Source organism: Nelumbo nucifera, chromosome 8, assembly GCF_055504915.1.
Source record: "Nelumbo nucifera cultivar China Antique chromosome 8, China Antique-T2T, whole genome shotgun sequence".
NCBI classification, from domain to species: domain Eukaryota; kingdom Viridiplantae; phylum Streptophyta; class Magnoliopsida; order Proteales; family Nelumbonaceae; genus Nelumbo; species Nelumbo nucifera.
The window spans coordinates 1,331,361-1,392,308 of record NC_142656.1 but is presented as its reverse complement, the minus strand read 5'-3'; the positions used below and the strand labels follow the sequence as shown (position 1 = coordinate 1,392,308).

Here is a 60,948-nt window from a genome sequence, read left to right as displayed (position 1 = left end):
ACCCACTCTGCCCTTGTGTAAATTATTTTACATACAATTTTACTGTGACATCAATCTCCCATCCCTAAACCCCATCGACTCAGCTTAAACGTTATGCTCTGGTTGTTTCAGCTTGCCAAGAGAATATCCAGGGTTGGAGAAGGAAAAAGCAATGGCTGATCCCGAATTGTAAGTTAACAGACGAAGAAGAATGTAGTAGTTAATGGCACAACATGGCATTGAAAATTAGCAGAACTCGAAGCAATAGAGAACAAGCCAAAAGAGAAGCAGATGAAAGGAGACCAAAGGTTGCATAATCCTGCATCTGATTGTCTATACAAGAAATAAATCTCATCGAATATCAAAAAAAAAAAAGAAATCTCACTCATCTGATTGTCTGTTTCTGTTCCCCACCTTTTTCTTTGTTCGATAGATGCATTCCAAACCCTAATAAAGGTTGCATAATCCTGCATAGAATATTAGAATCTACTCGCTCTATCAACTGCTTTGGGACGTCGCTGCAGCTGGAAGACGGCACTCTCAGTTCTCTCTCACTTTGGTCTTCTTTCTCTATTATCGTCGTCACTTTAATTTCAGTCATTGAAATCAATCGTTTTTTCTCCACAACACTCCATGGTATACTGAGTAAAGAAAATTTCAGTCACTTTGGGACGTCGTTGCAGCTGGAAGACGGCACTCCAGCGGACTACCCTCACTACAGCTACAGTGCTGACTTGTAGCTCCCCAAATATGTTAGAAACACTCCTTTAGTAGTCTCTGTGCCTGTTACGCCGGCCACCTGAAAATAGGCTTCAACCGCCGAAACCCAATGCCCTCCGGGATCCTCTTATTTACTGCCAAGCTGCTCAGTTCCTTTTTGACTTCTTTGCATTTCCCCAATCACAGCCATACATTATTTTCTTTTGATTTGAAAAAGAATGTAAAGTATGGTGAATGTGTTGTTGCTCGAATGAGGATAATTTTGATTTTTAAAAATATTTTAAATGACAATTGTCAGGGATAATTTCGTAACTTTGTATATTTTCTATCTGGATTAATGACGGAAGGGAAGATCTTATTGAATTTTTTAAAAGTTTAGAGGAAATATTTATTAAAATAAAACTAAAGGGGAGATTTTTCTTATTGTCAGAAACCTTAGGGAGGTTTTTGTATTTTACCCAATGAACAATTTATAAAGGAAAACAAAAAAAATCGGCTTTCGACTTTCGAGTTTCGGCTGTTGGCTTGCAAGAGAAATAAAAGTATAAAACCCTTCAAACGAAACAACAATTTGGTCCAAAAAAGAGTCTGTTGGTCAGGGATCTGTATTAGTGGCTCTCTCCCTCTCTGAACTCGAACTGATCGCAGCTCAAACCAGCTCTTATTTTGCTATGGCGAATTTTTAGGGTTCGTAACTACTTTTTAGGGCTTCGAGCATATCTACGACTAAATTGGCGTCATTTGGAGTACCTGCTGGATCCCATATGAGATGGGGATATCTTTCAAAGTGGCTAAAAATGGTACTAGGTTTCGCCTCAAACCCCCTCAAGCAGAGAGTGTTCCTGACGATGGGATAGATACTTCCAAGGACAATTCTCGTATTCTAGCTGGAAACGAACCGACTCCAAGCACCGGCCGGAAGCCAGAGGTACTTATTCATTTTCGGTTTCTCAAATTTGTAGCTACTTCATTTATAGGCGGGGTTGGTGTGTTGCTGAGTTTTGCCTTTCGGTCGTTATATCACGAACTAGAACTGAAAATTCATAATATATGATTTTGTTCTCTGTTATTTAACACGGGGATTATAACTTTGAGATCATTCAGTTCATTTGAGTCAATTGAGACACCTTTATTGCGGTGATAGATTTCTATTACTGCGAAATAGTTCAGGAATTTCCATGAAGCAAGGAGCAGTAAAAGTATGTCTGAGTTACACTTGCTGAAGTTTTTTCTTATGTTAATGTAATTAATACGCTAGTTGGCAGGGTTATGTCATCAATACTTAATAGTTTAGGAATGTCAGATCTTTCATCAACATGTTCGCCTCTTATTAATTAAATATAATTGTTGTTTAGATGGGAGAGACAGCTCTTAGTTGGCTATATTCCATTTTTCAAAACAAGAAGATCATATCTGTTACAATTCTGCTGCAAGGAAAACCAGAAATTTTGGAGAATTGATCGCTAAAGTTGATTGCTTTTCTTGAGTGGATTGGGAGGGTCCTTTAGTCAAAATTATGTCAACTTCGAATTTTTAACTAGTTGGCTGGTGTTATCTTTGTATGAGTTGTCTTTGAAATATAGTCAGGCATTAGACATGTATGAAGTTCACAATTCCAAGCGTCACATTTATACTCGCTGTCTTTTCACTTGTTCTTGCTCTAGAAGTTGAAGGTTTTTGTTCCTGTCTCCTCCAGATTTCAGAAAGTGTCAAGATTCAGAGCATTTTTGTAGGATATATTAGCACCAGGTCATTTTAGAGTGTGGTACTTTAGATTATCCACTGATTTCCTTCTTATACCTTTCTTTTCTAGATGCCTTTGGAGTGTATGTGTCGTATGCGTGCTATTCTTTGTGTTTGGCTTTCTAGCCTTGCTCAATCCATTGGGCACACATGCAAAGTCTGGAATGACCATTTAGCTAGGGGAATCTGTGTATCAAAATTGCACTAATTAGATGAATGTATCATTTTCTTATCATCCAAAGGAATGGTTATTGCCATCAGGTAGGGTTTTTTTTTATGGTGGCCCAGGAGATCTGCTTGGGCTGTTATATGGTAACCAGAAAGAAATTGTTGATCTGTGACTGATTTAAAATATATTTTTTTTCCAGTCCACCCAAGAAACTTCTAGTTTTGCCTTGTAGTTACAAGCTTCTCCTGATTAATAAGTAGACTGGTCCTCCAAGTTGTAAATGGATGTTATCTGTCATTTCCTTATTTTTACTGAAAAGTTAAATTTCTGCAATTCTAGGCTTATATCAGTGGAACGGACGAGTCTGTTGCTGATATCTCTGGTTCTTGTTTACCCTCTGGAGCAGATACTATTTCAGCAGGTTAGAGTAAACAATTTATTTAAATTTCTCCCCAAAAGCCTATACATTCTAGTTATTTGATATTTTTATTTTGGCAGAGCAAGAAGTCTCCTTCACATTGAACCTCTATCTGGATGGATATTCAATACGGAAACCATCAGAGGTTTGTTGACAATCCTTTAATTGCAGATTATTTTTAATAAAAGAAAGATGAAAACAAACAGTGAACCCTATTTTTATATCTTATAGAAGTTAAAGAGATTTTGTTGAAATTTCAGAAGGGCACAACACTTCAGGCTTCACTTCAAGATGTTCCAAAGTTGCATCCATATGATAGGACATCTGAGACCCTTTTCTCTGTAAGTGCCAAGTATCTCTTACATCTTTACGCTTGATGAAAACCTGGGATTTTCTTGAAACGATGTAGGTTTATGTATGAAGAAAGAAATTTGAGAGTATAAAAATATAAGTCTCCCATATTTTTTTCACCTTGACTTGATTTAAATAAGAGTAGGTGAAAAAATTGGTTAGAGATAGCTAATTCTGCCCAGGTAAATAAGGTTTCTAATCCCTTTTGGACCTATCCCCTCTCTGGGTTCATAAAGCTGAATATTGATGGCAGTAGCTTAAGGAACCCAGGGCTCTGTGGTATAGGGGGAGTGTTCAGGAATGAGGAAGGGTTTATTATAGCCATGTTCTCAGGCCCTATTGGAGAAGGAGACTCTCTTAGGGCTAAGATCCTTGCAGCTCTGGAAGGTGCCCAAAGAGCAAGGGAGTTGAACCTAAGAAAATTGGTTATTGAAGGTGACTCGGAGGTGGTGGTGAGATGGCTAAAGGAAGACGACTCTGGTATATGGAATTATGGCAATGAAAGGAAAAGGTTTAAGTGGCTGACTAGGGACATTGAGGTGAAATACAGCTGGGTAAAGAGAACTGCTAACTCACTCGCTGATGGGTTAGCAAGCAAGGGGTGAATAGGGATTCCTTTTTGGGGCTCGTTTCTAATTCTGTATCCTTTGTTTTGTGCTAGTGGGGGAGTTAAGAAAGTTTACCTCCCCCCTCTCTTGTAATTAAAGTTTCATAATCTTAATAAAATTTGCCGTTACTGATAAAAAAAATAAGAATTGGCATGCTGGGTTTCCATAATTTATCTATTCATGGAACAGTGCATTGACTCCATAGTAAGAGATTATCTTCAAGTGATAAACCCTTGCCTATTCAGTTAGAGATGGTGAGTAAACAGAGGATGTCTATTGCCTAAATGAAAATGATAAAGCTAAAATTAATGCATGTTTGATTAGAAACTTGGGTCCTTCAATATGGGGCTGTAGGGTATAAACTAGTCATATCTGTGTCATTTGTGGTTTTATTTGAATTCAATCTTGTCTTGGTGCATATTTTCTAGATCTGGATACAACTAGTCACCCATAGGATCAGAAGATCTTGAGTAGAATCTGAATCCATTTGAACTTTCTGATTGGCACATTTGGGAAATGCTTTAAACTAGTGAATAATTGTTTATGCCATATATTAGCAAATTGCATGCATTTATATGAGATCCATATCCGATTTGGTACATCTATTATAATAATTAGATATGCCATAATTGTTTCAGATCTGGATCATGCTCTCATTCATTATTGGCCCTTTTTAATCAGCTTCATTGTAGGCCTTATTGGTGTGAGGTGATGGTTTAGTGGATAATCACAACAGAATAGTTTCATAATTTATATATTTTACTGTTAGTTTGACAGTATGATCTTAACAGGCCAAAGGTCTTTTTTTTTCCACAAGGCCTTAGCCTCTGTTATGAACTTAAGTTAGCAACTATGGAATTGAGGGGAATTAGGATGGCAGTACTGATGGTTGCACAACCTGCTCTCCTCAAAGGACAGGATGGAGACTAGCAATAAGCATTAGAGGCAGACATTATGTGCATAGGCCAAGTTTATGACAAAGTAGTGAAGAAGGGAAAGTTCTTTGGTTTTTCAAAAGCTCCCATGTGTTATTCCTAGATAACTGCCATGCTGACTATACTAGAATGCTAGGCATAACATGCATTTGATGTGACACTGGATGCTTAATGGACAGTTCTAGGGTATGCTTTATGGCATGCACCTTTCTAAAATTAGATGGTATGTAGTACTAATAAAAAAAATATTAATGCTATAAATCATACCATGAAAAAATTGTTGATGTTAGGGGATTATGAAAATTGAAAAATGATACTTAGCTTAAAAGTTATATATAAAAACCTGTGTCAGGCTGTCAGCATATTAATGTTTCTAGTGTACTCATAACTTTTTGTTGTTCATATGTACTTGTAGGTTGTATTTGATTTTGGTAGTTGGTACCATTGTCTCCATATTAACTGTTTTCTTTTAGTATATTTATTATTTATTTTGATTTATCCTTGGTTGGAGGCAATTGAGTCTGGAAGATTACCTGGAGATATTCTGGATGACATACCCAGCAAGTATTTTGATGGGACAATTCTGTGTGAGGTGAGTTTTCTGCATTCAATTGTGTATTCTGCTCTTAGATTTTGTTATCCATTGTGCTAATATTATGTCCCATAGGCCATGGCTTAACACTACTTGTATGAAGTGTCAGGGAATGTAGTACAAAGAAGCTGGTTGGAACCATCAGTTTGCTGGGTCTCACCTAGGAGACTTTCCAGCCAAATTATAATATGGCTAAACGTTTGCAATCATATTTACTTATTTGTGGACAAATGACATCTTATTTACTGTTGACTAGATGATTATGAATACCTAGTCAAATCCTTTTCTCTGATATATTATTCTAATCAATTTAGTGTTGTTGAAGGTGTGGGACTATAGGAAGTGTGCATCTGAACCAGGAGATAATCTCTCCTTTGAAGGATCCCCCATTATTAGTAAAGTGCGCCTTAGGATGTCCTTGGAGAATGTTGTGAAGGACATTCCTTTGATCTCAGATGATTCTTGGACTTACAGTGATCTAATGGTCAGTATACCCTACATCTTCATCATGAACATCAAGATTTACACATTTATCCATGGAAAAAATTAAGAAATTTATGATTCTTTATCTTTTCTGTAGGAGGTAGAATCCCGGATATTGAAAGCTCTGCAACCAGAACTTTGCCTAGATCCTACCCCAATGTTAGACAGACTTTGTGGTGACCCAATTCCAACCAAGGTATGTATTAATTTGTTTATCAACTTAGGTAAATGGAACTGATAAGGCCTGTCTGAACTCTAATTAACCTTATTTGCAGCTCAATCTTGGTCTGGGCAGTGCTCGCAAGCGGAGATTGGGGCAGATGCCACAAGTGACTGTGGCATCTAATAATCAAACCCATGGGAAAAAAATATGCATTGACAGGGTGCCAGAAAGTTCAAACTGCAGGTCAGGGGACCCTGGATCCATGATGAGTGATGCAACCCTACAACATGCTAATGAGAGTATAACTGCACAAGGTATTTTACCAAGCAATACACAAACCTTCAGACTTAAGGGCACTGAACCAGAGGCTGCTGGACAAGCATCACCTTCACTTTCCCACCAGTCAAAATATCAATTGGGAGTTGGTCATCAATTGGGACCAGGGTCTGTTGTAAGCTCACCAGGAACTTCCTCTACTGGCCAGGACATGATCTCATACACTGAAACTATGAATGCTAATATCTCTTCAATTCATGGAAAGAGAGAGCACCAAGATACCCAACTGACAACCAATAGTCATAAGCGAATTAGGCAAGCACCAGCTGCTGCTGATGGTTTTCAACCACAGCCAGTGGGACAACATATGGACTGGAGAAGCACACTTCTACAACAACAGCCAGAATCCAAAGGTATTCAGTATACCAGTACTGGTAGTCAGAAGTATCCACAGCAGATGCTTGAAGGGTTTCGAAATCAGGAGGCAGGAGTGTCATCATTCTATTTGGGGCAACAAGGGATGAGATATGGTGTCAAGCAAGAGAGGCCCGAAATGGAGAAATTGGAGAAGCTGGAGTTTGATAGGAGCAAAATTGATCCACACATGCTGGAAGAGAGCAACCAAATGGACCTACAGCAGTCACGGTTGCAACAGAGAGTACCACAACCTCCGTTTATGAGGTCCCATTTGTCTCCTCAGACTCAGTGGAATAACCTTGGACAAGTAGTTGACAGAGATATGAGGAAGGAGGACCAGCTTCAGAAAAGAAAAGTACAGAGTCCCCGAGTGTCTGCCACTGCTATGGTTCAATCTCCAGTATCATCAAAATCTGGGGAATTTTCCAGTGGTTCCTTGGGAGCCCAATTTGGTCCAGTTACAACAACAGCAGCACTTGGATCATCAATGAAGGAGAAAACAACTGCCATTTCTGGTGTGACAGTTGCTGGAACCCCATCAGTGGCATCCAGTCCCAATGATTCCATGCAGCGGCAACATCAAGCAGCAGTGGCTGTTAAACGAAGATCCAATTCTCTCCCCAAAACCCCAGCCATGAGTGGAGTTGGATCCCCTGCTAGTGTCAACAACATTAGTGTTCCCTTGAATGAAAAAAGCCCTTCAGTTGGCACTCCACCGTTGGCTGATCAAGTTATTCTAGAGAGGTTCTCAAAGATTGAAATGGTGACCCTGAGGTATCATGCTAATCATATTACTAATGCACTGGAATTCAATGTTGCATATTATAACATGATTAACCTTGAAATAAATCTAATCCTCTTTTATCTCTGTTTACACATTGGTATGGTGGTTTATACCAAGTATTTATTTGTCACACCAAGGAGATCTTCTTGGTGAAATCTACCTGATTAGTTGATTACAGCAGTCCACTTAACCGATCCCTTGACTCCCCACCCCAAATAAAAATTAAAAAAAAAAGGAACAAATTGTTCTACCTGATCAGTTGTTTTACCCTACTAGGTAATGCCAGGGTCAGGTTTTGGACCATTTCTTGCCCAACCAACCTTTTGATCAACCCTGAACTGACCCAACGGTGCCAATCTAAATGTATTCAGTATTCAGTCCTCAACCCAAGCACAGGATCAGGCTGAGTTGGGATAAGTGTGGTTTGGCCAGTTCAGGTTTAGTTGGACTTCCTGAAATTGTCACGTCAGCTATATTGAGCTTAGCAATCTCACATATTGTCCAACCCCTGGTCTTAAAGACTTGCCTAATGGCTGGAGTGGATCAGCCATGTCAGATTATGTTTGCAGTTTGCATCCATCCATCTTGTACAGTTGCACCCATGGGATTAAAATCATTTGATGATCAAAATATGGCCTTAAAGAAGTCCTTGCTGGGGCATGTCGCATATTTGATCTGACAGTTTGTTATGCATTATGACACCAGAAGGCTGTCATTTTCCTTTCCTGCCTCAACCTCTTTTTAGATGCTAACTTCTGCAATATCTTTGATCTCGTCCTCTTTTTACATGTTCACTGGATGATCTTTTCAGATATCAACTGAACTACAAAAAGAACAAAGTGGATAACCACCACATGAGGAAACCTTTATCATATTCAACTAAACAGCTTTCATTGTCTCTCTCCACTGCCCCCAATGTTGAAGATCTCAAAGATGCAACCTATATGAGGTCATTGTCAAAGTCACTTATTGGCGGAAACATGAATATTTGCAAAATACGGGTACTAGATTTTGTGCAGACAGAACGTAGATTTCAAGGTTAATTTTTCTGCTTAGCTAAATTTCTCTCAGCTCAACAAGTCTTGGTCATCTATGCTTCTTGACTTTTATACTTCCTCCTCTACAGGGAATGCTGTCACTGTTGTTCCTAAAGCACAAAGTAGATTATTTATGTCAGAGAAGCCAAATGGTAGAACAGTAGCAGTGCATTATGGGGACATAGATGACACTGATCTTCTAGCTGTGGAGGATTATCTTCCTACACTGCCTAATACTGTTAGTACCTATCATTCAACTGGATATATTGTCTTATGAAACCTAGTCATGTGTAAACTTAAATATATTTTTGTGTTTCTGTTCTGATGATTGGGTAGGTCCTATCAACAACCTGATATTATGAACCCTTCTGTTGGCATGTCATCTCTTGGTTTATTTGTGTTCTAACTACTAAAATGTCATTTACAAGATAATTATTATCATTCAATGGACAACAGCCTTTTGGATATTTGTTTATTAAGCAGACTATTATCAAACTGACCAAAAAGATTACAAGTCATTAGATGATAACTCTCATTACTTGCAATATCTGGTCTGTGGTGGTGCACTGATTTGATGGTCAAGTTGATAGAACATACCTGTTCTCTATCCATGATTTTTTTTCTTTTTCAAGCATGTTTTTTTCTTCTTTTGTTTCAACTGATCTCTTTGATCAAATTCTTTGTGCCAGAACTTTGCAGACTTGCTTGCAGCCCAGTTTAGTTCACTGGTGAGTCTGCTCAATGCATGTTGCGGCTTTCATATTTTAAGTTTCCCTTGTGAATGGTTCTGTATGCATTCATTTTACTTCATGTTTCCTTATACTTGTATAGATGATTCGCGATGGATATCAACTTAAAGAAGATCAAGTTCAGATAAGACCAATTCAAATGAATGTTTCCTCCAATAATCAGCCTGGTACTTGTGCAACTACTTCTGAAAGTGCAGCAGCTGAGATGCAACAATACCCAGAAACGGTTGCTGGTCAGTCATCTACCACAGTATCAGCAGCACCAAGTAACAGTGGGACTGCATCTCTGAATTCACCCCCAAATATTTTGGCAAACACACAGATGCTACCTCCTGGAAACCCACAGGCCTTACAGATGTCTCAAGGATACTTGCCAGGGGTTGCAATGTCTAACAGGCCTCAACAGCTAGACCCACAACAGTCCCTTCAGCAGCAGCAGCAGCAGCAGCAGCAACAGCAACAGCAGCAGCAGCAGCAACAACAACAACAACAACAACAACAACAACAACTACAGCAACAAAATCAGCATTCCCTGGTTCAACAGCATACTCAGATGCAGAGATCACCAATGATGCTTTCAGCAAATCCTCTCTCCCACTTGAATACATTTGGCCAGAGTTCGAATGTGCAGATGGCTAACCACATGGTGAACAAACCCTCTCCTCTCCAACTTCAGTTGTTACAGCAGCAACAGCAACAACAATCACAGTCACAATCACAGCCACAACCTCAGCTACTACAGCAGCAGCAACCACAACAGCAACACCAACAGCAGCCACAGATGCAGAGGAAAATGATGATGGGACTTGGGACAGCCATGGGTATGAACAACATGGGGAACAACATGGTTGGCCTACAGGGCCTGGCCAATGTCATGGGTATGGGCATGGGAGGTGCAAGGGGAATGGGGGCAGCTGGGATATCAGCTCCAATGGGACCCATCTCTGGTATGGGCAATGCTATAAGTCAGCAATTACGTTCAGGTGCATTGTCCCATGCACAAGCTGTTGCGTTAACATCAAAACTCAAAATGATGCAGAGCAGAGGAGGCATGTTAGGAGGCCCACAGGCAGGCATTGCAGGAATATCTGGAACTGGGCAGTTGCTGCCCAGCTCTGCTGGTCTTCCGGTGCTGGGGCAGACACTCAACCGGGCAAATATCAACCCCTTGCAACGCACTGCTATGGCATCAATGGGTCCACCAAAGATGGTTCCTGGGACCAATTTCTATATGAACCAGCAACAGCAACAGCAGCAGCAGCAGCTACAACAACAACAACTACAGCTGCAACATATACAACAGCAGCAGCAACAACAGCAGCAATTACAGCAGCAACAGCAACAGCAGCAACTACAACAGCAGCACCTACAACAACAGCAGATGCAACAAATTAGTTCTCCATTACAGGCTGTTGTTTCACCTCCACAGGTGGGCTCTCCATCAACCATTTCAATTCAGCAACAACTGAGCCAACAGCCACAGCAACAGAAACAGTTCAGCCCACAGCAGATGATCCAGCAAACACCAATGAGCCCTCAGCAATTGAGCTCAGGCACAGTCCAGCCAATTAGTGCTGGAAATGCAGGGGCTGGACCAGCAAGCCCACAGTTGAGTTCACAGACCCTTGGCTCAGTTGGTAGTATCACGAGCTCTCCTATGGAACTACAAGGTGTGAATAAGAGCAACTCTGTCAGTAACATGTAGGCAATAGTGAAATCCTATTGAGCTGCTGGGTGTGTAGAAAATTTCTGTTTGTAACATATGGACAATGGTGAAAGATTGAGACTAAAGTATTATGGATTAGGCAACTTAGAACTCTGCAGTGAAACCTCTCCAACTTAGAACTCTGCAGTGAAACCTCTCCAACTTAGAACTCTACAGTGAAACCTCTGTAGTTTGGTCATGGGATAGCATTAATATTCCTCAGCTGGGTTCAGCATCTTTGGGTGTCCGGACCCTGTAAAAAGATGGTCTTAAAACTAGTTGTGTTTTATTTATTATTTTTTTTTTTGTAAGTAAAAGAGGTGGAGATGTTCCTCTTGTTTTTTTCTTTAATTTGTAGACAAACATTAGTGAGCATGAAAAGCACTGGAGGTGTATTTTCTTGCTGACAGGAATGAGCAGTTATTAATTTATAATTTATGCGGGAATGTGAGACATTGGGACTGACGTTACAACCAGAAGTTTGGCCCAGTGTTCGTTATGCCGGTATTGTAGTAATTTATCTGTATTTGCTTGCCAAGAACAATTTAAGCAAGAAAAAGCTTATAGGCTCTGATTGTGAAATTAATACACCCCAAAAATCCAGATAAAATTTATTCTTGTAACACTCACTCTGGTGCGTCAATAAAGCCTGTTTGATCGCATATTCGCAACTAAACGAAACGGGCTTGATGGGCAGGTTTCTTTCCTTTTGACACGAAGTATCTTATTGAACATGGAACCTGCTAGTCAGATAACACTGGGTCTTCAAAGTTCAAAGTTCAAACTCGATTTTGGCATGATTTCAAAATAACATGATGCCCCTTAATCAACAGCCACTTGTCGGCATAATCTATTTATAATGCTTAGGTAAAACTCAGCAATAAAAACCAAAGTTTCTTTCTTTTTTTTTTTTGATCAATAACAAAAAACCAAAGTTTCTTCATAGGCAATAAAAGCGAAAAGCATACACCTGTAATTTGTTACTCGAAAATGAAGTCATTATTTGCCTCAAGCCGAAGGATTTCTGAGAGAAACGAAATTGAGGTAAACGTATATAGGCTACCTGTGTATGCATGGGAGGTTGAACGGTGATGGCCTATTTTCTTGCCAATATTGGACATTTGGTGCAACAAGCAACAAAATTTAGAAATTTGTACTCATTAGTCAATACGTGATTCGTGCGAATTCAATGAAATGCTCGTTTCAAGTTGCAACGAAAAGATTAAGGTGAAAACTGACAGTATAATTTACCACTTTTCGGACTCTGAAATGTACTGAGCTATATTACTGACTTAGGTGACTACTGAACTGAGGGACACCAGATAAAAAAATGGGAAATATCTACTGATTTCAGATCTTTAAATTTCTTAAAGCTGCGTTTGTTTGTGATGAAATACGGATTAGTGTTATTCATCATTCCAGTCCGTTTTTTAGCGGCGTTTAGATGGAGTGTAGTTAAACATAAAAAATCGTAGTAAAACTCTACTCATGTCGAGTTTTACATCGATGTAAATACAATGTTGATAAAAAACGATGTAAATATTTATATTGATAATCCATTTACAGCAGTCCAAAAATTTAAACCGATTGGTGTACAACTCCATTGATGTAATTTTATTTTTACACCGCATTAAAAGTAGCCTAAATAACAATCTAGGACGTCAGTATTCCTGCCCATTTTTATCTGCTACTTTCCAAACATAGGTTAGTTTCATATATTGCAGTAGACATTGTTTCTCAACCATTCAGGTTTCTTTCTTCAACATTACCAGAACATTGGGAAAATTAGGAAATATGAAACGTGTTTTTGATTATTTGGTTACTTATAAAATGAAGGGAAATCAGCAGTTTCAATGAAAACTGTTATTTAGAGGCTGTGTTTGGAAACAATACAAATTAGTGTGAATGTAAATATGTAGTGTAAAACGGTTCATATAAATTGCAACTCGATCTTTAAAGGCAATAGCTTTCAGTGTTTTTGTTTTACACTGAAATTTACTTTCTTATCAAACAGACTTTTAAGGCAATAGCTTTCAAACTCGATCTGAATATTCATGTTATTTTGATTCCAACAAATCAAAACAATGCCATCTAAGTAATACCAAAATCCACTTTGCTAATTTTATAATTTTTTTTTTATTTTTAATTCTACATAATGCCATCTAAGTAAGCACATAGCTCACATTTCAGGAGATTTTCCTAACCTAACTTTCTCCACTCGACTTTGAATGAAGCACGATCCTAGGTCATGCTATACTAGAATTCCTTCTGGGTTATATTTTTTCTGCAACCTAATGAACTATTTCCTAACTATTAATCCTTATTCTTCACCTTCGAAGAAGTTTGAAGTTTGAGAATCCCACGTAAACAAAGATGATGCGGCAATTTGAGAAGCCCACATCAGTGGTTTTGGTCTATTTTCTTCCATTCTAGTAGACGTTTTTGAAACAGTTTGAGAGCTAGATAAAGCAAGTATTATCGGCTCTTTGACATCACTTTCCTTTTGTCAATGCTCCATCCTTTATTTTGCTAACCATAGATTCATACTTGGTATGTGTTTGGAATCGTGGAAAATCAAGAAACCAATGACAAATTTATTTATCGACACTTAGGCACCATTAGGCACCACATCAACAAGACAGTGAATAAATGCCTACCCGTTGGGAGAAGTGCTAAAATGAAGCTTCCCCCATTATGTGTACAGATTCACATAATGGGGGAAATGTTGAAGTGGCACCTATGTGGGAGCATTTATTTAATAAATGCTCATAGTTCCAAACACCCTCTTGACCACACCAAAACAAGGGTGAGCCTGTTGTGGTTGTTTTTTGTTATTCATTATATTCTAGTGGTAGTTTTGCTTTGTTTATGGCACCGTGAGCACTAGATCGAGCAAACTTTTTAAAGATATGTTATTAGTTCTCTGACATTCTATCAGTGCTCCCTGTTTTGCTAACCGTACTCATACTTGAATATGCCAAAACAAGGAGAGAATGCTGCAATCGTTTTTATTTTCATTTTTTTTTTTTAGTTTCAAAGGGGAAAAACTCTTTCAAAGAGTGCTGCAGTCATTTTTGGGCAATCAAACTCTTGGTATTCGTAGGGAGGCGTAAGAACAATCAAACTCTCGGTCACCAATCCTTTTTTCAACCTCAAACATAGGTATGCATTTCACACCATTTCCAATAACTACGGGTTGTTCTCAATGTTCATTATCGTCAACAACTTTGACAAACACCATTTAGGAGTGAAAGGGATCAAAACAAGGGTGAATATCTCACCCCCAGTTTCTATATTTCACCACTGTGTTGAATAGGGGTGCTCACGGTTCGGTTAACCAAACCGTGGGGCTTTTTCTTGAACCAAACTGGTACCACTGATTTTTGGAAAACCAGTAACCATAACTGAACCAAAACCAGTCGGTTAACTGGTTGACCAATTTGGTTTGTTGGTTTTTTGTTTTTTTATTTTTATAATATATAATAAAAATTATAAATATATATAAAATATTATATTTTAATTAACAAATAGTATATCATACATTATAAATATATCAATTTATATGTATAATGCATATTTATTAATTTATAATATATATAATATACATAAATATATATAAAATATATAGAAATAGATGTATATTGATAGGTTAGGTAAACCGCCGATTTTCTATATTGGTAAACCGAAACCAAACCGGTACCTTGGTTTTTTAAAAACACCAAACCGAAACCGATCCAATCGGCTCAATTAACCAATTTTCAGTTCGGTTTCGATTGGTTCAGTTTTTCGATTTTTTTTTTTTTTTGCTCGCCCCTAGTGTTGAATGACACCATTGGCTTCATTTGACCCATAACCATATAAATAAACAATTTTAATAACAAACCAGTACAATTTCATCCTTTTGAACCGGTCTAAACTAACATAACTATTAATAACCGGTTCAGTTTTCTTTTAAGTAATAACTATTAATAACCAATTAATATTGTTAATTTCTCAAAATAATTAACGATATTTAAAACCAGTCCAAACCAGCCGCATTAATAAATTATAATAATTACAGTAATTGATAAATAATCATTATTTATCAATTCAAGCTATTAATAACCAATCACTACTATTAATTTCTGAAGATAATTAATGATATTTAATTTATTAGTAAATTACTTGACACATCAGTTTCATTTGTTTTTATATAAATTAGTCATTAATAATCATTTATAATTATTGACTAACTGTAAATTATGAAAATCATACACAGCCCAAAAATGATTTATTACAACTTCAAATAATTATTGAGAATCAAATATTATTTTTTAGTTATTTGATAAAATTAATTTGCACTGATTAAATAATTATAATATTTTTATTTATTTTTTACTTATTTGATTTAATGTTTTCAGTAATTATTATTATTATTATTATTATTATTATTATTATTTTCAGTAATGCATTAATTATAACTTTCAGTAATTAATAATTTTAATTATTTTATATTAATATTTTTATATTACTGAAAATACTAGAACAAATTGGTTATTTGAAGTTTCAAACTTTTAGTATAAAATAGTTTAATTTTGGAAAATTACTAAATTTTAAACATTTTTTGTATAATTAATGAATAATTACTAATAAATTGCTGATTATTGATATTTATGAAAATTACAGACATTTTCAAGAAATAATTTATTGATATTTGAATAAATTAATCATTATTTTTATACTATTTGTATTTTAAATTATAGATTTCAATAAATTTAATATTTCAGTGACTAATATTTTCAATTATTTTATATTAATATTTTTTTGTTATTGAAAATATTAAATAAATTGATTATTGGAATTTTGAAAAATTTTAGTATAATTTAGTGTAACTTCAGAAAATTACTGTAATTTGAAAAGAAAATGCTTGTATAATTAATTAATAATTACTGATATGTTACTGAATTATTATATATTTTTAAATACAAATAAAATACTGAATTAATGGATTTTTCTATGCATCGCACGGATCCCCGCTAGTAAATACATAAATGACTACAATCAGGAAAGTTGAAAACAACTCAGCCGTTATAGTATATCGGGTTCAGATTTTCATATCCACAGAGCTGCCATCACCAGAAAAATGGAACCCTCCCCAACCAAAATTTATCCACTAAAGGCCTACTGATGTAGTAGTGATGGACTCATCAAACATCTGGGACTCGAACAACATGGTAATCTAAATCAAAAGCGTTGAGAATTTTCTTATCTTTGGAACTGGGTCTGAAAAGTGACGGCTAATAATCCTTGTCTTTAATATTCATGTTTTGCCAGCAACCCGTCTCTTTTTTGTCATTCCCTTCTGTTTCTGATCCTTCTTCCTTTTCTTTGTATGAACTTGAAACGATCTCCCAACCAAAGATGGTTGTTCTTTTAATCCAAAACTCCTTGCCACATGCCCCAAGTGAAGTTTCTTAACCATAAAAATTCTCTTTAGATCACCTCGGTGAGCAGCATATGCACGAACCCAAGAGCAAAATGCATCCTTGGCCAGCTTCTTCAGCCCTGACTGAAATCATACAGCAGGCACATTATTATAGTTAGATTGGTCAGTGAATATAGCTAAGTATCAGGCAAAAAGAACTAGGAATTTTCAGTACTTTGTGGAGAAGCATAACCAGGGGGTTTGAACCAGTCAATAATGACATGTTCCACCAAAGAATACTGTGTCAAAATCAATTGTCAAACTTGTTATTATAGTTCTGGTTATCGAATGATATTGTCCAAATGAAATCAATGACACATAAAGGAGACAACTAGGCATTCATGTTACCGGTAATTTATAGTTCACAAAAAAGGGAACGCACGTTGCCAATATCCTGTTTTTCCTTTGCCACTTTACATGATTTTTTAACCCAGGATTATTATCATTAGCTTCAGTTTGCACCCAGACTTCAGATTAATAATACATCTGCCCTTTGTTTCCTTTAAGCAAAGCAATAATTTTTCTAGGAAGAAGATATTTATATCAAGCATCACTTCTTTTTGGAGAAATATGATAGGATCATCCTAGGCCTTTTGAAGGCCCATCCCAGATGGAAGAAAGCCAAGCAACTTCTGCTTTTTTGGGATTTACGTTGTACTACTTTATGTTAAGTGTTGGGTGTGTGGATCTTTTTACCCTACTGTTTGAGGGTGTCTTGTTTATGGCTGTATGATCTTGGTCGGTATTTTCAGGTAATGCCTTGTCACCTTTTATCTATTTCTCTTTTTTCTTTTAACGAAATTCTGTTTTTACAATAAAAGACTCTGATTTGGCAGGATGATAATTCTTGGAATCTAGGCTGATTTGACCTATAAGGGTATAAGGGTGTTTATGTCATTTTATTTATTTGTAGTGGGATCCAGTCAAGAATCTTTTGTTTTGCCATTGTCTAATTTGTTCCGCCCAAAACTTTTCATCCATAGGAAGGAATGAATAAAAAAATGACCATTAATTTCTCTTGCATGCATGCTTTATGTGTGATATTGGCATCCTAGAGTGATTCTAGGTCCCCTGGGTGTGAATGTAATCCTTAGTTTTCTGTATTATTCTTCTCCAAACCATAAACACTATTGCGGCCATCTAAGATCCAATCAAAACTCAAGTTTGGGACCAAGGTTGTAAGACTCGGCCTAGACCGAATGGTCAGACCCTGAAAATCAGGAACTGGTGGCCTTTCCAAGTCCTGGTTAAATGATGGTTTATAAGGGTTTGAAGGGCGAAATGGGTTAATCACCTGGGTTTTAGTCCACTTCAAGTCTTACAACATTGTTTGGGACTGGTATAGGATCAAGCTAACAGTAAGTGAGAAAATTCAGAAAATCCAATGTTTGGGACTGGTATAGGATCAAGCTAACAGTAAGTGAGAAAATTCAGAAAATCCAACATTTTTCTTTTGTTTTTGCCTTTCTCTAAAGTGAAAATCTATGATGCCGGAAAGATATGGTATGGAAAGAATTTTGACCAATCAAAATCCACCCATGAATTTTGATAAATAATACCTGATTCTCTACTGCATTAATGATTCCAGTTTATTGGTCAGTTGCTTTTTGGATATCATATCTTTTCCATATCATAGTTGAACCCTTCTCTAAAACCCTAGTTGCTCTTGTTCCCAGACCATTTAGATCCCCAATTTAACTAAATCACCTCCATACAACTCCAATACAAACTTACAAATTTCATACCAGAATTCCCCCTAGAACTCTAGTTAATGAAATCTCTTGCTTACTAAAACTGCAATAAACCTCACCAGTTCATCCTAAACACTCTAAATCCAACCTTGCACAGTTGCACCCCCCATGATACATAACTAAATCCCTTAAATTTCGAAAATTCAGCAAGCTACCCAACTGAATTTTCACTTTGAATCTCACTCTAGAGCCTCTTACCCTATTCAGTTTTACATTAGCATATCAAAGCATGACATCTTAAAAGTTGATTATTTCAAAACTCAAAAAAAAAAACAGATGTTCCAACTTGTAGATTGAATTCAGTCGTGCTATTCTAAAGTTTCCACTTCAGGTATCGATCTCTACTCCCCAAAAAGAATGACCTCCATCTTTGGAAATATTATTCCACATTAAAAAACATTAAATTCTGCAAAGCAAGATCTTCTTTAGAAAACCTTGCTAATGGCTGGGAACAAAACAGAAATAGCAAAGCATCCATATGAAAATTTCCCACCCTATATTAAAGGATTGGAGGGTTACTATTAATTGGGAAAGGCATTGATACAAGGGAGAAGGGATATGACTGGATGTGAACCACATGAGTCAACATATCGCTAATCCAAACGGTCCCCCATCTTATGTATAGCCTACACTAGCCACATGAATCCTACGGATGGCAGAACTACATGGGTCATCAAGGAGATTGCTACTTGACTCATAAATATGTCAAGGAAGCTTCCCTACAAAACCACACCTATTTGTGCCATGTTAAGAAGTCCTGTGGCCAATCCAGACTATCCATCTGATGGGGGTCTACTAAGTTGGACAGATATTCAATTCCACAGTCCATATCAACCTAACCAAACGTATTGTTTTTTACCTATCAATAACAGTTGTCCATGTTATTAGTTTCTAATATTAAAGTTGTCCATAAAATGGCTTTATCTTACACACATGACAAGGCCTTTTGGGCCAAAAGTTGGAGAAAAATGCATAGACTGTTCTTTAAGTTCCACATTAAAAATCAATAAGTGAAATGATCAACATGTATGCCTTATGAAAATTCAGTACTCTTTAGCTTAATCAACAATTTAATCAAAACTATGCAAGAGCACAAGGTTGTACCTCTGCCAAAATGAAAGATTCAAGTGCCTTCTGTAGAAACAGCACCCAAGGATGTGTCTCTACTGAAACAAATTTATTGACATGGTGCTTTTGATCATACAAGGGAAAACTGTTCAAGATCTTGAGAAGAAGATACTCATTCAACAGCACGCCATGCTTTTGTAAGTCCTGCAAATAATCCATTTCGACTGGCTGTAGGAATAACAATGAATCTCCTCTTTCACCTAATCGAGCAGTTCTTCCAACCCTGCATAGTGATCATGGATGAAGGTTGTTTAGCAAGTCTTGACAGACTCTTAGTCCTATCAAAGTTAAACCACCAAGGGTGCACATGCTGTGTGGACAGGGGGATCCTTAAAATAAATAGCTTTTTTCTTTATATGGCCCCCATTCTCAACTAACTCAAAGGTAGTCCCAAATGACCCTCATCCCCACCCCCCACCCCCACCAGTGTGAGAACAAAAATAATAAAATAGAGAAACAAAATGCCTTGCTGCCATCTTACATAAGTGGCATGTGCATGCAAATGGTTTCTCATCTCTATTTTTTTATCTTTTGATGGGACTCATTTGCTGCAGTACCATATAATGCAGCACATTTAAATATATTTAAGCTATGCAAGGATAGATACAATGAGACTAATTCACCACAGACAACTTTAACAGGAAGATAACATAGCAAAGTAGAACTAGCTACTGTGTGAAAATTAACAAACTCCAAGCAAAATGAGAGGGTAGATACCTATGGACGTATTCCGTAGACTCCCCTGGAGAATCATATTGAATGATGCATCTAACTTTGGGGAAATCTAGACCTCTTGCAGCAACATCTGTGCAAAATAAGAGAGCTGATTTCTCTGCCTTGAAGCCTTGAAATGTAGTTCTCCGGTCTTCATGATCCATGTTCCCATGTAATCGAAAAGTTCTACACCTGACAAACATCTGCTTCTGGACTAATTCTGGCTGCAACTTAGATGGCCACTTGAAGTCACGTAACAGTGAATAGTGAAAATCCACCCCATCACATGTTGAAAAGAACACCACAATCTGCAAGATAAACCTCTGTTTATCTAACCAGTGGATAAGTATAACAAAAATGATAAAACATGGTAGGCACAAATAGGCATTTAGAGCATGGAAAAGTTACCATAGGACCAAAAAATGAGATCAAGCTGCATAAGTGTATCCGCAATGAAAAAGAAAATGAGGGATGGATTCATCCTCAACTCCACAAAGACTACAAATGCTATCCAAGTCCTGACTACTAGAAATCAAATGACTGACTATGAGGATTATATCAGGGGTGGTTGTCCACCTCTAAAGTACAAAGTGTTGGGCAGACCCTACTATCCTAGCCCCTAGCAATAATTTGTAGAAAGACTTCATTTAGAAAAAGTTGAAAAGTACACTTATAGTAATTCAGATAATGCAAGAAAAGAAGAAAAGAGAGAAAGAAAAAGAAAAAGAAAAGAAGTTTCAGCAATAGTTTGTGGAAGAATAACAGAAGGGAAAAGAGAAAAGAAGAATTCAAACCTCTCTCTCTAGCCCCTTTCATCACTTTTATTAATAATTCCAAGTCTGAGTACAATTGCTTGGATGCCCTTAAAGGGGCGGCCAGCACTAAAGAGATGATTAAAGAAAATAAAAGAAGGCCCATAACTAAGAAACATAACTTTTAAACACTACTTAAAAGAAATAAAGAACACTAGGGCCCATTCAACCCATTCTCACTACACTCCCCCTCAAGCTGAGCATAGATGTCAATCATGCCCAACTTGCTTACATAATGTTGAAGTTTTGCCCTTGGGACTCCCTTAGAAAATCTGCTAGCTGCTCTTCTAATGCAATGAAAGGTTCTATCATGCTGAACTGGGTTGTGAACAATGTTAATAGTAGCTTGGTTATCACAATACAATATCAATGGCTCGTCACATGAAACACCCATCTCATTAAGGAGAGATCTAAGCTACAACAACTCAGAAACACCATGGGCCATAGCTCTATACTCTGCCTCAGTTGAAGATCTAGCAACCACTAATTGCTTTTTGCTTCTCTAGGAAACAATATTTCCAGCTACCATAGCACAATATCCTGATGTGGATCACATTTCCTGCCCAATCAGCATCTGTATATGCTTCTACCTTCATGTGTCCATGTTTAGCAAATAATATACCCTTCCTGGGGGTTCCCTTAAGGTACCATAACACCCTTTCTACAATAGCCATATGTATCTCTAGGAGCATGCATGAATTGGCTGATGACACTCACAACACTCCCCTGTCAGCTAAAGAAGTTTCCCCAGTAATCTCTGAAACACTCCCCTGTCAGCTAAAAGTTCTCCATCATTAGCTGAGAGTTTATCACATCAAGAGGGGTAGAGGCAAGTTCAGCACCAAGTTTTCCAATCTCAATAAGGTCTAGGACATACTTCCATTGAGAAATAAAAATACCTTCCTTGAACCTAGCAACCTAAATGCCCAGAAAATACCGCAACTCCCCTAAATCTTCAATTTCAAATTCAAAACTGAGAAACTTCTTGAGAGCACTAATTTCTTTTGTATCACTACTAGTAACCACAATACCATTTACATAAACTATAAGGAATGTCACCAGAGTGTCTTTTCTCTTAACAAAGAGAGTGTGATCTGATTGAGTCTGAGTATAGTCGAAATAAACAAAAGCAGCCCTAAACATGTCAAACCAAGAACGTGGAGATTGTTTCAGACCATAAAATGATTTCTTCAATCTACACACCTTACCTTACCCTCCATTTCCTTGCCATATATACCAGGAGGAAGGGACATATATACCTCTTCAATGAGATCACCATTCAGGAATGCATTCTTAACATCAAATTGATACAAAGGCCAATCATAGCTCACGGCTAAGGATAAAAGAACTCTCACTGAAGTCATTTTAGCAACTGGAGAAAATGTCTCAATGTAATCTATCCCATATACCTAGGTATAGCCCTTGGCAACAAGCCGAGCCTTATACCTCTCAATTAACCCGTCTACACGATACTTGATAGTGAAAATCCACTTGCACCCAACAAGTTCCTTCCCAACTGGCAAGTCAACAATATCCCAGGTATTGTTTTCATGAAGGGCTTCTATTTCAGTACTCCTAGCATCCCTCCAATTTGGTGTGGCTAAGGCTTCTGAAACAAACTTTGGGATGGATCAGTGTTTTAAAAGCGAGGCGCATGCCTTTTTGAGGCAAGGCGCACAATTAAAAAAAAAAACTAAAAATTCAAAAAAAAATCAAAAAAATATAAAAAATATAAAACATAAAATTAATAAAATATAAACTTAAGTTTTAAAATAAATGTTTTAAAAAACCTATTATCTAAAATTAAAATACATAAACATATATGTAAAGCATATTCAAATGAGAATTTAAAAATTAAATCAAACATATAAAACATTTTCAAGCATATAATACCCACAATCTCTTTTTTTCTCAAATGCATCAAGTAGCTAATGTGACATATTACTTCCTAATTCTACGAGCCGCCTTTGTGCCATGCCCCTCCCCAGCCGCCAAACTCAAAAAAAGGAAAAAGCAACAAATTTTCAAAGGTGCGCCTTTTGAATGGGTTGCGCCTAGGACCTGGGCGAGGCGCCTCGCCTATGCACTAGGCGCACCTAAGGCACACCTTTTAAATCATTGGGATGGATTGAGAGGAAATGGAGGCTAAAAAGGATATATTAGGATGGGGACAACAAGCTGCAAGAAAGATGTTTGGAAATACAATGAGTTGTACATTTCCTCTTACCTTTTCTCAAAGCAATAGGTAAGTCAAGGTCTAGAAACGTGGGTACTGGTGGAGGAGGTGATGGACATGTCCTATCTTCAGCAATCGAGAGCGCTTGAGTCTCAACTAGAGGTGTGGGATCAACCTTTGTTTGCCTTAGCCTTTGTCGTTGGTGCCACCTCTGGAGAATAGGATGAGTGGAAACAACTGGAGGACTAGTAGGAGTAGAAGACCTCAAAGGAGAAAATCCCTCCATGGGAACGGGGATAACTGTGGAGGGCTCAACACAAGACTCAACTAGAGTTGGAAAAGGAAGAGATGAAGAAAACAACTCGAGAGATCTCTCCCCCTCAGAAGGATGGCTATATAAAGGAACTAACTCTACAAAGGTGACATCCATGGAAACAAACCAGGGGCCACTAATGGGATCAAAACAACAATACCCTTTCTCTGTGGAGGCATAACCAAAGAAGATACACTTTTGAGCCTTGGGGTCAAACTTGTGTCTTTTGGAACTGGGAATGTGGATATAACAAGTGCAACCAAAGACCCTCAAAGGAATAGAGAAAATCTCAACATCAGGAAAGAGGACTCCAAAGGGAGATTTTAACCCTGAGACCCGAGAAGGCATGTGGTTAACAAGGTATGTAGTTGTTAAAACTGCATCACCCCAAAACTTCACAAGAACATGGGTAGCAAAAAGAATGCTCCTTGTAACTTCCACAATGTGTCTGTTTTTCCTCTCCGCTACTCCATTTTGTTGTGGAGTGCGGACACAAGAACTCTGATGAATAACCTCAAACTTCTCAAGATAGGAGGTAAGGTCCTTCTCAAAATATTCCTTAACATTGTCTGACCTGAATATTTTGATGCAGGTATTAAACAGAGTATGTGTTCATGGAACCGTTGCACAAGTTTAAGCACTTCAGCTCGAGAGAGCATAAGGTAAATCCAAGTATATCATGAAAAATCATCAATAAATAGGATGAAATATTTATACCCACCCATACATGGTAAATGGTAAGGCCTCCACACATCAGAGTGAACAATATTACAAGGAATAGTTGATCTTTTATTACTTGAAGGATAAGTGCTCTTATAATGCTTTGAGAACTCACAAGACTCACAATGAAGACTCGATAGACTAATTCCTTTAAAAAACTCTAGAATCAACTAACTCAATGAAGAAAATGACAAATAACCCAAAACGACTATGACATAGCATAATACGACTAGTGGACTATAAAACAAATGTAGTTCTCTTAGGTTGTACTTGGCTCTACTCAGGCATGTCTAACAAATAGATCCCATTCACCTCAGGGCCACTCCCAATCATCTTCTAAGGTTCCATGTCCTGAAAAACACAATATAAAGGGGAAAATGTCACATTGCAATTCAAGGATTTAGTCAAATTACTAACTAAAAGCAAATTGGTATTAAGTTTAGGTACATGAAGAACAGATGATAAGGTTGGGGCATTAGAGGTCTTAAAGTCTCCCTTCCCGTGATAGGGGCTAAGGAGCCATCAACAAGGGATATCTTATCCCAGCCAGAAAGAAGTTGGTAAGAGGTGAATAACTATGAAACATTGGTCATATGGCCAGAAGCACCAGAATCAATTATCGAAGGGGTTTTATGAGTACCTGAGACAAAAACATGATGTGTAGTGGCACGAATACCTGAGTGAGCATATGCAGAGGAAGGAACAATCTCTGAAGGAGATATAGCAGTGGCCTCCAAGTGACTGATGATTCAGCCATACTTCTCATATTCAGCCCTGGCAGCTACAAGTTGTTCTCCCACAGACTTCTCTCCACCTTGTCCTTGTTCACCTCCTAAAGAGGTGGCTACATTTGCATTTCCACCTTTTATAGTTTCAACCCTTTTCCCACCATTTTCTTTCTTGAATCTGGTAGGAACGAGCTCTGGATGCAGCTTCCAACACGTGTCTTTAGTGTGTTTAGGCTTCTTGCAGTATTCACATATAACATCTTTCTTCCCAGTGCTAACCTTTGGCTTCATCCCCACATTAGCATAGTGATCAACCTACGGCTCAACAGACTGAATCTATCTTCTGCTCTCCTCACTACTCACCATAGCATATGCCTTAGACAAAGTCACCCCATCCTTTGCTAAAACATTCTGCCTCACAATACCATACTCCGAGTTGAATCCGGTGAGAAACTCAAAAGACCCGATTTCTCTCCACCAACCTCTTATATGTTTCTACATCCCTTGTGCAACCCCAAACAACAATCCCCATCAAATCAATCTCTTACCAAAGAAATTTCAGCATAGAGAAGTAGATTGCTAAAGGCTTCTCCCCTTGTCTAAGATTATTCACATCATGCTTCAATTTGTAGGCCCAAGCAACATTAAGCTTTTGGGAATAGGTCTCTGTGACAGTATCCCACACTTTTTTTGCAGTTTCCATCCACGGGTAATGCTGACTAATGTGTGGTTGCATAGAATTCACTAACCAACCCACTGTTGTGTAATTTTCCTGCATCCACCTTTCATAGGTAGGATCATCCTCCTCCGGTTTCTTCTTGCTCCCGTAATATAACCCCATTTTCCTCTACTACACACATGTATCTTAATAGATTGAGATCAAGCTAAATAATTGGTCTCATCTAGCTTCACAATGGTCACAGCCCCAAAAACATTCCCCATTGACCCTCCATGTCCAAACCCAAAATCTGTGAAATATTTAGTATCTCCTCCAGTTTGCTACATTGAGTAAACGAATGCAAACGAAAATCAAATTAGGGCTTTACTAGGCTAGATTTATTGTTCTAAGCAAAGAACAACCTCTCAACCCCCAAAAATTAGGGTTTCACAGGGTCCTGCAGGATGGGGAGAAAGAGAGAAACTTCAAGCGCCCCTTCCAAAGGTTCCAGAATTCATCCAACCAAAACCGCCCTTAATAGAAATCAAAGGGCTTACTTCTGATCCCCAAGCACCTGGTTCAAACTGTCTCTACAACTTGTAACAATGTTTCTTTGGTTATCTAGGTTTTTCAAGAAAACCTTCCTTGGTTCAAACTGCCCTGGGCTTCAACTAAGGATGAAAAACCTTCACAAAACTCTCCAAAAACCTTCTTAACTGGGCTGCATAAGTAGCTGATTGATCAACCGATCAGTTCTCCATACACACTATGTATGGGCAAAGAAAGGAGAAAAAAGTCAAAAGTGAGAGCCTAGATCTAATACCAAGTTGAAAATTACACCTACAGTAATTAAGATAATGCAAGAAAAGAAGAAAAGAGAGAAAGAGAAAGAAAAAGAAAAGAAGGGAAGAGAGAAAAGAAGAATTTAAGTCTCTCTCTCTAGCCCCCTTTCATCACTTTTAATCTTTTATTAATAATTCTAAGTCTGACTACAATTACTTGGATGCCCTTAATGGGGTGGCCAGCATTAAAGAGATAATTAAAGAAAATAAAAGAAGGCCCATAAAGCCCATAACTAAGAAACATAACTTCTAAACACTACTTAAAAGAAATAAAGAACACTAGGGCCCATTCAGCCCATTCTCACTACAGAAAATACCATTTTTGTCTGCCTTCCTAAACCTGGAAACTTCCTCTCCCACCTGAATCCTAGAAGGACTCAACTGTTCTAGAAAAGCAACAACTAGAAAGTCCACTTACTAATCATTTACATTCCAATGAAGATGAGGAGATCAAACCACCTGACCATTCACAATCACATATTAATTCCTTATAGATGCTTCAAAATGCTTGAAGAGCCTATTAAATATTAATAATGAAACTGTTAAAGGAAAATGGCAGCACAGACATATATTGAGTGAAATCGAGCAAAAAGCAAGAGAGATGGTCATGCCAGTTAATCGGGCACATAGATCAGCAAATGCAACACTCACTTGCAAAATAAGAGGCAAACAGGGAACAAATGTATCAGGGGGTAACAAATGAAAACAAGTTGTAAAATATTGCAAGTAAAAGAAAAAGGAGGTAGGTGGGAAAAACCAGCCTTAGGAAGGGATTTATTAGGTAAAGGGAGCCAACTGGGTTGTACGTAACATTCTATCTCCAAAATCAATGATGTTCGTAGTTAATAATTAAAAAGATAATGAAAATGTCAAACTAATATGATCTTCTAGGATTCAACTACTTCTTTGTAATTAGTCATTTTTCACATAAAGCCCCATGGCCATATGAAACATGAATGTGTTGAGAGCATGGTCAGCATAGTCACCACATTGTTGTATTCTTTATTCAGTTGCTGATTTCTTTCATTTAGAATTGGGATATATTTGTCTTTTTATGTTTATGTTAGTTTTATTACTTAAAACAGTGGCAGAATTGTAATCTCATTTTCAGTTGATTATTGGATTATAAATAGTAGCCTAGGCAATTGGGAGATCAGACTTTTCTCCTCAACCGGTGCACTTCTCTCAAAACCTGTAGCCTCTCTTCTCCCTTCTCTTGCTCTCTTATTTTTGAGTACCAAGTACATAATTTGTACAGAATATCAGGGGAAAAGAATCACAACATCATTATAGGACTTTCAAGACATTATATTGAAATTTGAAACTGTTTATTTATGAAAACAAAAAAACTAATGGAACTCGTATATATCAAAAGGAAGTAAATTAACCCTTGTTGACAATGCCCTTCTAAATCTCCCGTTCCACTTATCCACAAAGATGGAGTAAGATTTATTGTGGGATGGTCCATATAGTTAGAAGCAAGGTTCAAAGCATCAATACGATACGCCTCATATCAAGGGTATCACTGTATCGTATCTTTAGGGTACTGATACGCTAAATAAAAGGCCTTTGGGGGTTTGACCACTTTCAGGGGATAGCCAGGCCTAAGAACAACACCCTGTAAAATTTTGAAAAAAAAAAAAAAAAACGTTCCATGCCTTTGAAATGCCCGATACAGAAGCTCATGTAAATTGGCTGTATCAATACCTTGAGCCTTGGTTAGAAGAAATATCATCTAGTAGAGTGGTCCCAATTCCCAAATGCCTACAGAAAAAAATAAATAAATAAATAAAGGCTGTATAGGTCTTCGGCTATTTCATTTCACTAGTCAAGCACTATTAGGCAAATGGTTATGGCGCTATGTGGTGGAGAAAATGGGGAAATGATTCATAAATTTCCTAATTCACAACAATTTTACATCTTCTTAGAATAAGATTAAAAAAAGGATTAACAGAACTGACAATCTAGAAGTTGAAGGTTTAACCTTACCTTTTGTGAAGCTTCTCTTTCAAAAAGATCTTTGAGAATAGAAATAAGCACTACAAGCCGTGAACCACAAGGGACTGTAAAAAAAAAAAATAGCATTCAATTACTATATAATTATATCATAGTCAAAACAGTTATGCATCAATATTATCAAAAAAGTATTCATGCATCATTTTAGGCATCTCCTAAAAATGATACCTTTCACATATCTCTGAACTAGCTGCGTTGGAAGGCTATAATCTCCATTCAAAGAGTTTAAGTGTCTATCTGGTTGTTCTGACTCATCATCCACATCAGACCCTGGGGATCTAAATTGTTTACTTAATGTAGTTTGTTGCTCAATGAAGACCTTCTTCTCTTCAAGGCCAACCGTAACTGGATTCTCTAAACTAATATGGGCTAGACAGTTTACTTTTTCATTTAAGGTGGCTGATAGCAATAAATTCTGCCTCTGAAATTCAGAAAACCTAGACATCACCTTCTCCTTGCAAGCAGACATGCTTTGCCTTGAACCCAGAAGATCAAGTATCTCCTCTATTTCTTTACCAAAACCCAGCTCTAGAATTCTGTGCAGTTGCAAAACAGTAAATATTAAGAATAATTCAAAACAAGAGATAATGTTACCATGTTAAATGTATATGCAAGCATGTATATATTGCCCATGCAGAACAATGCCACAATGTGTAAACAACCCAGTTCACGCAATTTGTTCAAGATAAGGCAACATATCACACATTCACACCATGATAAGCTTAGTTTACACATGTACATTATAATTTATAACTAGGAAGGCAACTTATGGGAAATGTTATGCAAATGGAACAAATAATATTTAAAAACAACAGATCAAGATAATAATGAGTACTGTGTACACAGAAATGTTGGTTCAAGTTTAGCAGTTGTCAGAAAGAGATTTCTTCATCGTGTAGGTTCCAGAACCTGTATAGGAGTGCAACTTGGATCTGCTTGAGTTGAGCATTTATAAATTTTGAAAAGCCCAGCCCGAGGCCTGTTTACCCAATTTGCACTCCTAGCATTGGACAAGAAATCATACCTATCTGCTTCATCAAATATTAACCACCGCAAATTTGTACGCAAGAATGATGATGTATTCTTCAGGTGATCCAAAAGACGCCCTGGTGTTGCAACAAGAATGGATATTCCTGAAAATAAAATGCCATAATGAATTATAATGGAAATCACACTATAAAAGTGATAGTGATAGCCTCTAGCTAGTACTTATTGGTACCATTTATAGCCTAGAACATCATGTGGATTATTAAAAAATAATGATAAAGCAAAAGGTTTTTCATTGTAAGGAACATTATAAATGAAGAAAAACATAACCTTTTTTGTAATTTTTCAGTTGCAATTGTTTTTGCGTTAACCAAGGAACTAATAAGCAAGTAATGATGCCTACAAGATTTTGCTAACTCAACCAGGTAAAGTTATTAAAAATGTGCCAATCATTTGAGTTGCAGGGAGATAGCTAGGACCAACATAGGTAATGGTCTTCTACAGGATGATGTGAGAAACATGTCCAAATATAAAGAAGCAAACCATTCCATCCTACTCACAAAGATGTAGATACATCTTATAGCATTTATATGTTACACCTAGACCAGTAGACCCAGATGACATTTCAAGCAACGTCAAGAAAGCTGCATGCCTGATGAAACCAAAAGACTACCAAAAAAATCCTACACTAAATGAAGATCCAAGAACCAAGAGATATACTAGTTTATACCTTTACGCAATCTGGCTTTCTCCTTTGACCTGTTCTCTCCACCCATTATGTAGCCGGGAACAATCCAATGAAAACGGTGTAATAATTTCTGTAGGATCTCATAAACCTGCATACATAATTCACGCGTTGGCACAAGCACCAACGCTAATAACCCTGAACTGTCAATTTAATCAAACAATATATACTTCCAAAACCAAAGGACATGAAATGACAAATTGAAAACCTCTATTACTAACCATAACAGGTATAAACTACATAACATGGAGCTGGAGTCAATCAAGTTTGGGGAAAGAAAATAGAACCTATTTCTCTTTTTGCCAAAAAGGGGCTTAACAAATAAAGTACCCACCGAAAGTTCCATCAGAGCGCTCAATCCGAGGATTATACCTCTGCAAGTGGTGAATTATAGGAGCAAGGTATGCAATAGTTTTTCCAGTCCCAGTCGCCGCGTTAACAAGTCTAGAAACTTCGTTAAGAACCAGAACAAACACCACTATGGATAAGGCAGAAGAAGAAAATCCCAGCTATAAATATCTAAAACAAGAACATCACAGCTGCAAAAAAACAAAGACAAAGGATACACATGTCTCCCGGAGAGAATGAAAGGAATTGCTTGAGACTGAACCAACGTTGGGACTTGGAAACTCATCCTCTCTATCAAGAATTACAGTGAGAAAACATGAAAGCAGATCGACGTTAGTATGAAAGAACTTAACATTTCAATTTGAATTAATTTATTCCTCTTCTTTTCCCTTTTTTTTCATTTCAGTGTGGGAAGTGTATGACTCCAGTTAGAGTTGGTTTTAAGTAACTCATTTTGCATTAAACCAAGGCGTAGTGCTAGAATATCCCGGGACCTTGAAAGAAAAATAAGAATATCGACAGAGAATCTAAACCTCGAAGTTGTTGACATAAGGAGGAGTCTAGTCCGAGACTGTCGAAGGAGCAAGACGCGAAGATGTCGTTCGCTTCCTTCGTCATCTCTTCTTCACTTTGTAGTCTTGATGGGTTTAGTTAGGGTTTCTCGTTGTCGTCGTTCAGAGCACCGCCTGCCCGATTCTTCGTTTTTCAGGTCGCGCGGGAGATGGGCGTTTTGCTTTTTTCCTCGATTGTTTCTTGGCGAATAGCGATTATCCAAGGTCCACCGTTTCACTGTTGTGCAGATGCAGTGATGCAGACGCTACAGGCATTTCGGTTTGGCTTCTACTTCGAGGACTTCAAATGCAACCCCATGGCCATGTCCGAAGTCGAATACTCGAAGTGGGAAAAGGTTCATAGTTCTTACTTCGGAAATTGGATATTAGTGTAAATGCTGCGCCCCCGCGGCCCGGCACGATTGTATAGACTTAGGGTTTCAGGTTAACGGGCCCGGTTCAGTTCGTAGCACGGTTTATATATATTTTATACATATATTTATATATAATATTATATAAATTATAATTATAAAATAATATATAGTATATAATATATTAATAAAATAAATATTTTTCAATTTTATTATATTATTTTATTTAATTATTATATATAGGTAATTGTATACATTAAAATTTATATAAAATTATAATTTTAAGTTTTTTAAATAAATAATTTTAGCCCAATCCACGGTTTGACCTAGTGCAAGGCTCAACCCACGGCCCGAGCCCACATGGCCCATGTCAGGCCATTTTACACCTCTAATATTAGGCTCCATATCAGTACTGGCCTAATCTCATTTTTATCTCCGAACTTAAAAATGTATCAATTTATTACCTAAACTTCTAAAATGTTAATTTAATATCTACCGTTAAGCAACCGTGAATTATATATATAAATATGTGACATTGTATGCGATTCAAATATTTTTAAAATAACAAATTTACCCTTTCTAATATTTTCCAGAACATTTTTGGATTGGGGCACTTGAGAGGTGGTTGTTGGGGATGAGAGAAGAGATATTAAACCAGGACTAGGTGGTGGGTTTGGAACCATACGGATAAGGCCACGATTGTGGCAATTCTAGGTTTTCGGGCATTTGATTTTTCAATGATGAGTGATGGGGGGTGATTTGGCCCGACCTCGCAGTACGGGTACACGTGGGCGTGACCTTGCTCAAACAGTGGCTCAGCATGACAGTGCAACGGACGTGACCACAACTCGGAGGGAAGGTCCCACCGAGTTCAGCTCGGCAACTGGACGGATAAACCATTCGCCGGAAGCTGCCTCACTCGCACCTCCTCTCCGGGGTTAAGGCACTTCGGGGCATCCTGACCTCTCTTGAGGCCCAAGCTCCTCCCAATGGACCTCGGACCACTCCCAGACAAGAACACGCCGATCCATCTCTGGACACCCCGAGGCATAAACACCTCGGGTCAGCCAGCTCGTCACTAAAGAGACAGCCCAGCTCAGGGTAATTCGCGGAAGGGTAGCTCGGCATACCGCAGGAAGGCTTTCTGCTCGACCGTCGTACCCGACAAATATGTGGACAGCAAACATGTCCCTCGTCAGATAGCGTCGCGCCTGTCACCTTTAGAAAGGTGTATCGCACCTAACAGGCACGTACCATGCAACGACGGCCCCGCGCGTGCCACCTCAGCCTTGCCAGTAACGACTGTGGCAGACTGACAGTGGCGGTTATACCTGCCCTGTCAGAAGCAGAGGGCCTGAAGCAACGAAATTCAGTTATAAGGGGCTTATTCTCAAGCAACAAGGTATCTTCGAATCACCTGCGCAATCTTCACTCTTAGCCTTCGTTTTCCCATTGCTTCTTGCACGAAATACTGACTTAATCATCGGAGTGTTCCCGCCGAGCAAACCCCCGGGAGTTCTTCTTCTTCCCTCTCGTTCCAGGTACCTCTCAGAAGCCACGCGAGTGCCAGCTAGGAGTGACCGGATCGCGCTACATCATTTGGCGTCGTCTGTGGAAAACGCTTCAAAAGGCCTTTCTCTCTAAACTTTCACAGTTCTCTTCTTCCTTGAGAAAATTCAGCACCCATGGCTTCCTCTATCAACGTCGGACGAAGCACGGAAATGGATAACTCCAGGGAGCAACCCCAATTTTCTACTGTCTGTATCGGACAGTTCACCGTTCCCCTCTCGGCAAACGATGCCCGTGAACTGAAGAAAGCCTCCTCAGCATAGTGCAAAGAGAGGGAGATTCCATCCGAGGCTATATCAAGCGGTTTAATGATGCTTGTATGCAAATACCGCGCCTGGACCCCGCCGTATGCCTTGCAGCAGCCAAAAAGGCGTCACAAAGAGTTCAAATGGCACATGGTCGTCAACCAGCCAGCGACCATAACCGAGTTTCTGAAACTCGCGGACAGGTTCATAGCCACCGAAGAGGAGATCAACCAGAAGGGCGAGGGCGCGCCCGAAAAAAGAAAGAGGGAAGGACAGCCTTCCAGTCAAGGGGACAGCCAAAAGAAAAAGGATACAGTTCGGGGAGCAAAGCCGGGTCAATTGTTCCGAGCTCCTGTGGCGGACCGAGCTGATTACACCCCACTGAACGCGAAGCGGGCCGAAATCCTGATGGCGATCAAGGACGCCCCGTACATGAAGTGGCCACCCCGTCTGAGGGGGAATCCCAATGAAAGAAATAAGTCTATATTGCAGTTTTCACAAAGATCACGGTCACAGTACCGAGAGTTGTAAAAACCTCTGCGACAAGATAGAAGAGCTCATCTGTCGCGGATATTTGAGAAACTTTGTACAAAATAATAATAACAATAGTAATAAAACAGGTCGGCAAGGGGAGCACAGTAAGGATGCTCCCGAGTCCAGCAGCAGGTCGGCCGAACAACCGCAGAGGCAGTCTCCGGAGGAGAGGCCTGTTCAGGGGATCATCCACATGATAGTGGGAGGTTCGATCGTTGCGGGTTGCACTTTAGCAGCAGCTCAGACGTCAGTTCGTGAGGCCACCCGGGAGGAGCAGAACCCCCCAAAGTGGCCGAGGATGGAAGACCCAATTTTCTTCACAGAAGATGATGTGCGAAGGGTCCACTATCCCCACGATGACGTGCTCGTAATAAAGCTAAGAATCAACGACTTCGAGGTCAGGGGTGTACTCGTTGACTCATGCAGCTCAGCCGACATCTTCTTCAAAACTGCGTTCGACCAGCTTCAGTTGCAGAGAAGCGACCTGAAGCCTACAAACACTCCTTTGGTGGGCTTCAGTGGAGAAGAAGTCTATCCCCTTGGAAAAATAACAGTACCTGTGGAATTCGGCACATGACCTTGTGTGGTTAGTTTCAAGCACGACTTTCTGGTGGTCGCGACCCCCTCCCCCTACAATGCCATAATAGGTCGACCAATCACCCATGTCCTACGGGTGGTGGTCTCCACTTACCATTTGGCTATGAAGTTCCCAACAGACTTCGGTGTGGGGGTAGCGCGGGGCAACCAGCTTGAGTCCCGCAAGTGCTATGTCGCCGCTCTGAAGGGAAAAACCAAGGTGGCCGACGACCTTGAACTGGAGCGGCCCACGGAGCAAGGCAAAGAACGAGCCGCGCCCTCGGAAGAAACAGACGCAGTCCCGACCTCAGTGGCAGACCCAGCTCAGACGCTTCAGATCGACGCTTCCGTCCAGGAGCCCCTACGACCCGAACTGGTAAGCTTCTTACTTCAAAATTTAGATATTTTTGCATGGTCCGCGGCAGAGATGCCCGGTATAGACCCCAAACTCATAATTCACAAGCTGAATACTGATCCTGTAGTTAGGCCCGTTAGACAGAAGAAACACAACCTAGCCCCAGAGTGGTGGAAAGTGGTCGACGAGGAGGTCGAGAAGCTCATCGCAGCTGACTTCATAAAAAAGTCCACTACCCAAGCTGGGTAGCCAACCCCGTCCTGGTAAAGAAGGCCAACGGTAAGTGGCGCATGTGCGTCAACTACACCGACCCGAACCGAACTTGCCCAAAAGACTGCTTCCCGCTCCCCATAATTGACCGTTTGGTGGACGCGACCTCAGGGCATGAGTTGCTAAGTTTCTTGAACGCCTATTCGGGCTATAACCAAATCAAGATGGAGCTAGCAGACGAAGAAAAGACTGCCTTCATCACGGAATTTGGCCTATATTGTTACAAGGTTATGCCCTTCGGGTTGAAAAACGCAGAGGCAACCTTTCAAAGGCATGTAAATAAATTGTTCGCGCCGTTAATCAACAGAAAAGTAGAATGCTATGTAGACGACATGGTCGTTAAAACTCAATTATTGCATGAATTAATACAATATTTGCATCCTGTTTTTGAAATTCTACGTAAGTTTAATATGAGACTGAACCCAAACAAGTGTGTATTTGGTGTGACTTCGGGCAAATTCCTATGATACATCGTTAACCGGTGCGGCATTGAGGCCAACCCGGATAAGATTAGGGCCATTTTAGATATGAGACCACCCCGGAAGTTGAAGGAAGTTCAAAGGTTGAATGGCCGCATAGCCGCCCTGAGCCGCTTCATGTCCAAATCGGCGGACCGATGTCTGCCGTTCTTTAAGGCAATTAAGAGCAAAGGGTTCGAATGGACCCAAGATTGCCAGCTCGCGTTCGACGAGCTCAAGAATTACCTCGCTAGTGTGCCAACCTTAACCCGGCCCGAGGAGGGCGATGTTTTAGAATTGTACCTCTTGGCGAGCAACGAAGTAGTCAGTTCGGTACTAATAAAGGAAGTAGACCGGGTCCAACGACCCATCTATTATGTTAGTAAAGTATTGCAGGAAGCAGAGACAAGATACCCGGAGATGGAAAAGCTAGCATACGCACTGATACTCGCAACTCGGAAGCTCCGCCCGTACTTCCAAGCTCATATTGTTATCGTCATCACCGACAAACCTCTAAGGCAAGTCTTACTTAAGCCCGAGGTCTCTGGTCGGTTGACGAAGTGGGCCATTGAGCTCAACGAGTACGACCTCCAGTACAAGCCCGCGAACTGCCATTAAGGCTCAAGCCTTAGCAGATTTCATCGTTGAGTGCACATTCAGCTCCAAAGTGCTTAGGCCGGTTGAGCATGAGGTCCCCAGTTCGGGTGAGCTCGAAGCTCACGAGCCGGTTAGTCCAAGCCCCGTGAGGTAGCAGGCGGTGTAGCATCTCTCCTATCTAGGCCAAACGCGAGCTGGGATGAGGAGCCCTGGATCCTTCATGTAGATGTCTCCTCGAACCAATAGGGCAGCGGTGCCGGAATAGTTCTGCATGGCCCGAGCGGTATGAAACTGGAATATGCGCTACGCTTCGAGTTCGCGGCATCTAACAATGAAGCAAAGTACAACACGTTGATAGTTGGACTAGCCTTAGCCAGAGAAGTAAAAGCCAAGCACATCGTTATCTACAGTGACTCTCAGCTCGTGGTCAACCAGGTCAGTGGCGAGTACGAAGCTTGCGAGCCGACCATGGTCGCCTACTTAGGCAAAGTCAAAGAGGCCCTGCTCAACTTCCAGTCACACTTCATCAGACAAATCCCTAGGTCGGAGAACATTGAGGCCGACGCCCTGTCCGGGTTAGCCAGCACCAATGACATCACCATGAGAACCGTGTACATAGAGGACCTGTCTCGGCCTAGCATCCTCAGGGAGGCAGAGGAGGTCGCTCCCGTCGTTCAAGCAGAGCCAAGCTGGATTAACCCGCTCGCGAACTTCTTGCTACACGGGACCCTCCCTGCAGATCGCAATGCAGCTAGAACGGTGCAGCGCCGGGCAGCCAAATATGTCATGATAGACGAACGACTATACCGGAGATCCTACACGCACCCCTACCTGCGTTGCTTGCGACCTACCAAAGCCGAGCTCGTACTCCGCGATACCCATGAGGGTCTGTGCGGCGGACACCTGTGGGGTAGGGCCCTCGCCCAGAAGGCACTTCGATAGGGGTACTATTGGCCAACAATGAAGGCAGACGCTATTGAGCTTGTTAAAAAATGTGACAAATGCCAGAAGCACGCCAATATTCACCACCAACCTGCCACCGATCTCAAGTACCTCACCAGCTCGTGGCCCTTTGCACAGTGGGGCATCGATCTACTCGGGCCATTCCCGCCAGCAACGGGTGGAAGGAAGTTCTTAGTAGTAGCAGTGGACTATTTTACCAAGTGGGTAGAAGTTGAACCCCTCGTGACAATCACAACCCGAAATGTTCAAAACTTCTTTTGGAAGAACATCGTGTGCCGCTTCGGATTACCTCGGGTATTGATTTCCGACAACGGCAAGCAGTTCGAGGACATCAAATTTCAAGTCTGGTGCCGAGACATGGGAATCCGACAAAACTTTACTTCAGTCGCACACCCTCAAGCAAACGGTCAGGCAGAAGTCACAAACAGGGCCATCCTCCGTGGGCTAAAGGATTGTGGGCAGATGAATTACCCAGTGTTCTATGGGCATACCGGACCACGGAGAAGACCGCCATGGGAGAAACACCCTTCAATCTCACCTACGGCACCGAAGCAGTGATTTCTGTAGAGATCGAAGTGCCTACGCTACGATTAGACGTATACAATGATCAGACAAACGAAGACGAGCTACGTACCAACCTCGATCTACTCGACGAAGTAAGGGACCTCGCGTACATCAGGACAGCAGCCTACCAACAAAGAGTAGCTCGGTACTATAACGCCAAGGTCAAGAAGTGGAATCTCCGCGTTGGCGATCTGGTCCTTCGTAAAGTTATGGTACCTGAGCCCGGCGCTGGCAAGCTCGGGTCCAACTGGGAAGGCCCTTATCGAGTGAAATGAGTGCTCGGGGAAGGAACATACAAGCTCAAGACCCTCGAAGGGAAACAAGTACCTCGGGTATGGAATATTGTCAACCTAAGGCAATACTATTTGTAGGAATTGAGTAGGCCACGAGCCACTCCAAAACCTAAGGGCCAGAATACCGAGCTAATATGACCTCGGCACAACAGGACCCAGTCGCCTCTATGGCATGGGCAGACTCCGAAAGTGGGCCACGAGCCACTCCTTCGGCCTAAGGGCTGAAACGCCGAGCTAATGAAGAAACCTCAACAGCATACAAAACTAAGTTACCCCATCAGCATGAACAAAATACTTGCAGCGCCTGAGGTGCAGGCAGCTCGGGCACGAACCTTACAACAATAGCCCGCCCTGGCATGCAAAGAGTTGGACCCGTTAAGGACAGCAGACGACAACCTACCGCGGGTGCAGACAGGTCGGGCATGCGCTCTACTATGTCCCTCACCCCGGCGTACACGAGGCTACCCCTACTAAACAGTTCAGAGCCCACGATGGCCGTTAAAGAACACCCACTTCGGAAGTTCAGCTTGATAGGTTAACAGCTTGGGGTGAGATAATCGTTTCGACAAAAATGAATTGCGCACTTTTAATAAAAGGAAAAAATTTTCTCATTGCAGAAAATTCATTACATAAATTCCGTTGAGAATGTCTTAACTACAAGAAAGAGAAGGGGAGAAGATTCAGTTACAAATATAAAGAGCAAACTACTTCGGGAGCTTGTCGCCTCTATCAGGGACCTCCTCGGGGACAGTACCTGGATCAACATCCTTTGCTTCATCTTCGACGCCCTCATCTTCGGAATCGGGGTCATCTTTTGACTGACGCACGATGTCGTCAGTAATCCGCAAAGTAGTGATGGCGCTCGTGTCCAGATCGGGGTAAAGGTGCCTGATCATCCACTGACTAAGCTTGAAGCCCTTACGGTAGGCCTCCGTCATCACGTCGTCAAACCTTGAAAAGTTGATGTAGTCAATGACGGCCTGAGTTTTGGCCTCCTCGAGAGCATCCTCGAAGATTGCAATCTTCTCTCTTATGTCTTCCCGGAGGTACCCCACTTCATGTTCCAGCTTCCCCTTCGCCTCCTTGAGGCCTTGCACTTCAAGCTTCAAGGCATCCCGCTCAGCCTTGAGGCTGTTCACCTCGAGCCCTAAGGCCTCCTGACCGACCTTGAGGCCATTCACCTTGGCCCTCAGCTTGTCTTTGTCTCGGGCCAGCTCCCTCTTCTCTGCCATTAACACCTCGATGAAGCTCTTCTAAGCCGAGGCGTCACTCTCCAAACGGTGGACCTGACAGCGAGCTATCCTCAACTCAGTATGGGTTGCGCGAGATGACTTCTCAGCCTCTAGAGCCCGCCTCAGGTGCCAATCTGATTGAAGGGTCAAGGCGCGAATGGCGGTGTTCATCTGCAAAAGGGAAACCGGTCAAGAGGGAAATCAAAAAAAAAGGGGGGGGGCGAAAAGAGAAGAAAGACTCACCACCATAGTATGAGTGGCAGCTCGGGCGCCGAGCTGACCAGGAGTGAGTTCGGCCCACTCGCTGACCTCCCCCGGGTATGCAGCCAACTTGCTCTTCTTCAGGCTACACTAGGGGTTCAGGGCAGTTTGGCTCCCTTGACCCTCTGAGCTGAAAGCCGTCATCTCCACATCACGAGTAGAACTCTCAGAGGCTTCGGCGGCAGCTTCGGCAGGATGAGCCCCGGCAGCAGCAGCATTGGCCTCGGCAACGCTTTCATCAGCAGGTCCGGTGGGCTTGGCAGCAGGCTCAGTGGGCCTAACGGCAGGTTCCGCTAACACCTCGGGCCCCTTAGGCACAGCCCCTTCTTCCAAGTCAACGACAGGAACGGCTACCACCTCGAACCCCGAGGCTGAAGTCTGCCGAGGTTGGGGCTCGGCTGAAGCTCGTAGGGACTCAACACGCGCCTTCTTGGCTACGCGTTTCTTTCTCTTCACCTGGCGGAAGAGCTTCTGGTTGTCTATTCTCTCCGCCTCCATGGGACCTACAGCAAAACACGACATCAGCAACCTGAAGTAAACATATGAACAGAAAGACGAAGTGAAGGAGGACCTACCCGGGCTCAAGCTCGCCTGGACGAGCTTCTCCTTAGAAGTGAAGTCTTTATAATTCAACCAGAGCTGAGCCAGTGACTGGAGCACCTTCTTGGTCTTCCCGTCTAGGATGACACCGGGGTCTTGAATGGCTATCCTCCAATTGGTGGGGAAGGGCCACCCCGTACTGCTCCGGACTACGAAATAGTCCCGCTTCCAAGCTGGGACTTTGCTCGGGAGCTTGTGCATGAGTTTGAAACCCGGGCGGGGGGACAGGTAGTAGGATCGCCTGTGCTCGGGGAGAGCGCCTGAAGCGCTCTTCTTTATGGCCAAAATTGTGCTGAGAACATCTAAATCTATGGAGAGGGAACAGTCAAAGCAAAGAGAGATGGACCCCACCACATTCCGTATGGAGTTTGGGTGGAGTTGGTCCAGGGTGATGTTAAAGTGTACCAACACCTCAACGATCAAAGGGTGAAGAGGAAGTCAGAGCCCGACTATCAGTTGCTCCCTGAAAATCATGATCTCATCAGGACCGCGCTCCCATGGGAAGTTGCCGGTGGGAAGGCTATATGAGTATTCCTTAGGGAGGTGGAACCTCTGTATGAGGTCTTGAAGCCTCTCCGAAGTCATTATGGAAGTGTCGAACTGATCTGGCTCCCGACCTCGGTGGGAGGTGGACGCCAGATGACCCGAAGCCACCCGTACTTCGGATGGCTGAACAACAGAGGAGCCACCCCGAGCCGAGGTACCCACCTCGGGCTCGTCGATAAGGCTGTCTACACTAGACGACATAGCGAACTAAAGGGAAGAAACAATTGAAAAGGGGAAGGAAGCTCGGGAGGACTCACCAAAAGAAATGCAACCGGACTGGGAGAACAGGACGAACTGGAAGACCCGAGCTAAGAGATCTCCGACACGAGCTCAAACACTAACGACGAGAGCTTTGTGGCAAAGAAAATGGCCAAGGGTACCCCTATTTATAGCCACAGTTGCGGGTTCCTCGAGGTGAAAACAGTTTAGCGCTTTTTTGACGTCCGCGAAGTCCAAATCGCGTGAGATCCGCGCGTAATTCAGACACGACTCGAGTCTTTTTTTATCAAACCAGGCGCTAGACCGGTCTAGCTGGACGAAGCGCGCGACAAAGCGGCATGAAGACCAACGCCAAATCCACCCGGTGTGTCATGACCTCCCCGTGCTGGGTCATCGCTGCCAGCGTAGGGAGTGGGGGGTGATTTGGCCCGACCTCGCAGTACAGGTACACGTGGGCATGACCTTGCTCAAACAGTGACTCAGCATGACAGCGCAATGGACGTGACCACAACTCGGAGGGAAAGTCCCACCGAGTTCAGCTCGGCAACTGGGCGGATAAACCACTCGCCGGAAGCCGCCTCACTCGCACCTCCTCTCCGGGGTTAAGGCACTTCGGGGCGCCCCGAGTTCGGGGCATCCTGACCTCTCTTGAGGCCCGAGCTCCTCTGGACACCCCGAGGCATAGACACCTCGGGTCAGCCAGCTCGGCATAACTTGCTACAGGCAGCTCATCACTCAAGAGACAACCCGACTCAGGGTAATTCGTGGAAGGGTAGCTCGGCATACCGCAGGAAGGCTTTTTGCTCGACCGTCGTACCCGACAAATCTGTGGACAGTAGGCATGTCCCTCGTTAGATAGCGCCGCGCCTGTCACCTTTAGAAAGGTGTCTCGCACCTGACAGGCACGTACCCTGCAACAACGGCCCCGCGCGTGCCACCTCAGCCTTGCCAGTAACGGCTGTGGCAGATTGACAGTGGTGGTTATACCTGCCCTGTCAGAAGCAGAGGGCCTGAAGCAACGAAATTCAGTTATAAGGGGCTTATTCTCAAGGAACAAGGTATCTTCGAATCACTTGCGCAATCTTCACTCTTAGCCTTCGTTTTCCCTTTGCTTCTTGCACGAAATACTGACTTAATCATCGGAGTGTTCCCGCCGGGCAAACCCCCGGGAGTTCTTATTCTTCCCTCTCGTTCCAGGTACCTCTCAGGAGCCACGCGAGTGCCAGATAGGGGTGACCAGATCGCGCTACATCAATGAGCATTGTCTTCCGAGGATCTGATAACAATGGTTGGTGCATGGATTTGTGAGGGCCGCTGGAATCCATGCCATCGTTCTTGTCCCCATGGATACTGGGGTTAAGTGAGACCGTGAGATCCATTCCCGATAATTTGGAGGTATTGTAACTGATAAAGTTCATGTTCTCAACGTCTGCATTCCATTGTTTTAAAAGGCTCTTGAGGCGAGGCTACGAAAAAAGGCCTCACCTTGATAGCCTTCCCCACCAGCAATGCTTAGGCATTGAGTTGTTAGGCGTAGGCCTTAACCATGCTTTATTTTGTATATGTATTTAAGACAATATGAAGGTTTACATTAGGGTCAAATATATATTTAAGACAATAAAAACCTTGTTTTGTATATACTGGTGTAATGAGAAAAGAAATAAACATACAAATAACAAAAACTTGTATATAAAATGTGTAAGAAAATAGCTTGTTTTATTGTTTATGCTTTATTTTTATCTATTTGCCCATTTATCTCATATTTGATAATCCATTTCTTCTAAAGCACATGCATTGTAGATGGTTATTCACCTAATGCATACTAGATTCCATACCTCTATTCCCATGAACCAAACGGGGCCTTATATTTCTAGGGCAATTCGGTAGTACCCACACTGGTATTAAATGTAAAGAAAGATAATGGTGTCATTGCATTGGGTTTTGGTTCAAGGGCAATAACAAATGAATTCCTAAACCTTTTTGGTCAGGATCTAAACCCAATTCACTTTTAACTCAGTGAAAAGCCTATTGTTACGAGGGTGGGGGAGAGGCCTTGGGAAACCTACGCAAATGGGAATCCTTTTCAAAACAGCCGAAAATGGTCTTCATGCTGTTAAACAAGAGGCAACTGTCAAAGTTTTTAGTTCTCAAAATACAGGAAACGATCATTGAAAGCTTGGCAACACAATTTTGATGATTAATAACGATGTTGATCCTACCCATTGAACATTGTGTCACTATAAGCAAGGCGTTCGAAGCTTCAAATAACTGGTAATCTATACGGTCTATAAAAAGTAAGAATAGATATGGTTGGCTTTTGTAATTTTCACTAGACTAAAATATCCCATCTCTAAGGTTTGAATCAGAGAATGAGCAATGGTAAATATGTAATTTTGTTTTCTTATTGAATGCTTATCAGGAAATAACTCTTATTTCTCATTTAATGTTTATTACAAAAAAGACACAAAACTCAATTCATTTTGTTCATATTTGTAAAACAAGTAAATGACAAAAATGTTATTAATTGGTTTATACATAGAAAACAATATAAATTTCATGAACAACAAAAAATAAGAGATTTTAAAGTTGCAATTTTATCTTTGAGCAATTGATATGAGGGGGAAATTTGGAAAATACATCAATTCCAACAAAGAGATTATAAGGGATTGGGGTAGTGAATGATATGAAGAAAAAAAATTGGAAAATAAATATTTTGGTCAAAGAGTAAATATATGGATATTTCGGACATTTTTGTGCTTTTTGGTAGAATATCATAAAAATTTGATGGGAGATTTTAACAATTTACCCATTATTTATTTAAATTAAAAAAAAACTGAAAGTACATCATATGTTTTCAATAGCCAATTTTGGGCCACATTAGTCACCATAAAGAGATTTCTAACTTGCAAATTGATGCACAATTTATTTTTTAAACTATTTTATTCTTTTTTAAAATATTTGTAACCTATTTTCACTGGCTTAATGCTTGATCATTAAGGTAAGATGGCTCTCTATTCTTTATTCCTACCATATGGTGGGTTAATTTCTCATTTTCGTTACCTTAAAACCTACATACATCGTTGAATGGCAAGATATCTACAATAGTAAGTGATATTTTTTTTTTATGTTCATTGTAAGGTTTTCAATTGTTGAAGGAGCTAAAGTTGGATTTATCATATAAAAGTTAATTATTGCAAAGGCAACAATAATTAAAACAAAAAGAAGGTAATGATAAAATTTATAATTGTATTATTTTTATTAATTAACCATAATAAATAAGAATAGTAAGAATTTTATTAATTCTCGTTACCTTTGCAATAATTTTATTTGGACATATCATTTTTATAGATGTAGAAATATAAAAATTGTAAAAAAAATAAAAATATATTATATATTATCATCATCACAAAATTTATAACGTGTAACATACATACACAAGTGCCAATAACTAGTAAGGCATTCGAAGCAACAGGGTCTCACCCAATTGGTGGCATTTGAAAGTACACTTTATCGGCCTTTGACCCGAGCGATCGAACTATTGATCGTTGATCCAATTAATGGTTTTGGCCATTTTTATTTTTTATTTTTTTAATTTCAAACCATAACCAATTGCCAAAACGGTTCCGTATCCAATTATAGTTCGATTTTTAAAACCTCGCTTCTCTCTTATTCATTTTCTTCCCTTTGTTTATCTTCCCTCTTCTTCCTCCGTTATTCTCTCTTTTTCCTTCCTCCCTTTGTCGCTGCCACTATTAATATTGTCCACAAGCTGTCCACTTTTTTTCTATCTTTTATTTTTCTTCATTCTTCTTATTCTTCCAAATCCGTACTCCCATCATGACATTAACCCAACAAAGCCGTCCAACTGTGACTACTTCTTCCCACTATTCTTTCTTCTTCTTATTTTTTTAATAAGGGTAAAACTGAAAATTTTGATTAGTTTCAAATTCAACTTATAATTAAACCAAACAGCAAAGAGTGTAAATCCAATTCCAACTATCGTTTCAACCAAACTGGCGTCGGAAATATGCCATTCCCATTCCAACAAAATGGTGTTCATTTGCCCATGATAAATTCGAACCGTGTACTAAGAACATCTCTTAATGAGAAGTACAAAAGATATTCACAATGCACATTGAGACGTGTATGTAGGTAGAGGTGTCAATGGTATTTGAAAATCTAATTTCAAATTCAAGATTCGATATAATTGAATCAAATTTGAATAATTCGGATATCTAATTGATCAAGTTCTGATATCCTATTTATACCGAATAACTAATCGGATTGAATTCGGATATGACCTGATTCGATTTGATAAATATCCAAATTTGATTGATTATTTAATTTTTATATATAATATATAAGATTTTTAAATATTTTATATATAATAAGTAAATTATATAAATAATTTATATAATTTATATATTTATTAATTACCCAAAAAATTAATTAGACGAATTCGAATTGAATATTCAAAAATTTAATCAAATTCAAATTCAAATATTAATTTTCAATATCTATCAAATATCATATTCGAATTCGGATATTGCATGATGCGATTCGAATTCGATCCGTTTACACCCTATATGAAGGGCGCGGCGTTGATGTGATCTTAGATTAGACCAACACCTAGTCACCTACCTAACAGTCCTGCGGAGAGAATCGAAAGAGAGAGTGATGGAACTGATTAGCTGACTGCTTGTTTAAAAGGCAAAGCATAAGTACATGCTTCGCTTTTTTCCCGGTGAATAGGAAAATTAGCGGTATTGATGAAATCCATAAATTAATCCGGGTCATATCCTAACCGTGTGATCAGAATGCTTTTTATTTTGTTTAGGCGGTATAGATCAATTAGAACCATTGAAGGATTTTGGTAATGTATAGGCATCGATACATGTTATCACTATTCATCCGCCTCGTTGTTCCTTGGGGCGGTATAGATCAATTAGACCTATCAGAATTCTTCTTCTTTTTCTGTTGGTGTATCTCAGACATTCAAAAACAAGACATGTTAATGGGAACCTCGGTCATTTGGGATCTGTGAAAGTTTCCACTGAGAATAGGATCGATCGAGTAACAGGTACTTCCTTGATCATTCTTCAAAACCGAACCCTCTGCAAACGTTTGAAATCTTGTATCTTCTGAATTGTTGAATCAACAATTCCATTAGTTATCTTAGAGCTATTTTAGGGTTTTGTTGGTCCTCTTATTAGTTATTATGACGGAAGTGGCTAAATCATTTTAGGTTTGTGAGGAGAATTCGATTTGCTTTTCTTGTTTTGTTTATAATTAACTACTATAATGGTTTAAACATCAATTGCTGCTTAAAACTTCGAGTGACAGAATATACAGTGTTGGGAAAGACAGCGATGAGAAAACCTAATTGCTTTGTTGGTTTGTACTTTTATACTGTTCTATTCCATTCTTCTCACTGATGCTCATATAGTTACTTTGTTAACGTAGTCTGTAATTTGTTAGTTCCTTTTTCTGGTAATTGTATATGCATTGATTCTATGTTCCAGATGGGATCCGGAGATGGGGTTGTAGAAATTGATTTCTTGGAGAGACGACTACTGTCAGATACGGACTCTAATGAAGACAATGAAGGTGAAGATGGTACAATTTTATACACGGCATCATTCCAGGAAATGGAGGAAAATTATGTGAAGTACCAAACTGCTCAATGGGTTCTTTACTCATTACTTCTGATTTTGGCTTGGGGAATTGGGTTGTTCATGTTACTTTATCTCCCCGTGAGGAGATATGTACTACGTAAGGACATCCAGTCAAGAAAGCTGTATGTTACCGCAAATGCCATAGTTTACAAGGTAATTTACCCCCAGGTTTTAAAGTTTCATGTGTTTTGGTATTGATGGACATTCGGTTAAGTCACGCAAAAGTGTATAGTCTACAGTGTCAATCGATAACTTGCCATAAATTTTCCATATGTTATTTTGGTTGAAGTTGCCAAAGTGGTTCACAAGACCATCCCATAAAATTCCATATTTTATTTTGCCATAATTCCATATATTATTATTTTTTTTTTGCTTTTTCTTGAACACTTTAAAACTTAAAACTAAAACAGTAAAATTGGTGAAAACAAAGATACGAACTAGAATGTTTTTCTATAGATATATCTTTGTAAATTAGGAAATTAACTAATGCTTTCACTTACTATCTAAAATATGTTATTTACATAGTGTCTCTGCTTAGCCAACTCTCACTTGTTGGGCCTCAGGTTACAAGACCAGTACCTTTCCCATGTTTCGGAGTGCTGAAGAAAGAGAAGCATGTTCTTCTGCCTTCAGTTGCTGATATTGTCGTTGAACAAGGTAAAAGCAAACTTGTGGACGCATTATAAGCATATACTCTCTGCGACCTGAATACTGTAGATTCTTAAGTTATATTCACTTCTTTTTTGTGCTTGGGTGGATGATTGGCTGGGGGATGGGGTTATTACAAACCACCTACCTATTAATCAAACTTGATATATGGACCATGACTTGATTAGATTGGATCTTTTACAAAACAACAGGTTTCCTGTAGTACATGCTAAAGTCATTCTGAACATTTTTGCTTTGAACACTTAAAGCTGAACTGGTTTTACCTTACATATACAGACTTTGTGCTACACCTTGGATTCAACACGACTGACCTGTTATGTTTGTTATCCCACATCCAAGCTTCATAAATGTCTGTGGACCATATACAATGTATGTTTATTCCATATGTTCAAAGGCATTTTCTGCATGCATGTATTCATAGACTTTCTTGTTCTCAAAAAAGGGGGAAATCATAAAAACTTATTTGCTGATAGCAGGTACTCTTTACATATTTAGAACTTATAAGATGATCTTGGTACATACATGAAAAAGTTACACCTCTTATATTTACTTCTTGCATCCATGTTAAGTAGATGTCATACTCTCCTTCTATTGCGTATTAATTATGCAAGGAAAATATTTAATGTTGTTATTTCTGCTTCAAAGATACCATGTTTTTGGTCTATGTTCCAGTACTCTTTTTCGGTTTCTTGACTTATTAGATGGCTCAACATTATTGCAAATATTTAAAAGAAGTTCCATTATAATCAGGATATTTGCAGTCCCTGTTTGGTGTTTATTCTGTTAGAATCGAGAACGTTGGTGTAAGAAGGCCACCAAGTGATGATGTTCAAATTCAAGGCATCACAAATCCCAGAGCTTTCAGAAAGGTACAACCAATTAGCAGTCTTTCTGGGTGATTCTTGTTTTATCAGGTATTAATTAATTTATGTCCACTCATCCACTGCCTAGGCTGTCCTAACACGTCTTTCAAATATGAGGAGTGAAACTTTCTCTAGGCAACTTTCTGTAAATGAAGATCTTCCAAATTTTGGGATAGGTTATTCAACTGCAGCTAGGATACGGCAAAATATTGGTATAGGTGTTACATCAAATCTGGTATTGGTGCTTTCTCTTAAATTATTTTATTCTTTTTTCTTATAAATAATTGTATTTTTTTTACAATGCATCATACCATCTCAACAAAAAGGAATTGTTTTTGCCAACTTTAGGGCTGAGTCTGTTTGAGAAGGAAATTCCATAACTTGATCAATTATCATCTTATTGAGATATTTCATTTAATCTTTCTCAGAATCCTGTTTTTTCTGGAATATGTTATTTTATTAATTATTTCGTGTTAATTGCAGATGTCCCCATCAAAATCTCTCAGGCATGAGTTGTTTCCTCAATCAGGGGAACTGATATTGCAAAAATTGGAGGAGGTTGAAAGTTCTGTGAAGGTAGAAAACTTGCAAAGTTTGTTAGATATTTATGTTATACCTCAAAACATAATACTTATGGCTCATATCCATAATGCTATAGAGAGTTCAAACCCTAATTGAGGAGCAACACTGTCAAACTTCTGAAGTTGATTAAAAATGTAGAAGGAAAACATGCTACAAACTCAGGTTTGAACTGATCAGCTTTATCTTCATGGTTTTTGCTTTTACAAGTTATTTCATTCTTGGATGGGATAATGTGAATGCTGCTACCTGAATATTTTGTTACAATGTAATGATTTGTTATCCCATGTAAACTGGAGATTCCAGAAACTAAAAATGTGCACATTATAGTGGGGGAAGAGTTCAAAATGCACCATAATATAGAAAATTCTTTTTTCTCCTGTCCACTCTATAAAGTATAAACATTTCAGGACTCACAGACTTCTCAGTAACACTCCAGCAAAGTCAAATCTTTTTACGAAGGGCAGATTTCACAATACTTTAACTTCCTGCCTATCCAGTTAGCATGCCACAATTACATTGCAATCAATTTCCAACTCAGATTATCAATGCATTATCCATACTTCCAAAGTTCCATGTACCTGATGATTCTAATTCTCCAACTAATTAAGCATTTGCAGTCAAGAGCAATCTCTTGGGTTGTTCTATAAATGTTCATTAGGAGGCTATGGTGGTGTTCGAAATGCAGGTTGTTGATTTTAAGCGTGGTACTTTTGAAAAAACTGGGCTTTCAAAAAAGAGTTTCCTTGAGAGATAGGAGGATGGTAGTGTTGAGCAACTCCTAATTTTGCACAATTATCGATCCCAATTTCCGACCCTACACCCTATAAAGCAAACCATGATTCTGTTTTTAGAAGTTACTTTTTCTAATATTGAGAATCATGTTTTTTATTTCCTTGGGGGTTTTTATGGTCATAGATCTGGATATATAGGTATGGAAGCAACTTTTCCTTCTCTTTTCAAAACCACATCAAAACAGAATAAACCTGCCAGTCACCTGCCACTCTAACACCCCCTATTTAAGAGCTAAAGAGGGCATTTGTAGATTGCCTTGCGTCCTGATTTCCATGGCTTATTACTATTCTTAATTTCTTACTATCATCCATGCAGAGGTTATTTTTTGCAGGCTATTTCTCCCTAGGTTAGTGAAGTGATATTTGTTATTGAGCTGAAAACAAAAAAACTTGTGAATGTAATAGAAGACTATATGTTGGATGCAGGAGTTGAAGTGAGGGGCATAAAGTTACATCGTTTATCGCTCCAGTAAGTGCATTTTGATGTACACAATGAAGACCCTTATTTAAATGCTTAGAAAGTTATGGTCTTTGTACTAAAATCTTGCTCAATTGAAATTTTAGTCAGTCATTGTTGTTCATCTACACGCTTTTACAAAGCTTCTATCAGAGATTTAGGGTTTTCCTTGGTCAAGATGTATTTCATATTTACATTGCCTTTTAATATAGGTAACTTGCCTGTGTATCCATATTGCATTCCTTTTTCCGTTTTTTTGTTATTTCTATGTATTTTTGGATATTGTTCTCCTACAATTCTTTTATTTATGTTGTAATCTTCAACTTTTTATGAACGAGAATTTTACTTGTTCTAGTAAAACTGTGAAAGAAGTAACAGACATGAATGACGGAAGTTAATTTTCGTTCTTTTTTTTTTCATGCAACGGACATCTATACCAGGGTATGGAACTACGGGTGTATCATGTACTGAACCCGAACGGGATCCTGGCTCTTCTGGGAAAAGAAATTATGTCTTCCATTTCGATAAAAACGTGGTAATTTCATTCAATGGCCTCAATCCAAGGGGCCTATGGGTGCAATTTAATGAAGTATAAACAGTGGCATGGAAGAGAGGCACGCCATTCTGTAGGCCCAGCTGCATGGTTAGTCACTTAGTCTATAGAAAGGAGCAACCAGGACGCATCCTTTTTCCTTTGGTGGGTGGTGACATCCCTGAATATCTACTATTATTACATCAGGGTATGCTTCATTTCACTTGCATTTCCTTTTTCATTTGTACTGTCCACATCTGTCAGCTTGGATAGTACAGGAGATCAAGATCTTTTCCTTTTGGTGAAGGATGAAATATTCAAGTTCAAAGGCGAGAATTAGTCCCAGAGATACATGGTGTGAGGTTTTGTAGGAAAACAATCTAAGAATGTTTCTTTTGAGTTGTGAGCAAGCTCGTTTCTTATACGTGGACTATAATGTCAACGTAACTGTGTCAACGCTGCTGGATCTTGACTTTTGAGATCATCCACTGGAGAGAGTTTAAGTTGGCGCCTTTGGCGGATTGTTGCATTGGGAATTTGCTATTTTGAACAGAAGATTAACTGTCTGAATGTATGTGGAATGCCAGAATTTAGCCAGAGACCTAAGAGTGCAGCAGCGTACATCTCTGATAACATTCCTAACTCCTAAGCAAGAGCACATCATCGACTAAAAGCCTGCTAATATGTCTGGATCTCTTACCAGTACGCATCTCCTAACTCTTTGTGCTTACTTGTACACTAACCAATGACAAGTCATAGTTAGACTAAAAAAGTGAGATCTTCCGGTATCATGACCACCTATTCTGACTTCTGAGAGTTTGATCAACCAAAACCAACCTTTGGCTAGTGTACAAGTTAGCATAAAGCGTTAAGTTTAGGAGATCCAAATTCATCTTACACATGTCAAAATTCATCTCTTACACTTGGAATGATTCTGGTCTTTCACATTTCTCATCTGTATACAAGTTGACAAGTGTTGATGATATGAAAAATGTCAATGACATTTCCGAACCAAAGCTTGGATGCAGAACCGTTTTCAGGGTAAAGCCGTAAAGGTATGGATTCCGTACACCTGTCCTCAAGAATGATGGGCAAGGTATACCGAAATATATAGGTTATCAGGACACAAAAGCTGCGTGGTTTGGAGACTATTCAGGAGTATCTAGTTTGTTTCATTGTTTATCTACTAGAATCATTTTGACACTATTCGGGATCAGGTTTCATTGCATCACATTTCAAGGATGTTTTATCGAAATGACTTGAGTTCTCCACTGTGATAATATTGCCAGAACGATCTAGGATTCTTCTATTGAAAATTGTAAGGTAATTTTGTTTCAAAAAAAATAAAAAAGGATTGATAATTATAGGAGTCTGGTTCTAGATTGTTGGGAATAGATTTTCATGTTTGGGATGGTGATTTGATGGAATTGCCTGAAAGGGTGTGGTATTGCTTCTGTCATGACAAAATCATTTGTGTTTCTTTTTTTCTTTTTCGTTATTTTATACTTACTTTTCTCTGTTTTTCATAGTAAGATACTAAGATTATTGGCTATATTAAGTACTATCTGTATATATAAAAGGCTAGGTTCTTGAGAGGAGTAGAATGGATATGGTACCTTATAGGATTTGCATGTAATATATCAAATTAATAAATGCAGGAAAATGGTTGTTTATCGTAGTTGTATATTGTTAAGGTTGGTGGAGATTTAATTGGGTAGAGTTGTATGTCATAGTTACCTTTAGACCTGTTCATGGGTTGGGCTTCAGCCTTGATTTTACATTATGTTAGACTTGGGCTTTGGACTGGATCCATTCAAATTTTGGAAAAGCCAGTCTAACTGCCTATTCCATGTATAATGTTTACCCCTTCCATTCATTATGGTGGGCTTTCAATGGAAAAGGTATTTGGCATATCAATTTTGATTGTCTTGGAAGTTTGAGAACATGAAGGTTTTATACTTTTTATTTGCAGTGGAACACCTAACACCTAAAGCATGGGAAAGGGAGCAAGGGGTCTTGGTATTTTTTTTTCTTCAGCTTTAATTACTAAAGCCCCAAAGGCCAAAGTTCCTTTTTAAGTCCAGGGTGCTGAAGGCCTTTTACACCTGTGCACGTGGTGCAAGCTGTCAATAGTTGAAAGTAAGCTCAAAGTGATATCACTTCCTAAAAGAGATTATATCTGATAAGGGCAACTTTTGGGTCTTATAATCTTATTATCAATAAAAATAATATTTTTAACATAATTTCTAGAATATGGTGACTTTTTTAAAAAATATCAAAAAAAGGTAGAAACACTTTTTCATCTCCTTCCTCCTTCAGACCATTGAACAAATCTCCCCACTTATGGTCTCTATCTTTCTCTTTCCTCCTCCTCCTCCTCCTCCTCCTCCTCCTTTCGATGGCCATGAAAGAGCTTCATCACCGCTTCCTGAACCGTTGGCCCTCCTTTCGGAACCACTTCCACGCCCAAGATCGCCGGAACCCTCTGCTTCAGATCCTTGAAAGAATTGATGGCTAGGAATTCATAACAGCAGCGAGCGACTGCTGGTTACTTGGTGGGAGAATGTGTTCTTCTAACTGTTTTAGAAGAACTCATAGTAGCTTTGCTCCAAACTCATATGAAGAAGAAGAAGAAGAAGAAGAAGAAGAAGAAGAAGAAGAAGAAGGAGAGGCATAAGAAGAAATAAGAGGAAGAAGAAGAAAGAGGAGGATGAGGAGGAAAGAGAAAGATTGAGACCGGAGGTGGGGAGATTTGTTAGGTGGTCTGAAGGAGGAAGGAGATAAACAATGTTTCTACCATTTTTTTGATATTTTTTAAAAAAGTTACCCTATTCTATAAATTATGTTAAAAATATTATTTTTATTGATAATAAGACCCAAAAGTTACCCTTATCAGCTATAATCCCTTTATAAAATACAGCCTGTGCTGTTTTGGGAGCCTGTTGTAAATGACATCTCATAATAACTGTGGTAAAACAGTATTTATATTCAATACTTTTTTAGTTGAAAAGACAAACGAGGACCTGAATTATCTAAGGTATGTGTAGAGGCTCCCAAAACAACCCATGTTATCTTTTTCCAAATAGCCAAAGTGATGCCATTACAAGATCATCATCATATCTACCTAATTAGTGACATTTTTCTTTATTCATCACTAATTTTTAAATTTTTAGTGATGGTCTTGATTGTCACTATACATCTTAAGATCCTCAAAGACCATCTTTTAAGCAGTAATTTTTTTGTTACTATTATTATTAAGGGTGAATTAAAGATTATCAGATTACCACCCTATATTAGAGGGCAGTGACAATTGGTCCCCCAAACTTTCATTTATGGCATATACCCTTCTGAACTTTTGGATTCTAATTCTTTACCCCCACTGTTACGTAGCGTCTTCGATTAAAGATGTAAATGCTGCTAATAGCGTGATTTGAACATGGAACATCGCGTGCACGGTGCCAAAAGCCTTAACCTTTAAACTCTCCATCAAACCATTTGGCCATGTCATGCATTGCAATATTTAACGATATAACACATTTTCTATTAATGTCTATCCAAATAAATAATCAATATTTACGTTTAACAACTCTAATTAAAAATTAAAATAAATAATATTTAAAATTAGTATTTTATAAACAAATAGAATAAGTGATCTATCTTCTATATTTATATCAAAAGATGATTTTAATCTCAAGAAATTTATACAAATAAAATATTAATAGTAGAATAATTACCTTACTACTTAAAATTTATAAAGTTTCACATGATATATCTTACAAATTTTATAATTATTAATTAATATTTTAATTAACATTAAATGACAACATATTTATTATTTATAAAAAATAAAAACCTGTTTGCAAAATATTCAAGAATATAAGATTAAGTTAAATTTATCAAATCCACTAATTTACATTTATATGAAAAATTGATCTTTAATTTCAAAAAAATATATACAAATAGAAATTTCAATAATGAAATAATTATTTTAATAATTAATTTATATTTAATATTTGGTAAACTTTTTTTTAATGTTAAAATGTAAAAATAATAAAATAGAAAATAATTGATATAATAATTAGTATAAATATAGTAAGTCCATATTGGACTCTTAATTAATGCATTGTATGATATCTGTGCATTCTGTTATTAATTATAATATATTTTTATGTACACGATTAAATATATATTTCTTATATATTTATACATAATTTATGGCTATTTGACCATAAATTTAGTGTTATTAATGTATTTATGAAATTTGCATGTGTTTTCTTGTGTATCCAAGTTGTTTCATATTTTTCGTCTGTATCCACGCATTTTCAAAGTGTATTCGTATTCAAATTGTTCGATATGATACTCGGTACCGATACTTTAATCCTTGCTTCTACATTGAAATTCCACAAACTAGCACCAATGTTCATCTTCAACCTTACATAATTGACTTTATAAATAGGGTAAAATACAAAAACCTCTACTAAAGTTTTTGATAATCATAAAAAACTCCCCTAGTTTTACTTTAACAAAAACCTCCCTTGAACTTTTGAAGAACTTGACAAAAACCTCCCTTTTGTCATTGATTTAGATTAAACTGATGTATCATTTATTTTCAAATACCTATTTTACCCTTTTTTAAAATATGCATCAATTTAAATTTTTCATTCAAAATCTCCCTTGGACCTCTTTTCCTATCCTTGAACTCCACCGGATTACTTTTCAATCTTTCATCATTTTTTCCCTTTTTAAATTTCTTTCTCTTTCCACATTGATTGGTGGTCTCTCTGTGTCTCTCTCGGGAGAGTCTGGACAGAGGTTTCTATGATTCTTTTCATAGTTATCTTCTTGCTTGGTCTTGTCAAGTTTTTGATTTGATTGTGAAGTGTTCTCTCCCCTCTTTTTTGAGGTACTTCGTAAAGATCTGACTTGTAGAGCAAAGAATCTCTCTTGAACCCCTCTTTTTTGGGTGGCATGCATAAAAGCCAATGGATCCCCCTCTACTTCGAAGTATCCCAGACTCCCTCCCTTCTCTATCTCCCATACAAGCAACGATGTCAAAGTTCGTAACTATTGTGTGTCGGTGCTGCTTTGTGCCACCTACCATGTTTCCTTAGCCCTCATTGATAGAAAGCTCTATCGGCTCTCCATCACAATGCGAGTTTCAATTAGAGTCACATTTCTGGTAGTTTACTGTTCTTTCCTTGTGTTTTCCGCTTTTTGTTTATGCATCCTTGAACCTTAGCCTATGTTTAACTCCTATGTTTTTTCGAATCAGCAGAGAGTCTAGATTCAGGTTTCTTTTAGAAACCAAGATTCTTTCCTTTGCAAACACTCACTCCTTATTGGTTTCAGAAGATCAAGCTAAAATGACGAATGTGTCTCTGTTGTCTTGTGGAGACTACTGATATGCCCTTCAACTTGATGGATAGTCGAAATAGAATTGGGTTCACAATTCACGTGTAGTTTAAAAAAGTGAAAATAACCGGTACATTGAACCCTTGTGTCACTTCGAGATTGATGAGTTCCTTTGTGAAAATAGATTTCTATTTAGTGATTATGCACAACTTCGTGAAAATAGATTTCAATCTTGATGACTAGATCGTAGTTCTATATGTTTGGTTGGAAATTGTTGCGTTCCTCCTCTTCAAAGTTCAAATAGAGGTATTTTGAGATTTTTTTTTTCTATTTTCAAATAGAGGCATTTCAGTAACATATGCAAAATAATTTAAAAAGGGTAAAATGGGTATAAAAAATTGATACATCATTTTAATGTTTTTCATCTAATCAATGACAGAAGGGAGGTTTTTGTCAAATTCTTCAAAAGTTTAAGGGAGATTTTTGTTAAAATAAAAAACCATAGGAGAGGTTTTTATGATTGTTAAAAATTTTAGGAAGGTTTTTGTATTTTACCATTATGGTTTTTACTTCATGCTTTAGCTAATTAACTTTTTTTTTTAAAGGCTCCGTTTGTTTGTGATACAAATGCTGAATCGGAGTATTTATGTACTCTGGTTTGCATTTGCAAGAGTTTATTTGTTTCAGAGCAAAATTGTATTTTCTGACACTTTTGTACTATGAAAAGAGAGCATTAATGTAGCTATTTTTTGGATACAATTTTATACTCTTAATAATTAACTTTTTGACTAAACTTAAGACATTAAAGCATATGATATTTGGAGCATTTAATGATATTTTTGCACCGATTTCAAACAAATAAGATGAATGCAAAAACAATTTAAAATGTAAACCATATTTATATTCATCAACCGAAAATGGGTAAATATGTGGTATAGATATTTGCGTTTGGATTGAAACCCAACGTAGCCTAAAAAACTTTATCTAATTGACTAAATTTACTCTTAATGTAATTATTCTATCGTTGCCAATAAAGAAGTGAAATGTCAAATTTATCCTGGTTATTTCTCAAATTTTCAAAATAAAAACTGAAAAAATTGAATAATAAGAGGAAACAGATCGGAGCTCCAATGATGATGCTTCAGATACGTAAAAACCTCTCAACAACAAAGTATGCCAAAAGCAACTTCCACCAAAAGAAAACCGAAAAAGGGAAGTGAGGATTGTTATCACATCAGAGATAGAAACCAAAATACAGATCCTTCAACTTCTGGACTGTCGTTTTTATTGCTCTGTTGTGCCACTTTGAGTGTTCGAGAACTTGTGAAACAAGACAAGGAATTTCTGTGACCGGTGAGAAATCTTCATAATTTTGTTGAAGAAGAAGAAGAAGGAGAGGAGGAGGAGGAGGAGGAGTAAATGGACTTCTGTAAGAGGTACCGGGAATACATGCGAGGGCAGTAGAAATACCTGGGGTTGAATTCAAGAAGCTCAAGAGAATTTTGAAAAGTGCATGAGAGGTTTTTTATTACAACAAGGCAACGATGGGGAACTTGAGGTCTCAACATGTCCCCAACAATGTTCTTTAATGTCCTTTTCCCATATTTTTTCGTTTGCTCTTCCATTGTTCTCTTTTACATTTTAGGTTGTTTAATGTTGCTAATAGACGACCATTGTTCTGATGCGATATCTTTGCTGTATGTGGTAAATGGATTGACAATAATCATGGCTGAGTCACTGGTCATTGTCAACTCGATCTTTTTTTTTCGTTTCCTATGTATGACTTATCAGAAAATAAGGGGGGATTGTCAAGAGATTTTGTCTCTATTTTTCATGTTTTTTTTTCTAATATATTTGTTTTGTCAAGAAGAAAGCTTTTCATGTTTTGGGTTTATAAGTTATAACCCTTTGAATTGGAAGATAATTTGAGTCAAGTCTTGAGATTGTCTTATTCAGGTACATGATCCAAAACTACTTACCAAGTTAAAGAAATGCAGTTTTTATCTCCTTTTTTTTTCTTTTGATTATCTATTGGAATTATATAAAATTGTATCTTTCTGAAAACACCAAAAGCTTGAAACCCGTTTGGAATTTTGAAGTTTTAAACTTCTAATTCACAGAATGCTGCATAGGTGGGAGACATAGATGGTTTCTTGCTTTAATGTTTCTTTGGTTCTATTTTCCGGTTTATTTGTTTCCTGGATACCACACAACACAAGAAAGAGCCTCCGTGTATTCTTTTTTTTTTCCTCTCAAATAACCTACAATGCAGGCACAAATGGTTATTCTTTGGTTGCTGCTGAAGAAAATGATGGGAAACTCACCATTGTTCTGCTATTAGTCTCAAGGTTGAGGATGATGAACAGTTTACAGGAAGGGTATGTTAGGAGTTTTAAAAAATACCAATCACGTAATGTCATTGTGAATGGAGTGTGACGGAAAATTAATGTCAAGGGAAGTTTTAGACAATTGCCAGAAACAATAGGGATACTTTAACACAATATGTAAAAAGTAAGGGCAGAGTTGGTCAATTAGTTATACCGTAAGGGTAGTTTAAGAAATTTGCCCATATTATTCATGTGTATAAACTGCTTTAAAATTGTTCCAATCAACAGAGCAGTGGGCATAGAGGAGAGGAAGAGAAGAGAGAAAGAGATTGAGAGAAAACTCAAACTCATATTGGCAGCACCAGTCTTTTTATTATATATACTAGGGCGACTGTACAACTTAAAAAAGGAAGAAAAAGACCAAAATACCCCTTGTGGCATACACCAAATATTACATCACTCCCCCTCAAGTTGGGGCATAGATGTCAATCATCCCTAACTTGTCACATAGATCATAATGGCGCAAGGAATTCAATCCCTTAGTAAAGACATCTGCAAGTTGTTCCTTTGAGCTAATGTAAGGGGTGCAAACTTCTCATTTCTCAAGCTTCTCTCCGATAAAATGATTATCAACTTCAATATGCTTGATTCTATCGTGGAGAACTGAATTTGCAACAATGTTGATAGCTGCTTTGTTGTCACAATAGAGTGACATAGGGTCTTTAGCTTGGAAACCCAATTCACTTAAAAGGTTCTTGATCCATAGTAGCTCTGCAACTCCATGTGACATGGCCCTATATTCTGCTTCTGCACTGGATTGGGCAACCACACTCTGTTTCTTATTCCTCCAAGTAACAAGATTTCCCCCTACAAAGGTACAATAACCACTGGTGAATTTCTTGTCATCTATCGAGCCGGCCCAATCAGCATCAGTGTAAATTTCAACTCTTATATGCCCATGCTTCTTGAACAATAGGCCTGTCCCTGGGAATTTCTTCAAATATCTCAGTACCTTGTCTGCCACTTCCAGATGTGCTACCTTAGGAGCATGCATAAACTGGCTGAGAACCCCCACAACATATGCTTTATTAGGCCTAGTCATGGATAAAGTAGTCTCCCCACAAGTGGTACTGCTTTGGATCCTTCAAAAGCTCACCACCACAGTCCCTAAGTTTATGATTCACATCTATAGGAGTATTGGCAGGTTTGGCCCCAAGTTTTCCTGTATCTTTCAGGAGATCTAGGGTGTATTTCCTTTGAGAGATGAAGATGCCCTGTTGGGAGCGGGCCACTTCAATTCCAAGGAAGTAACGCAATGGACCTAGATCCTTCACTTCAAATTGTGTAGCTAGGAACCTTTTTAACCTTTGTATCTCTGAGACCTAGTCACCGGTAATGACAATATCATCCACATAAACAATCAGAGTTGTTGTTTTCCCTTGTTCCTTCTTCACAAAGAGCGTGTGATCAGATTGACATTGCGTGAACCCCATTTGTTGAACTGCCTGGTGAAATCTGCTAAACCAAGCCCTTGGTGATTGTTTTAGGCCGTATAAGGACTTCTTTAATTTGCACACTTTTTGCTCTTACCCTTAGCACAAAAAACAGGAGGTTGAGTCATGTATACTTCCTCTTCCAAATCCCTATTCAAGAAGTCATTTTTAATGTCTAGTTGATGAAGCTCCCAGTCAAGGTTTGCCGCCAAAGAGATAAGAACCCGGATAGAATTCATTTTTGCCACAGGCACAAAATTCTCAGCATAGTCAACACCATACACTCGTGTGAAACCCTTTGCAACCAATCTAGCCTTGTATCTCTCAACTGTGTCGTCTGCCTTGTGTTTCACAGAGAACACCCATTTGCACCCTACAGGTTCCTTTCCCTCGGGAAGATCCACCAGCTCCCATGTGCCATTTTTGTGGAGGGCATTGATTTCTTCATTCATAGCCTCTGTCCACTTAGGAGAAAGGAGAGCATCTGTGACACTTTTAGGAACTGAGACATTATCGATTTTAGATAGGAAAGCACGAAATGAAGGTGAGACATTTTCATAGGATAAGAATTGAGCCATTGGAGGAACTGAGACATTATCAATTTTAGATAGGAAAGCACATTTTCATAGGATAAGAATTGAGCCATTGGATGGTGTGTGGTGCATGATCTAGCCCCCTTCCTTTTTGTAATAGGAAGGTCTAGATCACAATTTGAAGTGTCAACGTCAATGGGTTCAGGAGTTTTAACAGGAATAATAGTACCTGGGTGAGGGCATTGATTCAGCTCCTGGCAGTCCGATGGCATTGATTGCATAGTCTTAGGCTGTTCCTTGGCTATTGAACTCTGTTGGCCTTGACTTCTATAACGTTGTCTCCGAAAGACACGAAATGGAGGAGGGTCAGGTGGGGAAGGCAATAAGATTGGAATCTGTATCTGTTTCTCCTCACCAAGATTCTCCCCCTGAGGAGAAACAAAAAAGAAGGGAACGTTTTCAAAGAATGAGACATCCATAGAGACAACATATTTCCTTGAAACTGGATCAAAACAACGATAACCCTTTTGAGAAAGGGGATATCCAAGAAAAACACACATAATAGCCTTAGGATCAAGTTTACCCTGAGTAGGGGAGAGATCATGGATGAAGCACTGGCACCCAAAGACACGGATGGGTATGGGAAACATTAGAGCCTTGGGGAAGAGGAGCTGGTGAGGGAACCTATATTCCAACAACCGAGAGGGCATCCTGTTGATAATATATGTGGTAGTCATAACAACATCCAACCAAAATCTTTTTGGAACTTGCATCTGCAACAAGAGTCCTCGAGCAACTTCTAAGATGTGACGGTTTTTTATCTTTGCAACCCCATTTTGTTGGGGAGTCCTTGCACATGAGCTCCTGTGAATAGAACTTGCATCCACAGGACGTAAAGAAGTTGGAGAGGTCACCGTGAAAGTACTCCTTGGCATTGTC

General features: G+C 39.0%; 3 protein-coding genes across 5 annotated transcripts; 2 read left to right on the top strand and 1 right to left on the bottom strand.

Annotated features, from left to right (window-relative positions):
- The first annotated feature begins 1,200 nt into the window (after positions 1–1,200).
- LOC104600492 (nuclear receptor coactivator) lies at positions 1,201–11,567 on the top strand. Its single transcript, XM_010263452.3, has 12 exons — positions 1,201–1,627; positions 2,951–3,032; positions 3,110–3,174; positions 3,290–3,370; positions 5,435–5,515; positions 5,841–5,999; positions 6,096–6,194; positions 6,274–7,628; positions 8,450–8,676; positions 8,765–8,913; positions 9,365–9,403; positions 9,507–11,567. The coding sequence occupies exons 1-12, from the start codon at positions 1,469–1,471 to the stop codon at positions 11,127–11,129; spliced, it is 4,119 nt and encodes a 1,372-aa protein (XP_010261754.2). The 5' UTR covers positions 1,201–1,468; the 3' UTR covers positions 11,130–11,567.
- A 4,538-nt stretch (positions 11,568–16,105) lies between these two features.
- On the bottom strand, positions 16,106–31,479 carry LOC104600490 (P-loop containing nucleoside triphosphate hydrolases superfamily protein). Its single transcript, XM_010263450.3, has 10 exons — positions 31,065–31,479; positions 30,750–30,822; positions 30,518–30,627; positions 30,169–30,312; positions 29,476–29,584; positions 28,620–28,987; positions 28,425–28,498; positions 20,190–20,494; positions 19,449–19,695; positions 16,106–16,677 (listed from the first exon to the last, which is right to left on the bottom strand). Exons 1-10 carry the CDS (start codon positions 31,147–31,149, stop codon positions 16,429–16,431), a joined length of 1,764 nt encoding a protein of 587 aa, XP_010261752.1. The 5' UTR covers positions 31,150–31,479; the 3' UTR covers positions 16,106–16,428.
- A 14,131-nt stretch (positions 31,480–45,610) lies between these two features.
- On the top strand, positions 45,611–50,306 carry LOC104600489 (uncharacterized). Of its 3 annotated transcripts, XR_016079868.1 has the most exons (9): positions 45,611–45,815; positions 46,258–46,563; positions 46,974–47,067; positions 47,830–47,948; positions 48,031–48,177; positions 48,426–48,518; positions 48,601–48,686; positions 49,742–49,784; positions 50,213–50,306. XR_016079868.1 is itself a non-coding variant. In XM_010263448.3 (8 exons), exons 2-7 carry the CDS (start codon positions 46,258–46,260, stop codon positions 48,652–48,654), a joined length of 813 nt encoding a protein of 270 aa, XP_010261750.1. In that variant the 5' UTR covers positions 45,611–45,815; the 3' UTR covers positions 48,655–48,686; positions 49,742–50,106. The 3 variants fall into 3 exon arrangements, 2 of the variants coding, with proteins under 2 accessions (XP_010261750.1, XP_010261751.1); XM_010263448.3 differs by lacking the exon at positions 50,213–50,306 and having other exon boundaries at positions 49,742–50,106; XM_010263449.3 differs by lacking the exons at positions 48,031–48,177; positions 50,213–50,306 and having other exon boundaries at positions 45,675–45,815; positions 49,742–50,106.
- The last annotated feature ends 10,642 nt before the right edge of the window (positions 50,307–60,948 follow it).

What these genes read in the sequence shown, in the direction of transcription:
- LOC104600492 (XM_010263452.3), top strand. Translation starts at nt 1,469, where the DNA reads ATGGGGATATCTTTCAAAGTGGCTAAAAATGGTACTAGGTTTCGCCTC. An exon ending in GCACCGGCCGGAAGCCAGAG is followed by an intron (nt 1,628 to 2,950) that starts GTACTTATTCAT and finishes CTGCAATTCTAG; the next exon opens with GCTTATATCAGTGGAACGGA. An exon ending in CAGCCCAGTTTAGTTCACTG is followed by an intron (nt 9,404 to 9,506) that starts GTGAGTCTGCTC and finishes ATACTTGTATAG; the next exon opens with ATGATTCGCGATGGATATCA.
- LOC104600490 (XM_010263450.3), bottom strand. Translation starts at nt 31,149, where the DNA reads ATGACGAAGGAAGCGAACGACATCTTCGCGTCTTGCTCCTTCGACAGT. An exon ending in TCTACGGAATACGTCCATAG is followed by an intron (nt 19,696 to 20,189) that starts GTATCTACCCTC and finishes ATCACTATGCAG; the next exon opens with GGTTGGAAGAACTGCTCGAT. An exon ending in AATCTTTCATTTTGGCAGAG is followed by an intron (nt 16,678 to 19,448) that starts GTACAACCTTGT and finishes GTATGATTTCAG; the next exon opens with TCAGGGCTGAAGAAGCTGGC.
- LOC104600489 (XM_010263448.3), top strand. Translation starts at nt 46,258, where the DNA reads ATGGGATCCGGAGATGGGGTTGTAGAAATTGATTTCTTGGAGAGACGA. An exon ending in TGATATTGTCGTTGAACAAG is followed by an intron (nt 47,068 to 47,829) that starts GTAAAAGCAAAC and finishes CATTATAATCAG; the next exon opens with GATATTTGCAGTCCCTGTTT. An exon ending in AGGTTGAAAGTTCTGTGAAG is followed by an intron (nt 48,519 to 48,600) that starts GTAGAAAACTTG and finishes ATAATGCTATAG; the next exon opens with AGAGTTCAAACCCTAATTGA.